Here is a 72,089-nt window from a genome sequence, read left to right on the forward strand (position 1 = left end):
GCATAATTAAAGCGAAATATAGCGTCCTTCTAGAAGTGTCATGTGAAAACAGTGAACAGTTGTTGAACATTAGAGCAGCATTTTTGCCCTCATTCATTCGGGAGATGTAACGTACAATGTTATGCCATTACACGTCTGGTAAAAGCATTGGAGCTCTACCGAAACCTGTCAGTCTGTCGCACTCAAGGGAAAAAGTTAAGCGAAGCCTGCGAAAACAACCTTGCATTCAGCTAACTCTCAGGTCTGTCGGTAGTTACTTGCGCTTAGTTTTTGTAAAACCAGTCCGGTTTGATGTAAAAACCACGAGAAAATATATACGATTTAAGAAATACAGACAGTAGAAGATATGACAAGCTGGTAAAAAAAAGTCATGAGAATATTTAAGCACTTAAAGGCATTCTTAGTACAAATCCATAATGTTTTTACGAGATTACAAAAATGATAAACTTGGGTTTCATTTTCAAAAAGACGTTGGCTGTTAAACTAATAAAACACAGACGGTATTCGGTTTTATTTTCATTCATAAATATGTCTAATTTTTGTAACACCTTAAAAAAAGAACGAAAACTTGGAATTGGAAACTGTTAGTTAACCCGAACTGAAACTTCCGCTTAAAAAATAATTCCTCGCAGATAAAATTATGGTATCCTAGATACACCGAGGTGTGTGTTTTGGCTTGGAAAAAAGATTAGATATAATGACATGTATGTAATATTTCAAAATCGTGGGAGAGAGAGGGTGAGAAAGTGATTGCATGGCATGTGTTCGTTCTGTGTGCATGGGCGCATTTGGGAGCAATGAGGGATGTCGATAAAAGTCCTACCAGACCTGCCAATTCGCTGTTGCACTGCTCTCGGATAGGGTTGTGCAGCAGCCGGGCAAGGTTAACAGACGCCATATGTCTAATATCTAGATCTGCTGCTCGGAAAGAGCTTCATTTAAACATTTCTAAATTTAAAGGGTGTAGTCCTGTCGAGTAACATCGAAGTTTTTTGTCACAGGTGGCGCCATCAGAATAATTGACCAATTAAATCAAATTATTAACTACTGTACAAAGAGAAAGACAGACATGCAGATCGAAAGACAGACACAGCGAGAGAAAAGAGAGTTAAATGAATGGATATACTGGATACAGAGGAACATAGGGCTACACTACATACCGCGGATATGATTAAGTCTTTTAATTCAGCAACACCCTTCCTAAGAACACCAACTTCCTTTATCTTAGGAATGGCACAATTTCTCAAAGAAATCATCATAGAAATAATACAACTATTTCTTTGAAGTGTGACAAATGCGCAAGTGCTGCATTCTGAGTGCATGAGTGCGCGGCCCAAACATAACGTGCAGCAGATTCTCACATGCTTCGAATGGACGTTTAAGTGCGCTCGAATTATAACTCTTTCATGGGCGCAATCAATCCACTAAACCAATAAGTAGAAACACTTGCATACACGTGAAAGAAAAAACAAGCAACTGCCATTTTGCCTTGGGCTGAGCCTGTAGAATTCTCCACATTAGGCGGTGTAAACCCGTTATTAGTCGTGACCGTGGTGTTTATGACTGCACTGCACTACATGCTTGAGTAATCTCCAACACAAACTTTCATCATTGGATGAAAGCGGCTTTTGCCTTTGTTTAGTGGCTGATGTGTTCAGCTAACTATGAACAACGTGCCATTGATGATAGGAAACGTTCTTTGGACATGCCCAATGGGGGTTGAATCTGCTCTGACAGGACATGTTTGGCAGCGATGGTCATATAATATATTTGCTGGAAAAGTTAAAACGTTTTTGACAAATTGGTTGCGCAGGATAAAGATTTAATTGCAATGGGAAAATATTTTGAAAAAAATATAATAAAAAAGAGATACACATGGGGGATTATTGTGGATTTAGTGAGTTCATATTTCTAATCATTTTACCCGAAATTCAATAATTTGTTTGATTGGGTTAATATTTCATTTATTTCACCAGCAGCGTTGATGGTTAAATGTCTTTAAAACAGTGTTTTCAATTGGTTATCAAATATTGACGCGGTTTGTTTTATTGCAAACGTCGTTTTGAAAGAAAACATCGATAACAACCACATTTGTAACTGCTTACTCTAGCCTGTTCCGTCTACCCCTATTGTGATTCGACAACTGTCGATGTTTGTTCAAGCCCCTTCGTTTTTGTCTGGTTTGTGCAAAAAGCATATGCGTCACCGGAAACAAAATATATCAGTCTAACACACTCTCTGTTTTGATCTGTTTCAAGTGTATGCAATAAAACCAAAATACCCGCACTCAAGAGCCGCATTGAGCGAGTGCACAGGATAAATTCTAACCTACAGACGTGAGTCGTCTATTCTTAGCCCAGAATGCCTGAGTACAAGGAACGGTAACGTTTATATTCAATAGGTGTTGCCTAAATGAAAAGCGTCGGGTTTCAAAGCTGACATTTGTGGTTAAGTGTGACTAGCGTCAAGCACGGTTTATCTTATAGTGTACTTCATTGCTTGTAAGTAAAAGTAAACAACAAACACAGCAGGCCATGAGACGCTCCTATTATCTTGGCATTTGTGAACATAATAGTATGTCTTCCAACATGAAAAGAGACGTTATAATGTAGCTGAAACATTCTATTAAGAGTTATAGGGAAGTCGATAAATGTGTCTTGACGAGTCATGACCTATATATTGAACACACATAATAATGACCTTAATATGTGCACAAGATTTATTCTGTGTTATTTTCATAAATATGGAATACTCGCTCGTCAGGTACCAGAACTATTCACTCGTTTCATATAATTGGTATTACACGGGAGCTCATTTAGTATTTTATTTATTACTTGCCGTTTATTACCTTTTTAGAATTTGACTGTCGTGTGTAAATAGGCAGACATTTACGCTATCCACGGTATAATCCAATTGAGATTAAGATAATAATACTTCAAAAAGGTCAAATGTTGATACTTATTAGTTTCATACCATTCATCGGCCCACCTTTAGAATTCAGGGTCCGTTTCACAAAAGCTATCGTCGCGCTAGGATTTTTAATAACTCGCATATACCAAGACGTACGAGTTTCGTTGCGATACGATCGCCTTGTGGAACGGGGCCCTGCACCACAAAGTTTACAATCACGTCACAATACCCTATGACGTAATTTGTGGAATTTTGTTGCAAGATCCACCAGCGAAACAATGCAATGTGACGTCAGCCTAGCAAACAAGGTTGCTGTGGTCTTCAAGTGTGCATAACTCATCTCAGTGTTCTATTTTTATCTCTACACGCAATGTCGTTGACGTTGAGAGTTGTCAATGTTTGTTCGTGAAATTTGTTCCCGCAGTACATTAGCATTGGTATTACACAATTTGTAACACAGCTGTGTGTTTATTAAACAAGTGATCTCTTCACTGGCAAGTAATAGTTTTGTTTATTGACTGCATGGTACTAGGCCTGCGCCATGACTGCGGCATGACTGCGCCATGACTTGATAAACATAGGCAGCCTGAAATCAGCATTAGAAAATAATTAGAAAGATTTTTTTGTGTAATAAAGGAATGGCGCCTTTATCTCGACATACAGTTCAAGACGGTACAACTTCATGGTTCCGGCACTTCGCTTGTCTTGATATACAAAAAAGTTTGTGATCATGAATATTTTAGATATATTTATATGAAATTGTGTGCTCAGTCTTCACTATCCCCCAAAATATTTATGATCCGTCATTTGGCCAAAAGACTGAGTGAACGAGTTTTCACTGTATGTTCATATCATATGTTCATTTTTTACATGATCTTTTTTTTTCTCATCCCATACGAAGAAGATTTGAACTGCTAATCATTACAGAAGCTGTATGCAGACTGAACCTACTCACCTACATGACTCACATCCTACTATTGTATATGGTATTGCTCTATGTTACAGGTGTTTAGTCAGGGAGGAACAAGCAACGCACCGGTATACCGAGTGCGTTTTGCTCAACTGCGGATGGACTGTTATAACACGGCTGCAGGATGAGGAGCCAAGGACTGTGTGTGCTCCCCAGGCAGTTTAACTTGTTTCATTCTCCAGGAGTTATCGCTGGGGCGAGATCAAGCGAAATCTCTACAATGAATTTGCATCACAATGCTTTGCAGGCCATTGTGATGTCATTGGTTACCATGACGTCAGAAACAAATGACATCGCTTTTCTTTCGGTCACTGAAGCTTGTTGAAGCAACATTAAACATGTGGGCAGAATGATTTGGGATGATAAAAAGAATCTTACCCTTGTGTTTGATATAAACTACATCAACACTCGTCGAAAATAGTTAAAAGCCTTGGCAGGCCTCGAAGTTTAATACGTTTTTTTACTCGTGTTGATGTACATGTATTTGATCTCAAAAGATACAAGAGTAAGAGTCTCTGTTTAGCCTCCCCACCACAGCCCTCTGCTGTTGATTCCATCGTTCACCTGGAGAACGTATTTTTAAAGGCTGTATACTGTATGTCTCCTACATAAACTAAGTGATACTTTTTTCTTTAAAAAACATGATTTGTGCATCTTTACAGTTTGGCCAGGGTACTTGTGTTATCTTCAAAGTTAAACTTAATCGTTGTTCTCTCAGATTGTATTAGTGAGTGAGTGAGGATTCGGGTATAGCTTGAAAGTTATAACCATTAGTATGCTCATACTACCGGGTCTTAACTATGGATTAGAGCTAAACATAACCAGTTAGATATGGAAAGGAGCTAAACAGCAAATAAGATATGAGATAAACATGACCAGTTCGATCTTAATTAGATCTAAACAAAACCACCAGATATTGAGTAGACCTAAACAGATATGAGATAAACATAACCACTTATATATGGATTAGAGCTAAACATAACCAGTTGGATATGGAGTAGAGCTAAACATAACCAGTTGGATATGGAGTAGAGCTAAACATAACCAGTTAGATATGGAGTAGAGCTAAACATAACCAGTTGGATATGGAGTAGAGCTAAACATAACCAGTTGGATATGGATTAGAGCTAAACATAACCAGTTGGATATGGAGTAGAGCTAAACATAACCAGTTGGATATGGAGTAGAGCTAAACATAACCAGTTGGATATGGAATAGAGCTAAACATAACCAGTTGGATATGGAGTAGAGCTAAACATAACCAGTTAGATATGGAGTAGAGCTAAACATAACCAGTTAGATATGGAGTAGAGCTAAACATAACCAGTTAGATATGGAGTAGAGCTAAACATAACCAGTTAGATATGGAGTAGAGCTAAACATAACCAGTCAGATATGAGATAAAAAATAGCCAGTTAAACATGAGAAGAGCTAAACATAACCAGTTGAACTATGATAATAGTTTTAGTCTTCTTGTTGGCAGGAAATCCTTTGTGTTCAGCGGAGGTATGCCGATAATCTGGAACAGACGGATATAAACACTCGATGGCTTTGCTTTCTTGATTAGTTTTGTGTTTTTGTTCCTTTTTAGTTCATTTAATTATCATGTTTCTCCTCTGGTTGAAACATTCCTTGCATCATGCTTATATAGTTATTACGTACTGTTTATTTTGTTACGTTCTCATTTGTCATATCGAGGCCCTCCCCTTGTATATGCTGTGATGGGCGTTCCGTTTGGAAAATAAGTTCATATTGAGTTATGTAAAATATGCTGTATTTGCAGTACAACATTTACCCTGCCCCTTGAGAGTGTTTTGCACAATAACATATCTTGAAACTATCGGCGCGTTTGTGGTAATGATTGTTTCACTGTTAATCCAATACTGATTCTTCAACACCAATAAATATATTTAGCTAATTGGTGTAGCATCAAGGGTATTCGTTATTCCTTGCGCATCGTGCGTCATTAAAAGTTTCTGAAATGAACACAAAGGACACTTGGCTGAATGCCAATGGCGCATTTCAGAGCTGTTCATTGTTCTCAAGCTGCGTTAATCTTTATTGTCGCATGTTTATGACTGAACACTAGTTTCTTCGGTAAAGTGTTATTCAATACTGAAAAGGTTCAATACCTAAATTTGCAATGCTCATTTATTGTTAAAGATTGGATGTTCAAAGGACTGCGAGTCCAGGTTACAAACATCTATTTAAAGTCTCAGAATCATCTTCAAAGTCTCCGAATGATATTGTCCCTGATGTTGAATGTTCGGGTTCAAAAAATTCCAAAATCTAATCTTCAAAATTTCAGCTCGACCGCGTGCACAATGACCATGTCTCGGCACATGTGTGTTCTGTATGTGTGTGGGCCTGTACTTCACACACAGACTATCCTGCCTCGCGGCATGTGAAGTTTCCCAGCTCGACAGTAAAAACCTGGTAAAATCTTTCCCACAAAAACCAGTCATCCTAGGGCAAACCATTCAAATCCTAAAAAGATCCCAGATACCGAAGAAGTTTCCATTTCACTGAATTCTCATTTGGGTTTACATCTTTCAAGGAAAAAACAATTACGACCTAAAAGACAAAAAGTGAATATTTTACACGCTTTCGAAGAAATTGGATCTGAAAAGAGACGCAGAAGGTCGGATTGCATAAGGCGCTCCAAGTAGCCCCGCCATCGACCGCGTCTGATTGCTTGACTCTATTGTTCGGTGGCGGCTAGGGAGCGGGTTGTTGGGAAGCTGGATGTAATACTACCTGCTAAAGTGTTTGAAGTACCCTTAGGAAGTGAATATTAACAGACCTGTCTGGCTGATAGGTTTAGAACAGTTTCTGTTTTATCAATCTCGGTGAAGATTGCCATCACACCCAGATTCTGTGATGGGAGTTATTTTAGTTCACATGGTCATGTGTAGTTCCTAACAAGGAGAGTGTGCGTGCCATTTTATCTATCTCTTTATCTGATCTTATAGCATAGCACATGGAACTATCTAATCCTCAAGTCTGTATAAAAGGGGGCATCATGATATAAATCCACCTCATAGGTCGGACAAACAACAACTAGATTTGGGTAAAAGCAACTAGACCTTCCTGATTTTCACTAGTCTCCGACTAGTTGACTAGTGGTCCGGTAAAACCAAGCACATGTTGAAAATGAACGATGAAACCAATGGTTTTATTTCATATCATCTTAAATATCATGTTCAAACACATATATTTATCTAAGGTCAAATCCTTTCCAGGAGTAATTATCTTTCCATATGTCTCTGTGGAATTAAACTGACCCTTCCTGAGCCTATCCCTCTGGCCCCTCACAACACAAAAGCCATGCCTTGATTTCCACCTAACCATATTACCCCAAAGCTTCGATAAATCACCCTGTCGTTTCAAAGTTAATATCTGGTGGCACTGAATAAGCAAATAAATTAACTTTCAAAGGATTGACACTCGTGAAGGATTTATTTCAGAGCAGAGACTGGATATCCTTAGGTTATCAGAGTCTTTGGAGGAGCCTGGCTTGAGGAAGGTAATTAAAGGCCTTCCAGGTGGCGAAATGTCACTGTAAGAGCAGCCTCATAAAAACAACATGCACTGTGTGTAGATCTCAATAAAGTTTGTTTATTATACAAACAATGTAGAACTCATTCAAGCAACTTAATGGGCACTGGGGCCCTCAACGGGTGGCAAAATGATGAAATCTTGACTAATGATTAATGTGCCTAGCTCACAACAGCCATACATATATACACACCCACTCACACCATTCACACTGGCAAAACGTTCTAAATGTAAAAACAATAGAATAATACACAAATAAAACGTCTCTTTTTTCTGATGTACATACTACAGCAAAGCTCTATGGCCTATAGACTTATATGAGGATATATAAACTGGCTCTACTTGCCAGGGAACAAATAGTACGAGCTGCCACAGAAATCCACTCGAACACAACCACCACAAATAGTGACGGCCATATTGAAGTTATTTCAAACAAGCCTGTATGGGGTGGTCCCTTGGAAAGAAAAAATGTTTCATGATGTTATGCACTGGTAAATAAGTGACATTAGTCAGTCGATTGATGTTTTCATTACACCTTGCATTCTTCAAACAAATCATGATGAAAGCAAGCACGTGTCTCTAGCACAGCACTGCCTCCGATAACACATTGTGAAGCCCCTCTCCAAGGGACGAGTGCGGGTAACACCATAGAACTGTGAGTTACAATAAAATGCTGTTTGTTTTTCCTGAACACAAATGTACACAGTTCTAGAGAAACAGGACACATGTGTGATTAGAACCACACAGAGTTCACAGATAGCCCAGGGCCCATTGTTTGGAGTCCTACTCGGGGTAAGCTCACACTTTCAGAAAGGAAGATAAAATGGCTGTCATACCACCAGCTCCCCAGGCCACGACAGACGAACCGGTATATCATTCCTCCTTCAAACTGGCACCCTGTGTATAGAGTTACATGTCCCACAGTAGAGGATACGCTATATGAGACGCCGGCAATATATTATTGTCCAAACATCCCAATATGAGCACACTCAGTCCATCCTTGATAGTCCGGGGCTTGTCAAAAACAAGTTTTGTTCCTGTGAATTGTTTACAGTCATTTCTTGTCCAATATGTATGTAATCCCAGTCCTTTAATCATTTATTCACAGTGTTATAGAGATAAGTCTCCACAACGTATAATATTCAATATTCAATTATTTAAACTGCTCCTGCAGTTTAAGTGTGTGATCAAAGTTTAAGCATCCACAGTCCCTGGCTGATTAAATTTCACAGCACAGTATTTGAAATGTGCCCATTTAGATTATGGCAGTAATAAAACATTTATGCACAAGTCAATTAGGACATAAAATATTATTCCTCCCCAGAAGGATGATATACTTGAATTGGCTAGCTGCCAATTCTTCAAGCGTTTCTCTGCAGGCATTGCGCCTTCTGCACCAAATGTAATGTTTTATCACAATATTCGCCCCTGGATCTTGTTTACAGACCACACAGCACTCTTTAATACCAATCCACAATGAAACCAGGTCGATTCAAAATCAAATTCAATCATTTTCATAGCAAACTTGATTTGCCACTTGCTCAACAATCTCTTAAACTTTAATGGAATCCAAATAAATAAGCTTATCACTTAATGCTGGGATCATTTTCCATGTCAGAAGTAGGTCCATCAAATTCCACAATTTGCATGCAACACATCCATCAGCGTAGATTATCCACAGGGTAATATGGTACTCCATTATCCATCAATCTTGTCAATTCGTGATGTTTTCAATTCCACTTTTATATTCTACCAAACCATATTTGGAGGTTAGGTTTCACTTTTACATCTTTCCATGCCCTTATTTGGAGTTGTATGGATGCTGCATGGCGGCAGTTGCAGCAGCTGAATGAGACATCAACATTGGAGCTGTAATGAAAAGAAGACAATTAAGAATAATGCTGAGCATTCATTCTAAAATAAAATTAATTTCCAATTTATTACCTCAACTGATTGAAAAAAGCCATGAAAGCATTTCAAAATAATCGGATAAAGAAGTGCAAGGTTCACTGACAGTATTGATTACCAAATGTTAACTGGGATATTAAAATTATGTTTCATTTGATATTTAGTTAAAAAACTGAAAGTCTTTCTTCTCTGGTTTGGGATAATGAGTTGATAGAAGTATTAATACACAAAGGTGGACTCCAACTCACAATAGCCACTTGTCCTTATTATATTACATGTAGAAAAAAATCAATTAAGATAGCAATCCTACCAATACCTAAATTATTTTTAAAAAGAATCATGTACTATTGCTTGTTTCTAACATGAAATCGTGTGGTAAAGCATATAACAAATTAAGAATAAATGTACACACCAAAAAGAAGTATAAGAACACCCGATTTTTTCATATTACTTCAGTTGATCTGTCATGGCAGGACAGATTAACTACATTAATATGAAAGAATCAGATGTTCTTTAATTTCTTTTGAGTAGTATATAATCCTAGAAAAGAAATGGAATTTTTGAAAGAGACAAAGCCTACAATAGCTAATGTTGAGTAGTGGTAAGAATACAGTAAACTACGGTTATAACGAACACGCTTATAACGAACTGACGGATATAACGAACTAACTTTTTAGTCCCGACTATTTGCTGTAGTATATAGTATATATGCTTATAACGAATTACGGTTATAACGAACTAAAATTAGTAGTCCCTTTGAGTTCGTTATAACCGTAGTTTACTGTATAACAATCTAAGCCCTAAAGAGGAAAGTTGATCATTATTTCTGCCTTCTTGGGCAGGTTACTTGAAACTGAGCAGGAAGTGTTAGGTCAGAACAGTGACAGGAATCCGGCAACTGAGCCAGAAGGCCTTGACAATGGAGGAAAAAGCACTTGGTGAAAGCACCTACTCCATTGCGGTGGATTCGTCTCTTGCCAAGATCAAATTAACACATGTCAGTCTACAATCAATGTCTCCTTGATTTAACACTCTACCAACTTGACAAACATGCAGTCCTATCAAGTCTGCTTCGGTGTTAGCCAAATTACAACACATGCAGAGAATAATCAATAAGTCGACACTGACAGTGCCTTCGTGTGTGACTTATTCATCAGCTCTGTTCACACAAGAGCATACAAAAACCATCCTCCCGTCATAGCATTCCGCATACAGAACATGTTTACTGATTGATGAAACATTAACTGTGTCTTTGGATACGACAACTGCCTGTTTTAAATCCTCTACGCTAACTCATCATTCAGACGATGTTTGGAAGTATGTTTTTTAATGTAAAGCTGATGGCGAAGGCAATATGGTGATATGCAATAGTATGCAGTAGAAGGTTGAGGCCTGAGCATTAACAATAACAACCTAGCGCTACTGGAAACCTGACTTCCCTCCCAAAATAAAAATGTCTTCCCATAACAAATCGTTAGTTTGTACAAGCCAGAGAACATAGGAGTTGAAAGGAAAGTGGGTGTTGAGCCTCAGGGCACCTGCCAGCCAAATGAATGTACTTGGTAAGTGTTTATTTTAAATGTGATCCCTGGACTGGTTGGTGGGATGGGGAGCTTGTGATTGCTTCCATTGCAGCCTACTAGGCCTGGTGTCAGTGCATGGAGCTCGCTCATCACTCATTGGCCTGGCTGGTGTTGAGTGTCAGTGAAGCAAGTGTTGTGCTTTCGAATTATGTAACCCAGGTTTACAGTACTATCAAATTATGTTGCCAAGGGATAGTGAACTGGATGAAGAAAACACGGTGAACATACTGTAATCCAACCCAGATTGTGGAAAAGGATAGTTGGCTGTAATGTGTGAAAATGTAAAGGAATATTTCCCTAAATCATGATAATACAATAAATAAGCAGTATTTCTCTTCATTTAAGGCAATTCCTTTGTTTTGAAAGAAAGAGCATAATTTCTTTACCCTGAAATCAGCCATTAGCTTATTTTCACCACTATTTACCATGTGAATGGAAAAAAACAATCATTCACCAACTGAGGGCAGAGAGGGTATATTATCAGTACACAACAATCTTCCAAACTCTCAAATCAACTCAAAATTCCAGATCCCTGAACACAAAACCAGCACAAAATGCACCAAGCTATTATAGCCCACTACTTAAAGTCCATGTTTAAGTATGGGAGCTGGCACCAGGATCATGTTGTGGAAATGGCCCCTGGTGCATAGATCAGACAAAACATTCAGAAACAAAGGCATGATTAGAAAACCATTTCTTCCAGTTTATCAAAAATGAGACTAGACTGTTATTCTATCTGTACCCATCCAGACACCACATGGATGAACAGTCCATTTCAGCTCTCAATCTGCACTCCAAAGTCTAAACCAGTGAATATCCTATTCTAGAAATAATAGGCCCCAGACATGTGCTGCAGGCTTGAGTAACACGAGAACATCAGATGGATATGATAAGTTGCCCTCTTGCACACAGCCCTTCTGACAGGATATACTGCCTGATAAGCTCTCTTACCACCATTTCAACATGTAATATGGGCGGAGCATCTAGTTGTGATAATATCCAGCTTGTTACAGCATTTCTTCAGTTTCTCTCCTCATCAGATGAAAAGGACCAGGGCCTCAGTTTATTTATCTCATAAGTGAAACATAATTATTGCTGTTCGAGGCAAATATCAAGGCTGCAACAAAGACCTTTCCTTTCATCTTTGGTTTCCGGACGTATGTTATTACAGACAGCAAATAAACCACATCCCATTTCATCTGCGTCTATTTGCGTTGATAATTCAATTTGTGCTCCAATTCATGTTTGTTGGATATTTGAACTTGATGAATTCAGAGGTAGTATAATCAAATGAATCTTCTGGGCATGATACTGAATCATATTTGCATCCGATGATTAAGACCTTATCTGTCAATTATTAATTACAAAAAAAGCGTTTTCTCGTGATTTGTAATATTTTCTGTGTAGAAATGCTTTATTTTTTAACCCGTATGCTAATGGTGTCAAATATACAGTAGAACCTGTGTGCGGAACTAAATTGGATGTTTAACGATGACATCATGACCTGACAAAACCTTGTTTAAATGGCATGTTTGGCTCAACAAATGATTAACTGGGTTTAAAATCAAACAACACTTAGGACTACACCTAAGGTATACACATCACCAATTCAACAGGAAGCTGAACACACTGAACAATTTCAATTAAGTTGATACCGGCAGCGGGTACTGTCTACACAAACCCTAATCAGCCCTGTTCTGCTAATAGCGCCACTTATTAATAATAAATACCACAATCTTATCTGACTAGCAGGCTCTCAGTGGCAATCAATAGGCTAGGCTGAAGGAGAGTTAACAATTGACCAGGCTGGGTGGGACAAGACATGTAGCTAACAGCGGTGGAAGTCCTTGGCTGACAATAAAGGCTATAGCAGCTGCCGGTTCGAATCAGCCATCTGTGTGAGGCTTCTTCCAGCTTTAGTCTTTACTGCAGAACCCTGGAGTCAATATGTAGTCCAAAAAAGCTGAATTTCTAATTTACATCTTGTCTTGGAGAATAAACATTAAAGCCAGTCTCTAGAAGCCATTTGGCTCATTGGTAATGTAGAGGTTTTTTTATCACTGATTGCTTGGAGCGAGCACTGAAGGTTATTTTTATTCCTTGTTTGCAAGGACATGGAGATTCAAAAAGGCAGTTTCAGTGTTAATGTTAAATGTTTGTTCATTGGCATTTGGCAACCTGATCTTTTGTGTCTGTATTTGAACCAGTTTGGCATAAGATATAAAGAATTCATTAAGCTTTACTGAACTCATGCTAATGCATATTATATGCATTTGATACAGGCTCACTTTGGAACTCATAAGCACATGAAATATCAGCACTGTCCAAAATATGAATTTCATTTAATAAATCATGTTCATTAATGTACACATGAATTTACAAAGAGATAAATTCAAATATCAATATCCAATTACAACTTAATCTATCACCCAGGACCAAACAAAAGATTTCATTATTTAGAACCAAGCAAATTAGCATCCATGTAGCAAAATTTAACGTGTTCAAAAGAGGAACCATAAATTTTTAAAGATGGAGAACAGCCAGGCCAATGATGTAGAAAAACTACATTACTAGAGGTCTTCCATCAAACACAAATAGCTTCAGCAAACACCTCCTAGCTAGAGTGTTGCTACAAACTCCCTGCCCTGTTAGAGGACTCCCAAACATTCCTCGCACACCAAATCTACATGGGTCAGAGGGCCCATCGGCCAGGCGTGAAGTGACTGCCTTGTCATACTAGATTCAATCACTTCAAGCTCCACTGCACTAAAGCTTCACTTAATGTCTTTGAAGTGCGAATTAAATGGGCTCACCATGTAGAGATGCAAACCTCTGTATTTAATTATTCAGAAATTGGTAATTTGCAAATTAACTTTTGAATGCCCTTGCTAACATGACCAATCAGGTGTAATTGTCAGTGGTTTAATTACCATTCATGTCAACATTTTGATAGATGATGAAATATATTAAATTGTAGAATGTTGTAACCTGATATTTGATTTCATGGTTAACAAAGTCTATTTTGGACAGAATATATACTGAACAAAAACAGTTAGGCATGACTACTTTGGATGATATTTTTTTAAATTGCATGCTCAGTCCTCTACAAAAAATACTCCCAAAAATATTCATGATCCCTAACTAGTTTTGTTCAGTATATTTGGAAATCTGACAAATGACATGTGATTAACTTGCACTGGCAATTAACATTGCCATAATGTTCATGTGAATAGCAAGTATTTGCTGTACAATAGTGATTGTAGATGACTAACCGTTCCCATTCATTTTCACTTCTCACATTTTCTCATAAAAATAGAAAACTATTTTTCAACAAAGGAAAACTCAGATCATGAAAGAGATGAAGGATAAATATTCTTGTATGACATGTGCTAGTAATTTGGAAAAATATAGTTGAAGAGAGGCAGTATAGTGAAACCTTTCCTTTTCGCGTTCTTCTCGCGTTTCACTCAGCCTGGTGATAATTTACTCCAGCCAGGATTAGCTTGTCAATTACTGCCGAGCTTGCACGGCTCAACTTAATATCCTCACTGCTTCCTCAACCCATGCTGGCATTATTCAACCTGCTTTACAGAAGAATCTCAGTGTAAAATAGCCGATGATATTGCTGGAAAATTACCTAAGTTTAAGTCTGATATTAACTGACACATGTCCTTCAGGATGACTTAACGACCTTGAAACATCTAAACAATTATTGTGGTCCAATGTTCGAATTGTATTGTTTACACTAGCTTTCAGATTAAATTGATAAAACATTTTACATCCATTCTACAAATGCTTCACAAACATCTATGTCCTTCAAAACAACAAATGACTTTGATTAATAAACCTTTAATTTTTCCTCTTTTAAATTCGACCCCAATATTCAGAAATAAAATATTCCCCTACAAATATTATCAAAAAGAGTTTAAATATTCAAAGATAACAAAATACAAATTACAACGCCTAAATGAAACATTTGCCCTTCAAAACTATCCACTGTGCACATCCTCTCCACAACCCCAAGGCTGTAGGGCATCACCCTAACATCTTCTTCCCCCGGGTCAATCCCATCCCTGCTGGAGTCGGATTCGCCTGACCACTTCAACTCCGTCTCTCAGCCAGGGAGATTAGCTCTGTCAATTATTGACAACAGCTTCAGCCAGATCAAGCGACCCCATGTGGGGAGGTCAGTACAGTGAGAGCTCACTGCCAGGGAATTACTGCCCACTGGCCAGCTCGGCTTGACCACCTAGTGACTGCAAACATCAAATGGTTCATCTCCCCAGGGACTCAGCTGTATTGATTGGAATCATTGAGACAAGCTTTTACTTTGTCCTGACTAAACAGGCTAGCTGGTATCCCTGTGATAAACATTGAGCTGTATGTCGAAGGTAAATGGCATGGAAATAGCTGGCAAGCGAAGAGCTGTTCCTTTTATTGGACCATCTTACAGATGACATAACAGGATTGATCACAAATCAAATAAAATCCTCCAACTCAATCTTGAATAATTGTCCGAATTTAATTTCATTTTCACCAGCTTTGTCTTAATTAAAATTTATTACCGAAAGCAAAATTTTCAGATTGATGCCATGGTAAAGCAGTAATCCTATTTGCATGATCAATCAACTGGGAGATTGGGAAAGAACGTAATATGTTAAAGCTAACGACTTGATGTTCCAAGAACAGGAGAGCAAAACATTCCTGATGAAAAGATTACAGTGGCAAGTGCCTGGCCATGGAAGTAGCTTTATGTACAGACAGTGAGTATCTATGGAGTCGAAAACAGAGAAGGAAGTGGACTAGCATGCTTTCAGCTTGAGGAGCTTCCCCTGGCAACTCTCCAATTGCTAGCATTGATTGAGTGGCTGATGGGGGAAGCATGCACTGACTCAATAAATCAAGCTAGGATGTTACAGCAGAAAAAGCTAAATTAAGTACACAGGTCTCCACTGACAAGTTTCTTTTCTCAGCGGTTTCCCATCTGTTGAAATCATCAACCTTTTTTCATAATAGGGATCAAATTAATCAGATGGTGAATAGTATCAGTTTTTAATTGTCCTTTTGATAAGCAGATGTTCTCTGATCAGAAACATCGATGGGCTGTTGCAGTGTTCTCGGGGAGAATCTGTTAGATGTGGAATAATGCTGTTTTTATGGGTTGGGATGATGATGAACGTATTTGAGGAGATGCCTTGCTCTTGAGATGAATTGTGTGCAATAAATTCACCATACTACAGCAATTTTATATTTTTGTTGCCATTATCGTCAAGCAAATGTTTATTGGTGGCTGTTTCAGCCGAGGAATGTATTAGGAATTCTATTGTGATAAGAGATGGCAACAAAATGCTGGCTGTAAAATATTCATGCTCATGAATAATGTATATTTACTTCCATAACACTGCAATTGCAGGAATACCGTTCAATCAGCACAATATGTTACCACGAAAATTATATATTTTTGCTTACACGATGATTATTTTTTAGTCTCATTAATCTTGCAACCTTATTTGCATGCTACTCACAGTACAACTGTTTATTATTCATGCTTTCACAACTCATGTTATTTCCATTTTCCTTTGTGTAGATGTTTGTACATGTAAGTTTATTGTTTATTTTTCAGTTGTTATGTGGATATTTTCACAAATGGAATATTAATGCAACAGATATTATATTATCTGAGAACTTGCACTAAATACAGTGAGTGTACATTAACATCAATCGTTGTATTGATCAGAAAAAAAGATCTTATTTCTATATTATCATGGTTTGGTTGTGTAATGGTGCTGGCATCAATGACCCATAAGACACTCTATCTATGTATGGGATGAAAGAATTCTGACAATTATCTAACAATGACTAGTCTCCCTGACACTGTGCTGGGATACAGAGCGAGAGAGGAAACTAAGGACAGCCCCAGAGATATCAAGAAATAGAAGAATGCTATTATCCTCACCGAAAAGGCAATAAAACGAAAATTGGTACTTTAAATTTTGTTCATCATTTTCACAAAAACTGCATTTAAAAGGAAATAAATGCTTCAAACAATACACTAAACAGCATGAAGCATTTATAACTGTCCATACAAATACTAAGGTTGGTTGGGCAATTGGAAACTAGCCTAATTTTCTAAGTTTTAATGTAAACAACACTAGACTGCACCCAGTCACCAGTTCATTTCCACACCGCCCAACAATACACTTCAAACCCTCGTTTCCAGGTGGAAAAGAGAAGGCTGATAAAACTCAGTCAATCAAGGCTGAAATGTCTCTGCGACACGCCATAGCAATTATGACTCAATGATAGATCAACTATATTCATCCAACTATCCAAGCCTTCCTCTAAAACGCACAGCCCTTTCAGACCATCAGTGTGGCAGGCTGCAGGTTTCTAAAGGGCTTTCGCTAAACTTGTCAGGTTGAACATTGAAGGCAGATGGGAAAATTTTCTCTATGGGCTCAGGAAAAAGATGGCTTCTGAGTGTTAACTACATTTAATGAATCACTTTGTTGATGGATGAATATGGTTTGAATTGGTCCAAAGAGCTTTCAATGCCTCTCTTAGACTGCCAAGTTGAGTAGATGAATTGATTTCAGGACATTTTAAGGAAAGCATTTGGATTTCAAAGACAAGTAGTGAGCTTTTAATAAATGTAAAGATTGCTAATTTTTCCTCCATTGAGAGACAACAGATTTTAAATGGTCCCGCCCAAAACTGGTTCAGAGTTCAAAGCCTGGATCAAATTAACATTTACAAGCTGAGAAAATACTTGACAAAGTCCATCAGGTTCAAATTGACCAAACATGAATATAATACCTAATTGTGTCAACATGAAATATGTCACACTTCCCATGGAATGCAAATTAAACGTTTCAACTCCTAAAACCCAAAAGTGTCAATTGCCTGAAATTTCAACACAAAGGAACTGATCAATAAATCCATCAACTGTAGCAGAAGTGAGATTTACCTCACTAAATATGTACAACTCTGTGAGGTAGCAAGAAGATCGTTTACGGATTCTAAATATTGGCGAGTCCTCTCACAACTGACTGTTTACATCCACAATTCAACTTCAAACAACACCCAACCAGGCCTGTGTTTAAGCGTTCAGCTAATTTAAATTATCCTCTAGCCTCTGTCAATATTTTTCCAGTCCGACCCCAAACCTGCATAGCTCAAGTTCAGTGTTGATTACATAACGCTGAACAAAGACTCCAATTTGGTGTAAAAAATAACGGCCGTGATGAAAAAGTTGTTTGAAAAATAATTTATTTTTGATACAGTCAAAACATCCTTAAAACATACATGATATCCTCAGTAAAAACTTCACATGATATACCGTAATCGACCGAATAAGCGCATGTTATATTATTGTGATAATGGGGGGAGATTATGAGGGGCATGGCGGTAATTAGGTGGATTACGGTAGTAATGAAGTGTTTCTGATCACCAATATGGAAATCACTCAAAATGACGAAGTCATTAATCACTTTCATACTTTTTTCATTATATGTGACAGATTGAATGAAAATGGCATTCAATGAGGCTATTAGTATGTGTGAAATGATATTTACATTGTTTGATTGTGGTATGCATTCAAACTATTCGCACTTGACACTGACTCCTCTGTTCAATGCTTTGTACACTATTTACAGTATCCACAGGGTATTCTAATGCCATAAAATATATCAGAATGTTTTCACAGCTTATGAAAGCATTTGGCAACAGCCCACATAGGGAGGTATTTATCACATGTGTTGTATTTTCAAACACCCAACAAAGAAAAGGCAACATACCTTCATACAGGTCAAACAAAGAGGTCCCAATGTTAATTTATCTTGAAAAAGGATGAACAGAAATCTTGTCCTTTGTATGTCGATATTTCGTGAATATACTGGGCCAACTGTCTTATGTAGCACTGGACACAGGGGGGAATTACATGGCCTTCATTCATATATTCTAACATTCATAACTAAGTTAACATTTGGAAATGACAATATTTGCAAAAGAGGACAATACAAAAACTCCTTAATGTGTCCATTGACACTTTTGGAACATTTTCATTTCAGTCTCTTGCACCTCTTCTGCAACAAGGTAAAGACGGTCAAGTCAGCACTTACCATTATATGGTATAGGTTCGTACATAGCGGGCCCATATCCACTGACCACGTGAGTGTGATGGTGCGTGTGTAGATGGCGCTGGGTGGGCGGGGAGTTGGAGTAATCCCGTGCCTTCTCCCCCACCCCCTGATGCACCTGTAGAGCCGTTCCAGGAGACTCCCCTGTCCCAGGCTTTTGGGGAACTGGGGAGGATCCATGAGGGCTTGGTCGTCCTCGTTCACCAAGTTCATGTATTTTATGCACATTGCTGTAGAATTGAGATCCTTGAGGAACACTCTCACTTTTCCCTTCACTTTCTAAGGATTCTGGGTTTCCAGCACTACCACTTTTGTTTATACTAGAATCCAACTTTTCCTTGTCCCCTTCCCCCCCACCCCCAGGCCCCCCAACTCTGGCGTATCCCAGCTGAGGGGAGTGGAGGTACGGGGTACCACTGTATCCCATGACCTGAGGGTTCACAGCCCGGTATAGTGGGTTGTTGGGATCGTAACCCATGTGTCCATAATGGGCAGGAGACTGCATGTAAGGATACTGGAGGTAGGATTGGTAAGAGGCATTTTGGGCTGTGGAGGCAGGGGCATTGTTAGAAGGAGATGATGTACTCACACTTGAGGAGACAGAATGAGGGGGTTTGGTCTTAGACACATCTAAAGGTCCTCTGTGTTTATCACTATTTCTGGACTTATCGTCCATCATTTTCACATCAGTACTCATTTTCCCCATCATATCATGTCCATGAACATTTTTCCTACCATCGATCACCTCTTTCTTTGTATCCCTGAACTGTTCAATGCCCTTCGGCCCCTCCGGCCTGCCCAATGCCTGTTTTTTGTTTCCTGCCTCTGTGCTCGTAAGCTCAGGAGGTTCACTACTCAGGTCCATCTTCCTTTTTTGTTGTTCATACATTTTCTGTTGCTGAAACATATGCTGTCTTCGGATTTCCTCCTGGTTGCGGAAGTCATACTGCATGTCAAAATGACGAGGACGATCCATCTGAGACTTCAGTTCAATGTTCTCCTTCAGGATCTGGTGGTTCTCATTCTGTTTCTCTCTTAAATTCTGATCCCGAATTTCTCTCTCTGTTGGCCTGTCTGAGATGGCCTTTTTCATGTCCTGTAACCTATCAACCTGCATGCCTTGAGGACCTCCCAATGTGTGACCAGGCTGCGGCTGCTGAGGTGGTTTGGACATCCCAGGATGCTCAGTAGGCTGAGCGCCATGTTCTTGGGATGATGGACGGGTTTCTGATTGTTTATTGCCATCACTGTCCTTCATTCCCTGTTCCTGCTGATGCCTCTTCTCCTCAGCTGCAGCCTTTTCATATTGTTGTCTGGCGTGAGGGTCCTGAGCCATCATGTGCATGTGATATTGGTTAGGATCAATGAGCCCATAGGCTGCTAGACACTGATACTGGGCATGGTGAGGGAGATGATGAAGCTGAGCATACACTTGCTGCATGTACTTCTGATAGTCTGGATGCATTTGCGGAGGAGCATGTTTAGCACCACCAGCTTCAAGTTTCACTTTAACATCCTCCTTATCATCTGGTTTCTTTTCACCAGCTTTCCTGTCTTCTTGAAGAGCAGTCTGTTTCTTGTCCTCACTACCTGAGCTACCTTCCTGCCCAGCCATGTGGGTTTTAGGAGCACTTGGAGACAAATGAGACCCTGCAACATTGGGCATCATATACTGCTGTCCATAATATGAATACATTCCATAATGTGATGACATACTACCATCACCTTGTGGTCCTTGTGGCGTAGAAACCTTTTCTTTCTTAATGGAAACTTCATCTTTCTTAGATGGGCTCTCATTTTGTTGAGGAGAGCCAGACTCATTTGCATCAGAAATGTCAGAATAAGCCGGACTCTGGACATCCTCTGTCACAGGAGTTTTCCGATCATGATCAGGCGTGGTCACCCTCAGTGGAGAGTTGACCTTCAACATGTTGGGTGGCTGATTCAGCCGTGCTGCCTGTTGCTGATCTACACCTTTCATAAGTCCTTGAGTTGCTATTACAGAAGGCCCTGAGGGAGATGGTCTCTGAGACTCATGAGATGTCTTTGGCGTCTCATGGATTGGCACAATATTGTCTTTGCGAGGAGGTGTCTCCCCAGGTCTGGACGGACCAAGAGCAGTTTTTATCACAGCTGGACGCTTACAATTTGACTGATCATCTTTTAGCACTTGTTCTTTGGAAGATTGTTTATTATTATTCACAAGAGCACTACCATTACTCCCATCTTTCTCTTTCTTTACTTTCTTCTCGGTCTCCCTTCTTCTGGGTTTCCTGTCCTGCCTGAGAGATGCCAGGGCAGGGTTTATTCCTGACAGGTCACCCATAATAGTAGGCTTGGGCTGAATTGGCCTTATTGAAGGAGACATCTGTGTGGAAACTGGGGATAGATTGGAATGACTGACAGTCCCACTACTTGACAAAGCAATCACTTGAGGTGGTGGTGCTGGAACAATTGGACGTGTTGCACTTTTTGTTTTCGTTTTATCAGTTTTGTCCTTTGAGGCTTCAGTTTTGATAAGCTCTGCTGCCTGAGGTTGTGTGGCCATGGCTGTGACGGCTACTGGAATTGGTGCTGGGGAAGGGCTGCTGGCTGTTATGGCTGTAGTTGTCACTGAAACAGCCTGTGTTACCACTGAGGCAGCAACACCTGCCAGACATCCAATAGGAGCCCCAGAGATCTGATATACCTGGGTTGTTGGCACTGAAATTTTGGCGGATGAAGTCACAGGTGTCACCGCTGAGGTGACGGAAGTTTCTCTCTTTTTAGATGACCCTGATGTGGATTCAGATTTTGAACTATCTGATTTATTGCTATCACTCTTGGCAGTGTTCTTTTCCTGATTAGAAGCTGAAGTTGAAGCTGAAGTTGAAGCTGAAGTTGAAGCTGCAGCGGCGGCAGCAGCCGCAGCCTTGGCTTTGCTGGAAGCTGCTGCTATTTCATTAAGTGGAATGTTATCTTCATTATCCTTATCACTGGAAGCTTTTTCTTTGCTTTTCTCACTTTCACTTGCATTGCCCTTTTTACCAGCCCTTGTGACAGGAGGTGTCGGGGCATCAGTGTCCTCGCCATCATCATCATCGTCATCTTGGTTTCCACCAAGATTATGATGAGCATGTGTCTGGTGATACCGTAGTCCATTGATGTGTTTGTATTTTTTATTACAATTGGGTTCAGGGCACTCAATAAGCACGGGAGATGGACTCTCGGTGCCAGGGGTTCCTCTTGAACTCGAACGACACCGTTTCACTTTAGCATTGTCGGACAAGTCCAACTCTGGGGGCCTCCCTTTCCTCTTCACCCCGCCAATGGACACATCAGATCGGGCAGGACTTGGAGGTGCCTGGAAACTAGCACTGCTGCCACGACGAGTCTTTGTTCGGAGCTTCCTTCCCTCGGAATTGGCTTTTTCGTTAACAGGAGTACCTGCAGCCCCTCGTATCCTCTTTCCACGACCCTTAGGTGTCCGTGTCTCGAAGTCACTCACAGGTGATTCACAGTTAAATCTGAAAAATAAGATAAAACATTAAGACTCACATGTTAAACTTTCACAAGTTGACAAACATGATAAGATACACATTTCCCATAGCTCAGTAGACACCACAACAACCAAGGACTAGCAGCCAGACCAGCTTGTAGGGATTCACGGTATCTGATGGTCAACCAGTCTCTGAGAGTCAAGTTCTATCCTAGACACTTTGATCAAATTGAATTCCTAATGGATTTACTTCAGCAGGTTCTTGGGGCATCAGGATTACACAAAGACTCTCAAATAACAATTCTCACCAGCTGCTTCCAAGATTAAACAAAAACCAACCATGCTTACTTAGCAAGCCTGAACTGCATACAGCTAATTATCCCTAACTTTCTAGTATTTATTTAAGTGTTATTTACCTATTAGAATCAAATTGCACATTTTCTTCAATGTTAAACTTCCAAAAATGCCTTTGTAAGTATTTTAAACTGATTACCAATCCTGTGTGAACCATTGACAGTGAATATATCCTTTAAAACAGAATAAAAATTCCTAAGTGTATTTCAGCTGTTATTTCATAGTCATGATTCCATCTGTTCCGCCACTCAAATTCTCATAAAACCAGTAACAACAACCATTGAAAAATGAAAAAGATGCTTTCCTTGTGATGTATTGATGCAGCATCAGGTAACAATATCATCAAAGTATGTTTGCCATTTCTCTCTTCTCCACACCAGAAATCGGAGCCATTCAGCCTAGCATTTCTCCCAGCTTTTGTTTTCACAGGTTTGTTGAACACATTTCACATATGTCAAACAAACCACACAAAGGTTTTCACTATAGGTAAAATGTTTCCGACTCTTTTTTTAACAATGTTTTTTTTATATTTAACCCAACATAATTCAATATGAAGGAACTTTTGAAAGTCTGAAATTTTAAGTCATGTTTATCACAAATAAAAACATCTTTGTTATTTCAAATAACGAGTATTGATGTACTTAAACATTGAAATTGGATTAATGTTTGACACTATGAAAGAGCATGCAATTTACATCAATGGACTCTTATTATTTCGATACAACTTTTATTTTATCTGCATTGCCATTTATTAACTGCAACTAAAACCTAACAGTAACAGTTATGGAGATAATCCTGTTCCTGTTAACATCACATAAAATTTCATTTGGATCAGAAAAAACATAATTTGATAATATTTTATTTAACTGATTAAAACAGACCAAGTCTGTGTTTCGTCAATGTCTGCCAGCGAGAGTGCACCAAGCGTTGTTAGGTGACCTTGCAGCTGCACCACAGTGTGCATTCCAAAACGCAGACTTGCCGAATCTCTCTGCTTGTTGATAATGCTATGCCTCCAAGTTATCTTGGAATAGGATAACATTTGACTGTTACATTAACTTGTGGATATGTAATCTAAATGAATGTGCGCTTATGGTGTGCATATGTTGCCGTCAGACGAGGGAGGAAATTGATCATCCGGCCACTTCCTAACTTCGCCAGGGGGCGCTAGCTCATCTCTTGCTCTGCCACTCAAATACACTTAGGTTCGCAAAAAAAAAAATAGCAGGAGGTTTTTTTTATCTGATGATGAAGAAATTTAAAATTAATCCAAACTATACAGCTAGAATAGGAGGAAGATGAAAGAGAATACTTGTAAAAACATAGATTACATTAAAATCTGTATTTTTCTTTGGAAAACCTAGCCTTGAAGTAATTACCATAATGTCTCAAACTGAGGGTGAAAAATAAGATCTAATTTGACTTATACAGCTGAAGCAAAAGAGTGTTATTCTTTTACAGGAAATCATATACTACTGAAAAAAAGTTAAGGACCACCTGATTCTTTTAATCATTACTCTAGATATTATGTCAAACCATGACAGATGGAATAGCAATATGATAGAATCAGATGATCCCTAACCTTTTTCAATCAGTATTTATATTGAAGTCAGTACAAAGTGTTTTCTTCTAAACAGAATACAGACAAAAAATGTTAGGCTGATCTTTTAAGAATCGGAATTAAGGGGTGTTTACATATTTTAAGGTGAATTCAAAATTCATCAAAGCAATATCAACCTTTATGATAGTTTTAATCTCTCAACTCTTATGGAAGAAAGAGTGAGTGAGTTGGGTTTAACGCCGCTTTTAACAGTATTCCAGTTATATCGCAGCGGGTCAGCTTAGTGTGGGAGGAAAGCCTGAAGTGATGCAGGTCTGAGACGTGAAACCCACGAGCACGGGTATGGAGCTGACAAACCTAGAAACATAATCAGGGCGAACCGGGATTCGAACCCACAATCATAGGTTTCTGGTGTGCCCAAGGGACGCAACTCTACACAGCTAATCACAGCGCCTCAGACAATTGGGCCACCCGTGCCCCCTATGGAAGAAATAAAACACACTGATATTGTCTGCTGGTATGAATCACTTACAGGGTCTCACTGCCTCGACACCCCGTGCTGAAACTGTTAACATATTATCCATGATTAAGTAGGGAAACTTAAACATTTCTAATTTATACCGAAAAGATTGACTCCACCATAATAAAATCCACACCACTCTTTAGAATATTCTTTTTGGCCTTGTCATGGCTTCACTCACTCGTCACTGTTTAGTTTTGAATGAATCAAAGAAGTATGTAATTTTGTTGTTTTTTTAAACCATAATTTATTATCCAAGTTCATTCTTAAATGAATTGATGCATGAAGTTGTAGCAAAAATACGTTCATGGCTGACTGCAAATGGCAGTCTAACTGAATGATAGCTAGATGAACTTGTTCACACTCGTTCACCTTCAGCTATTTGTGAAAAAGTGATCTCATAAAAGTAACACTATCGGTTTAAATTAAAGCACCACAAAACCTCATAACTCAATCTTGATCAATGTTTGTTGTGGTGTTTCCAAGACAAAATTGGGTTAAACTGAATGTAAGTTGTTCGACATGGCTGATCTGGAGACATTATCTTATAATAATGAATTATCACAAGAAAGCTTATCTATAATGCAAGAAACTCAGCACTGAATACATAAACCATACCATACAGATAACAGGATAAAGCAAATCAAGTACAAACATAGTCCATTATTTAGTTGTGTCCATGGGATTAAAATTCCAATCTTCTTGGGAAATCTAGCACTTTGGCAGCCATATTGGATTAAATCCAACATATTTTGGTAGAAGATTTCAATTGGCGATGCAAGTTTGGTTCATAAGAAAACAAAGTAAATCTTACCATTTAACATTTTATGTCTTTTGGTAATGTCAAATGACATGTCTCATACAACAAAGACGATTGACATTTGATTTGAATATTGAAAGGAATCTTTAGTCTGATGGACCATGTGATAAGACTTGTTACAAATGTTTGAAATGCTACACAGTGAAGTACAATTAACACTCGCAAGGCATTTGCCAGCAGTATTTAAACATTATTTCTTGTAAAACAACTATCACATCACAGTAATTAGTCTTAGTTTCACTCGAGTTTATTTCTAGAGGCTCTCGATGGGGATAACAGATGGTCACCTAGTGAATTACAAGCACAGACAGCATCACTGAAGAGCGAACTTCCATTTACAGATGGCCTCAACATACAACCTGGGAATGTTTTTTTTCAATATTTGGTTAATCTATTTGACAGACTGTATTCAAAACCCACCAAAAGACACTTATACCGATGTTGTTATAATATACAGGGACATTCAGACTACTTCTGAAAGCTCAACATCTGTTAAAGGCATCTTCATCGGCAACCAAAATACTCCAGCTCTAAGATAACACCATCTTTCCCTGCTCAGTATTTTACATGTTTTTAATCAAACACTCTTGATGCATGTGAAATGTATTTAAGAATTTTTAAAAGCATGGATCGTTATTTAGGACCATAAAAAATGTAATTTGTTGTTAGAGATTTGTGATGGAGAGAACCCAGTAGGCTTGTTTCTGTTCGGACATGCTGAATAATATGTAGGAGCTGCTAGCTTAGAAAGCTATTCTGCCGCCATGTGGAATCAGCACTCTATTCCTCCAAGAATTCCTTGCCAACTTACTGAGTGGCACCATCTTTGCCAAGATTCTATATCAGTTGCTTACCCATCTCAACATGCTAGTTTGCCCTGATCTTTTAACAAATATATGTTTGGTTGTTTCTCGTTTTTTCTAGTTACACGTCAACAGAAAAATGCTAAAATTCAATACTGAATTTTTTGGTTGTTTTTCAAGATGTGAAAACACGATCCATTGTTGACTCCTCGGTAGAAAGAAACAAACTTTTTGTCGTAGGTCGAATTCTGGGACACAAAAACAAACAACATGACCACAAAATAATAGATCATGTCCCCCCAAAATATTGTCATCCTCAGTGAAAATTAATACAGCAATGTATTCTTCAAACTGTGAAATGTCCTTGATTTTTTAATGTTTTTATTAAAGTGTTTTCTGATAAAGCAACACACAAAGTTCACTGTTGCAGAGTCCATTTGTAACCTTATCAGCTGGTCTTTCTATGCCGTCTATAGCAACATTTGGTCCTGCCTGGTTAAAACTAAATCAATCTTTTCACATAATTGCCGGCTCGGACAAATTATTGATTCACTCAGCACTGAAGGCATAGAGGCAGTAATACTCGCTATTGCTTGTGGAGGCTAGCAAACACAGTTGAGGCAATCATTCCTGGATAAATATTTACCGCATGCATCTGAACTTGGAGAATGAATGGCTACGGTAGAAAGTCATTACAGTTTATGAAGCTATGAAACATGAGACAGGTTAAAACAAGCCCTTACCACATATTTCAAGATAGTGATGACAAATAGATTGTAAAATACTTGGATGAATGGCATACTGTGTGATAAAAAACTGAGAAAGATAACATCACAATCTTAGTCTGTTGCAAGGAAAACAGCTTCTAAGTGAGTTTTCTAAAATGAGTTATAAATATACACGTGAATGGATCTAGCCGCGTAACAAGATTAATGACTTCATGGAACTGTTGATACAAAAAGGATTAAAAATGTTTGACATTCATATTTTTTCGTTTCTACGTTTCATTTTATTTGAATGTAAATGAGATCCAGAGCTTTGTGTACGGTCTACCGTCTTTCATATGAACTACAGGCCATCCAGATCAAATGCTTTGTCTCCATAGGAAGTTTCTGCATGATTGATGTCTAACTGATACTTTCAATGCCCAAACAATTCCCCATGCTTCACAAGCAAGATAAATGTCTGACCCCACAGGCAGAGAGATAACCATGGGAGGAGAACTACTTCAATATCCCATGAAATAGGCTAGTCGTCGAGGCGACACATAGCCTAGTTAAAGAATTGTGTCTTCAGCCAACCTACTCATGCAATCATGGAGTGAATACCTATTGTATAGCTTCCCATCAGTGTCCTTTTAATACCCTGCTAAATTGTGCAAACAGTTGTGAACCATCGGTAGTGCTTAGGAATACCTTCTTTACTACCACATGTCAACTATCACCTCTCATACATACAAGTAGTAGGTATTACTTACATTAACAAACATCTATATGCCAGGACACTACAACTCCTTCTGAATGCAGTAACTATCTCACATAGTAATTATTAACAGCATGTCTTTTCCTGGTCAAAGCAAACAAAAACACTTAAATTTGTCAGTGTGAAAATATTGTCTTTGTTCATACCAAGTAGGTCTGTGAAGGCTGCGTTAGTTTGTCTGCTTGGTCGACTGGTGTTTTTTTCCATGACAATGAGTAATAGGGCGTATTACGAATATGACAGCTCTCATCGTCTGATCAATCTTCGGTTAACTTAAGAGGCTCGACATTCTTCCTATCCGAGCATTAACCTCACAAATTTGATCTAAAATGGCTTGATGACTGTCATTTAATCCTCAATGGTTTTTATTATTCATTTTATCAAAATACGCTTCAGCACTTAACCTTTAAGAAGTATTCCACACAAAGAACAAATGGGAAAATCGCTGTTTTTAGCAAAGTACTAAACGATCATGGAGTCAATTTAGAACCTTCCATCTCAATCATATCCTCTTAAAGTGATGTCTTTAGTTTTCATGCAAATCGATTATTTTTTACAATAATGTCAGAATGTTTTAGAATGACATTTTTGCTCCAGTTTTTTCGTTCATGTTTCATCAATGTTTGTTTGTTTGTTGCTTAACGCCACACTTGGAGATATTCCAGCTATATGAAAGCGGTCTGTAAATAATCGTGTCTGGACCAGACAATCCAGTGATTGATATCATGAGCATGGATCCATGTATTTGGGATACAATTATAAACCAACTCAGGGAACCTGACCACCCAATCCCATCAGTCACCTCTTACGACAAGCATAGTCGCCTATCAAGGCAAGCATGGGTTGCTGAAGACCTATTCTACCACGAATCCTCACCGGTCTTCATCAATGTAAGTTGGTTACAATTTAAGTGGTCTTACCTTGGGGGTGCCCAGTCGTATCGTGTGGCATCTAGCAGAGTACCAACGTACGTCTTTCCCCTCCATGTGACATTCACAACCAACACTCCTGAAAACGAACATTCAAAAATCATTGGCACTGTGTTGAACTCTTGAATATTGTTCTTTATACATTATACCGACATATTTATTTCTTAAGTATTATCCATTTCAAAAATTGCTGTATCCATGATCTCAAATGGCTCCAGTGTCGCTTCATCACATGGATGAGTGTGCATACTAATACATTATTCCCATCTAACTATTCTGCCATAGTAAAGGCTGATTAATAACCCTCTTAATCTACTGGAAGCACTGAACACAACACTGCAATTTCAGCCAATCAAATTAATTGCACAAACATTCTACTGCAGAGTTCAAAGCAATAGCTGGTAAACATCTTGTTCAAACAATCCCTCAGATGAATTTGTTTCAAATTGAAGACCTTTTCCCAAAACATGGTTCTGATTAGCAATATTTTTGTTAATGTTTCAAGGGCTTTCCTAAAAAACATCTTAGTGATACCCTAACATACTTCAATCTCCATGTAAATGCACGTGAATAGCAAAAATCCTATCCTATGTTTACAGTGGAATAAATGCTTAGTTTATTAACTTAGACACAAAACTGACCATTTTCAGTCTCATGCCAGACAAGCCCCTCCAATGTGATGCTAGTCCCAGGCTCACATGGACCAAGGCAGTCTGGATCTGTGGCGACGCCCACATTGGACGTTTCTACACCCACATCGGAGCAGGATGTCTGCATGGGAGAAGATGCAGTTTCAACCTGAAAGAAAGATTTACATTTATGTTGGAGATTTGTTGTTTCCTCATGAGTTGTGTACAGGTGAAATGTTACACATGCAATCTCATGATATCAGGGCCTCGTTCCACAAAGGGATCGTAGCGCTACGACTGTCGTAAGCCTATGCTAAAGAATGTGAATTACGATCATCTTAGCTACGATTGCTTTGTGGAACAGAGCCAAGGTCCTTGTTGTCCTTGGACATGATCATAATTCCTACTTTTAGCAATTTGACAGATATTAAAATTCAGGTTACAACTTGTTGTGTAGCTAAGCTTAATCAGGTCATCACTTGGTGTTACCCCGTCCATCTATTTCCTCTTACTGTGTCACTTTCATCCTGTTTGAGGGTGATTTGAGAGTGAAAGTGACGTCTGGCCTAGGTAAGATTATGACAGAAGCCATTTGGTCTTTAAAACAAAATCATAAATTTTGCTGGATCAACTTCACGTGGGCATGTTAAGGGGACAATATTAAGGATTATTATGAGTTATAACTGAGAAATATTCTTCACCATGTAAACCTTCACCTCCCTCAAACCCTCCCCCTCTGCCCACATGGTATGATCAATCTATATAAGCTTTAGAACTTGATTCTAAATAGCCAACTTCTTACCCTGAACATCAAGCAACAGCTACATCCATTTATAACAGTCTGACATTGAAGATTGTAATTTATTTCAGTCCACAACCAAACACCCACATGACAAAACAGTTTCATATAATGGCTCTTGTGGATTTCAATGGAACACCATGGGACGCCTGTGCAGTTCAGACCATGCCCAGAAACACAGTGTGAACAAGACCACCTATGGTACTTTCAACAACGCTGCCTGCGAGAGTGTGAACAAACAGCCCCCAGAATGGCTGCCCTATAGCCTTTGTGTAACTATCCCCTGAGTGGCATAATCCTAAATACCTAGGACTGCACTGACAGCTATTGTTCTCATATTGTCTGACCAACATTGAGTGTCCATATTCAGTTAGGGCTTGGGTTGGGAGTCACAGTGCTAGAAAAGGGGAGGAAGGGCCTGAGGGGTGGGCAATGGCAACATTGATTTACATGTTCTGTCAAACAAATTAACAAGCTCAAGATTTGGATTTGATTAAAATCTTTTCTTTTCTGCACTAATATGTATTTTCACTTTCGTCAAAACCTTTGTCAATTTATTAACAAATGCTCCAATGGCATCCTAATTCTAAAGCTGTTTTTGATCACAATGTCTAGGATCAAATAAAATACATACCATAGTAATTGAGTTATGGCTTGTATCAAATGAAATTTTAACCAATCAGGGTAAAATAATGATTCCATTAGGTGCAAATATTTTTTGGATCATTTCAAACCGATATGAATCATTAAAAACCTGAACAGTCAATCAAGGATCTTATCTGTCCGAAAGAATCAATTAACCACTGAAATGAGTCACTAACATTTCATGTATGCCAGGAAGTGATCAATATTAAAATACACTGCATCAATACAATATGCCTCCTAAAATTGTCAGCATAACCCTTAGTATTCCCAAAAAAAATTGAACACAACTGATATAAGTAAGAAATTATTGTCTCCTAAAACACTGATCATCATATATATCGGCCTACACTCTGAGCAGAGCTGTATATATATTTATGTTCACACACTTTTTAACTTTGTGTTTGGATAATCAAATACCTCGTTCTATTTCAATATCCACTTGGCATATCAGAATCACTTTAAAATATCCATATCAAAGTGGAGTAGAATATATAAGCAAGAAACATTCATGTCAACCAGCAAGGTATACTGTTATCACTTTGATCTTTGTTTCCGATGGATCAAAATGAACATATTCTATTACAGTAACATTTGGCTTTACTCACAAGATAATGGGAACTGATAGGCCCTGGAGGAAATATGAGTCACAGAGCTTTTTGCTGGTCTAACCTGTCAGCCTAGAACTTAGTTCAGTACATCACAAGAAGAAAACTACATTCCCACTGGAAATCTTGATACTGAGACTATTATCCCTGCAACTAGTATTATCAGAGGGATACTTGTCATGGAGTTAGGCCTATCAACCATGCTGAGACTTCTTTCCTTTCAAAACTCATTAAATACCCATTTTCCTTGTTTGCCCTGAGATTCAATTACGGGCCTTGACTATCAACCTTGCTGGCAAAGTTTACAAATGTGGAAAGTACATAAAGCGGTGTTCAAGGCCGGATTACTCGACTAGTCAAAGCTCTACATAGCAAACATGGGGGCTGAAAAATGTTCAGCTTTCACCACCAAACAAAAAGTATCCTTGCTTCTTTTGGATAAACTATTCAACTTTCTCTGATTGCAGGTGACCTTATCATGAAAGACAAAAGGTCTACAGATAATGACATTTTTTTTTATTAAAAAATATATTTTAAGTACTTCAGGATTAAGCTGATAAAGACAGCATGTTATCAATGATAAAAATAATACACCACTATCTCATGCAGAAATCAATGACCTGGGCTGTATTTTTTAAGAATATCTACAATACTATAAAAATGAGAACATAAAAACTGGGACCTGTCTATATTAAGCCATGTGTTCTATTCACTCACAGAGCAAGTTTCACTTTGCATTCCTTTCGTGTCAGATTTGAAAAGTCAGTTGGAGATTCTGCTTCTCCTGTTCAAACATTTATGACGGCTTTCATCTTCTGAGTGAACGTTTACAACACTTGAGCCGGAATACACTCTCGCTGGCTACAAGCTTGGTCGGTAATTAACTTACCACTAGGCTTTGAAGGGAAAAGTGTTTTTCTTGACGAAAAAGCAATTATCATCCAAAGTAATGAGAAATCATACAGACCCATAATGTTCTCAACAGAATGTTTAGGAACGATCTAGTGTTATAGTATGTGCTTGATTGATCCTGCGAGTGTATTTTTTATGATTTCGCAACTGTTTCATATTACAATGATAAATGTGTTTTCGTTCCACGCTATAGGTTTTATGCTGTGACAAGGTTAAATGTGTTTTTGAAATACTAGATTAATTCAGTTTGGTGTTCTACTGGGACAATTGGCTCGAAAAAAATAAATTACTTGTAAGTTCACTGACAGCAGAACAATCAATCAATGTATTTTAAATGATATTCCATGCCAGGTATTAATGTTTTATTCATATATTTATGTTCTATTTTTAGAAGTAAAAGCAATGTTAGTTGGGGTTTTTTAATCCAGCAAAACAATAACTCATAGAATGCATGTACTTCTTAAGACATCTGCACTAGAGCATTCAAACTTGAACTGTTTAACAGCTGTTTTCTCTTTACATACATCCCATGCTCAACAGCATTGCATTCTGCAGAAACATTTCTGTCAAAAAATGTCCAGGTTATTATATTGATGATTGCACATTTTACACAAACCCATTTACAGACCATAATATTTAACACTAATGTGCTTAACTCGCTCAATAAAATATCACATGAACAAGATTAATATCAACTATTGTTTCTTTTAATGGTTTCTGAATTCACTATATTGACTTTGTTTTAGATGCCGTTACAAAGTAATTAATAAGGATGATAAGTGTTATCCAAACCACTTAATTACACCAATTAGTCATAATTTCAAGACATGCATACCGCAAATGTTAGATGTGCTTATAGCTACGCCCTAATTGCCATATGTAGAGAATACAGTTGCCTCACAGCCGTTATTGATTTGATAATTGCTCAAAGTGTATTGATTTCCATACTGGCATTTCAAACACAAGTTTGTTGACAAGGAACATCAACCACACAGAAATATTGAGTCGTGATCATACGCGAAGCATTTTCAAAAAAGATTATTTTTTTATCAAATAAGAAGGACTTGACTCAAACCAAGGTGGTGTATACCACAATGAATTTTTCCTTATGAAAATTAAACCATTTCTACTTCCTTGTTAATAACAATGTCATCTGTCATTCACATGACACAACAATTTCATTTTTAAAAAAAATCATCAATAAATGACAAATGTCCATTACTGGGGACAATTACCCAAGTATAGAATCGGATCAACTATTAAATGTCAGTTTATGTCTCAATCAAGTATATTGGTTCTCTGAATTTCAGCTACTAAAAGTCCTCAAAATAGCTTTCAACAACTTGTTATTTGACAATACTCACTGTCACTTTGTGTGTTTAGTATATATTGGAAAATAAAATTAATGCAATTATGAAACAGGCAAACATACAGGAACTCACTTTAACAACAAGGGGCACACAAGTTTATAGTTGCAGATATGGAAACATTGAATAATCAAATCAGGTACTTCAAAATCAAATAACATTTAAAGATAAAAGTCAAAATTTAATTGACTATTAATATTAAAGACACTAAATTAGTGATCAGACTTTATGATTTGTGAAAACTCTTATCTCAATCTGATCATAGTAATAGTTTCAACAGCTGCCCTAACAATACTAACTACCCATATTTGTTATGTGATATTAACACCATGCCAGGATACAGTAAAAAATACTGCCTTTTTGAAGTCATCTACTACATCTAATCTTCTTGTAAGTACTTATCATGCAAAATCCACTCCATCTTTTTTATCTCCCAACTTACTTCTATCCTCCTAACAACTACCTCCAACACTACAAAGGCAAAGACTCTCTTTGTCTTCCTATAAGTTTGAAAGCCTTCGAACACATACCTTCTCACTTTTCATCTTTTTCATTGGTAGTTCTATCCCTGGACCTGCGTCCTCAAGTTTGGCATTAAATTCATAAGGATCACTAACTGTTTTTTCCCTTTTCATTTGAGCACTGTCACCGACTCGAGGCTCCATAGACACTTGGTTGAGTAGGGCATCCAAACCGTTACTTACACTAGAAGGTCCGGCACATGAAGTGCCTCCGTTTAAAATGTTCCCACTCTCGGTTTTACCCTTTTCTTTGGTTTTCTTTTCTCCCTTGTGAGACCCCTTCATTTTCATAGGCGATCGGTCTCCCCTCTCTGATAGCAAACAGTGCTTTGTCGATTTCTCTAACACTCCGTTTGAGTTCTGAGTTGTTTGCAAAGTATTTCCTTCAGAATTTGACACAGCCTTACAGGCATCCTTTTCAGTTTTCACAATTTCGTGCTTCTGATCAGTTTTGTTAGAACTTTGTCCCACATTTTTACGCTTAATCTTCATTTTTAATCCCCTGTCCACTGTAGCAGTGTGTTCGACAGAACTCATCTTCCCGGTGTCCTACCAAGAAGACCCCCGTGATTTTTTGTTCCGGTCGCACCACTTAAATGTCCGGCTCGGTACGCCAGTGTGGCTAGTTTACGGGTGTGCAGCCAGTGTGCTCATGAAACACTTAAACAACTGTAAGTTAATACAAAATCCATAAGAGAAAGTACTCCATGGGAATGATCACAGAATAATCCATAGATCCATGAGGATCCTTCTGAAACATAAAGACACACTGATTAACACATCATCAATTATAAACATAAACATCAATAAATGCACGTTACTTAAATAATCAATGACGCAAAATTCCGCATATCGGTGAGATTTTCAAACAAATCACATGCGTACAATCGATTGTTTCATTAGCGACCTTATCATCGGAACAAGGAAATCAACTTTACATGGTGTAAAAAAGATCCGGTGGAAAAGTGGCCAAATTTTATCACAAAGAGTAAAAATCCAAGACGAAAGCACAATACACAGTTGACGAAGAAAGGAATTCGTGAAATGAGATCGGTGAGGCACTGAAAATGCTGTAACGCTATCGGTCGATCTTTCCTCAGGGCGAGAAAATAACGCGACCCACAAGCTGAACACCGAAAGCAGTATCAGAACGAACACAACAGAATCAGTGTTTCGCTGTCCTCGCCGTCAAACAACATACTCAAGTTTGTGTAGAACACGTTTATGGAAGAAACGTACTCGTCAAATGTACGATAAATTCCAAAATCTAAGGCAGAAAATCCATAGTCCCGAGTTGTAGCAACTCACCACGATTAATTCTCCATTCAAACTGCATAGCCCATGACTGTGGACTAGAGAGACGCACACTGTGAGAGACAGGCGGTTGGTCGGTAGAGTACTGTACCTTCTAACCCGACCAGCTAGCAATAATAAGCTGATAGAGCCTCGGTCCTTTGTTCGCTGGCGAGCCTTTTTGATTGACAGCCTTAGAGAGTGTAGTGGTCGAGAAAGCTCCGCCCCTAAACCGTGTGTGTCCAGCCGGTCAGAAACTCGAGTGTGTAATCAACACTGCCCCTTGCTCGTCACGATTGAACGTGAAAAGAATGTATGATTTTAGTAGCTGTTAGCAGCGCGATTCAATGAGCATTGAACCGACTCGTTCCTTCTCGCGGCAAGTAAGAGGTGTGACTACCTTTGGCAGTAATTCGCCTTGCAACCCTTTGTTCATTTTGAATCCCACTTTCCAGACTAAATAACTATTTAGCCAAGCTAATGGCCTGTCTACTTATATAGCGCAGGTATATACACCGACAGCGAATAAGGAGTTTTCTGCTAAATCTATATAACACTGATAATAGGCACTTACCATCGATGTGTTTAATATATGACGCGGTCCTTTACGAGATAAATTTCCCAGTAGATAGTATGTAGGCTTGGATCCCCCGGGCGATAAAACTGTTACCCGAGAAATGACATGCTTGTTTATCAAATTATATCTATATATACAACAGAGGAACGGTATTTCAATATGGTCTTTGTGTTTTAGGGAGGGGAGTACACCCGCTTTGGCGTAGTCGTTAAACCTCGGGATCTGCCGGCTATACAAAGGGGCGTACAGTAGAAGCTAGATTTATGTGTGGGAAAGCTTAATCCAGATAAATACTCAGACTAGTGATTTACGTTGTGTAAAAGTAAGTTGGACACCGACAAGGCTTATAATCCGAGTTCTCAGTCCAGCCACACACTCTAGTCAGTTTTTCTGATCATTTTATCATAGTGTTCAATACGTGCAAGGGAGACATTAATGGCACAATAAACTAGGAGGCTCTAGAGGTGAGGGCGCGGATGTCAGTAATTGATTTTCAACATTGTTATTGAAAAACGATTTCATCAAGTATTATTGAGTACAACCAATTTGCATCTGTTGGTTATCATTGGCAACACGGAACTTGGCCTACGTGTTGATTCACACGATAATTATGGTGTTATTAATTTGATTAATAGAGCAATAACGTGCCGGTAAATTGTCGTGGATATCATAGGTGGAGACAAATAAAAATGCATTTTTAGATTTGATTACTTTCGGTGGCTTTGTTGGTATGGCTTTGCTCTCATTGTTGGTATGTGCTGAAAAAAACTTCCTCTTATCTCTTCCGGGTAATGTTAGGATTTTAATTATGGGGTCAAATCTTATTTCCTTAGTGCATTGATTTTATAGGGAAGGATTTTTTTTACATTTTTCTTTTGCTATACTATTTTCCTTTAAAACGTTTTCTTTTTTCAAGGAAGCAGCTAAGGAAATTGGATTATCGTAGCATTATGTAAGAGACTGAATTTAAATTCAATGTTTATATTTATGCTTAAAGATGCTATGTTTTTAAGTTATATTACAGTGGTTTTAAATTCATGAAAACTGTTTATGGTTAGATATTACCAGCGTTGAACTCTCACACCACGACACTGCGCCCCTAATTTGAATAGGCCGTACATGAAGCGTTTATTGAGTTATTATCCCACAAGCTAAACAATCCTGGGTGTCGCTTTAGTGAAAGGAGTCACTTGGTTGGCATCGTTCAGCTCTGTAAACACTATCCGTGAACAAAGCAGGGGTTTTCGTTACGCCCGAACGCACCCACTAATTGCCATTCGTTAATAAGGAAAAGATTAATGGAAGTTATTTGCCATATAATCCCCAAAGACGACACAAGGGGACAGACCGAGGGAATATTTGTCACGGACCAATCAAAACGCGTTATTTCGCATAACTCAACCAATCACAGCATGGTATTCTTTGGGACTGGGAGTTTGCTGCTATCAACATCAATTAGTGTGAAATTTAATATGCTGTCGTTCATGACTCGCCTTGTATGCTGATGGAACAAAGAGTGGACTGTTTAGAAATGTCCGCATGTGGACCTGGAAAGGGGGTCTTTTTTGTAGAATCCAAAGATTTTAGTCTATTTATATATATTTTGTAAATCAGCATCATATCTTTATCCCATCTTCATCATGACTCTTAAGTAAACATTTTAAAGGCTGTTCGTACCCGTGTTCAGTGCTCAGTGATACTGTTTCATGCTGTATGGCTGAAGGTTAGTGTAATGGTATAGTACTATTTTACTCTTAAGAGAAGGTCAGTGTGATGATATAGTACTATTTTACTTTAAAAGAAGGACAATGTGATGGTATAGTACTATTTTACTCTTAAGAGAAGGGCAGAATGATGGTTTAGTACTATTATCACTCTTAAGAGAAGGGCAGAATGATGATATAGTACTATGTTACTCTTAAGAGAAGGGCACTGTGATTGTAAAGTACTATTAGACTCTTAAGAGGACAGTGTGATGGTATAGTACCATGTTACTCTTAAGAGAAGGGCAGTGTGATGGTATAGCACTACTAGACTCTTAAGAGGAGGACAGTGTCATGGTATAGTACTATTATACTCTTAAAAGAAGGACAATGTGATGGTAAAGTACTATTTTACTCTTAAGAGGAGGGCAGAATGATGGTATAGTACCATTTTACCCTTAAAAGAAGGACAATATGATGGTATAGTACTATTTTACTCTTAAGAGAAGGGCAGAATGATGGTAAAGTACTATTGTACTCTTAAGAGAAGGGCAGAATGATGGTATAGTACTATTTTACTCTTAAAAGAAGGACAATATGATGGTATAGTACTATTTTATTCTTAAAAGAAGGACAATATGATGGTATAGTACTATTTTACTCTTAAGAGAAGGGCAGAATGATGGTATAGTACTATTGTACTCTTAAGAGAAGGGCAGTGTGATGATATAGTACTATTTTCTCTTAAAAGAAGGACAATATGATGGTATAGTACTATTTTACTCTTAAGAGAAGGGCAGTGTGATGATATAGTACTATTTTATTCTTAAGAGAAGGGCAGTGTGATTGTCAAGTACTATTTTACTCTTAAGAGAAGGACAATGTGATGGTATAGTACTATTGTACTCTTAAGAGAAGGGCAGAATGATGGTATAGTACTATTTTACTCTTAAAAGAAGGACAATATGATGGTATAGTACTATTTTATTCTTAAAAGAAGGACAATATGATGGTATAGTACTATTTTACTCTTAAGAGAAGGGCAGAATGATGGTATAGTACTATTTTACTCTTAAGAGAAGGACAATGTGATGGTTTAGTACTATTTTACACTTAAGAGAAGGACAGAATGATGGTATAGTACTATTTTACTCTTAAGAGAAGGGCAGAATGATGGTATAGTACTATTTTACTCTTAAGAGAAGGGCAGTGTGATGGTATAGTACTATTTTACTCTTAAGAGACGGGCAGTGTGATTGTCAAGTACTATTTTACTCTTAAGAGATGGGCAGTGTGATGATATAGTACTATTTTATTCTTAAGAGAAGGGCAGAATGGTGGTATAGTAGTCCTTTACTCTTAAGAGGACAGTGTGATGGTATAGTACTTCTTTACTCTTAAGAGAAGGGCAGTGTGATGATGTAGTACTATTTCAAGCGTATATTTTGACACTCTGACTTCGGCGTTGTTTATTGAGTAATCTATTATTACCTCTGATAACAGTTTTACTGCCTGATGATGGCGAGTCAATAACACATACAAGACATGGGCCCTAGGTCAACATTTACAATGTGTTACAAAAACAAGACTTATACCCAAAACCACTATTCATCCTTCCATACACTGTAATGTAAAACTGTGTATCCTTTGTTGCAGCGTTTTATAATATTATGTTCCACGCAAACCTTTGGAAACTTGTTAAAGAATGATAACTTTATATTCACTTTTTATTCAGTCTTAAGCACTACAGTACTTGTCCAAAATCGATAGCAAAATACTGATTTGAAATCTAAGTCAAAATGGGTTACTACCGACAAAGAAGTCAATATTTAGCTAATTAAAGTCACTTTGGCAATATTCACCATGGCTTCGGAGCAGACAACATGAAATATGAATGACAATCTCGTCCGATTGCGTGCGACTGATACCGTGTAGCTAGTTGTCCGGACGATATGACCGGTGTTATGTCTCAAAGTGATTGATCAAAATCGGCCAGCTTTCAGCGAGTGATGGCCGCCTCTCCTGTGTTTGGCCCAAAGGAGATTAGAGAATTGATCTGTTCCCTCATACAGCCATTTCTATGCTAATAGGCGACTATGGGAAAAAAACTGTGATCACTCCAATAACAGTGGGTCGGCTGAATTTGTGTATTTCTTATAGAGAACACACGGACCATGTATACATACATTGTTTTAAATGACAATGTGTTCATGTCTCGATATTGATTATAGATCTGGTGTTACAGTCATTGTTTTGTTGTTTTTACATGTATGGTGGATGTAAACGTCAATAGATTAGTATCAATGTTGGATATAATTAAAATGGTAAAAATAATAGTTTATATAAAGGAGTAATGGTAAATAGAAACAGATTTCATTTGAATGTAGAAAATTACTCCGTAAAGGTACTGCTAAATTATCAATACTCTGAAGGGAACATATTTTACAGCTAAAAACAGTTGTTAGATTTTTGTTATAAAATATAATACAAAGGAGCCAAGACACTTCATTTTCAGATACTGATACTGCAGTAATCTAGACTAGCCAAACATTATAGACTTGCATGGGCTATATTCGATATATTTGTTTCAGGGACTGTATGACGGACTATAGGGTACTGCAAAAGAAACAGTTTCTTCCGCCATTTTTAATAGACACGACCTATAGAGCTGAAAATCTGTTCTACATGTCCATGTATTCCTTATCATATGCTACAGTGTAAACTGACAGAGAATCTTGTTTGCCTCATTTCACTCTGAGCTGATGGAGGTTTTTGTGTTTTTGTTTCATGGGTTTATTACTCGATCTTAAAGTAGTTATATCATAACACTACTATGCGTATAATCTCGTTCCTTCTAATTTATTTAACCAATGCGACTTTTTATTTGAAAAAATAATAGGAATGATTTAAACAACAGAGGTTTAAAAGCACGGTTGCTCAAGGGAAGGGTTTCGTGATTAATTCAAATGTGGTTACTTAGTAACCTAAACATGTACTTTGTCTGGGAAAATGGAAAACGTCGTTAAATCACGAAAACTTGTCTGATGTAAAAAAATCCATGAAATGAAGTTGGATTTGAAGACGAAACTGATATCCATTGCCGCACTTTCGTGTTCCTGGGTGTCTGCACAAATAAAAAGAGCCACCAGCAAAAGGCCAATCAGTTTAAAGTAAACGTCATGTTGCACGAGTGTATATTTTCTTAACAACCATCATGATTTAGCAATGAGGTATGAATAAAATCGAAAAGTGCCAACTTTCCCATCGCCTAGTCGTGATGAACACGCTGCAAAATCGATTGTCCCTTACCTATTTCAGCGTTCGTGGTTTACATGAAACATTGAACGCAATAATGTGAATTCCTCCATCAACTAAATGCCTGCGGGAGGCGAGTTTTCACGACGCACTCAATCACAATCGTCCATTACAAGCCCGTTGCGCGTATTGGTGATTTCAAATAGATATTAATGGGTTTTATTTGTGGAGATATATTAAGACGATTGGCGTATAGATTTCTCTAGTAGGGAATTATGATGACAAGGATTAAACATGTTTTGAACTATGAAACTCGTTTCAATACAAGCGAGCAACATGAAAGGGAATTAGAGATGGTTTGATCTGTGTCTATTTTTATAACCCAAGCGGAGTACTAAATGTTAAATTTTGAACTGATATGATACACTATATGTTTATACTGCTCTACCGGTATATGATGAATAAGGAGTCCTTGGGTAGACCAGTAGAAAAGGCGTTAGCTCGTCATGCCGAAGACCATGGTTCGATTCCGCACATAGATATGATGTGTAACACATCTTTCCGGGTTTCCCTGTCTGATGCAATTGAGATATAGCTTATAACGGCTCACGAGTACTTAAACGTGTATGAGAGCTTGTTTTGTGTGCATTTGAATTCTTAGTATATCATGTTTAGTAAATTCCTAAATCAAGAAAGATATTGTACATATTTGGCTAGTCTTGTCAAATAAGGTATCTATCTTATCACAAAACAGTTGGGTATTAACATTTTATATTGAACTCAATTTAAATTAAGAGTGGAATGAATAACACAACTTATGTGTGTGTAGTATAGCAGAATACAATTTATGAAAATGTCACGCGCATATAGGTACATAGGATATTTTACAAATTCGGTTATGAGACACATTTAAATACTTTATTACCAGGTTTATGAAACCATGGTGTAATATATTCCAGCTCTATGACAAACGATCACTTAATCATGTCATAGTGTAAACACTCCGACCAGTCGAGCGCAGCGCACAGGACCCAAGAAACCAGGTTATCTGTTATCGTGGTGACGTTTACAAAGTAATACCTGATTTCATAACCCGTTGTCACCGGCGGGGAATTAATATGTGTCTACAATGCAGAAAATGGGCTCATTCTGTGTGTATTTAAAAGATAACGAGGTCAGACGGTTACAAATAAGCTGACTCGTCATCTGTCTCGCGCCTGGAGCCCAAAGCCAGATCCAATCTACTTCAAGTTGAGGCCGACATGCAAGTCCCGCGATATGATGCCGTGACGAATCAGTGGGGAGATTTATAAATCAAACTATACTGAAATAATTGTCATTGTCCACATGGATTGCCCTCACTTGCCGGAAAGGTTAGTAAGTCGTCTACAATTCTTGTTTTGGCACCCCTTTTGACATCCCATATTATAAAGGTCATGCGTTGAAAGGTCACTGAATTAAACTCATCAATATCAAACTGGTAGATGCCCACTTTGTAACCGAACACGTATTACTACATTGCACACGCTACCAACAACATAGAAAAACTCTCAAAACTACTCAAAACCACAACAATCAGATGACACAACAAACTCTAATAAACCCCTAAATAACTTACATACCTATAAGGCACTAGGCACATAACCAACAGGCACATACAAAACAGGTTTACTCGGCCGCACCTAAAGTAAACAACGATCTACAAATAAAACAAAAACCCTAAACCTATAAGAAAAAAAAAAAAAGATTAAAAAAAAACAACACAAAATGACACAACTCCTCTAGTCCCTCAACCTTTTGTATGGCATATTTCAAAATCTAAATCACCACCATCATCATAGTTAATTAATAATCCATATCACAATCCTTTTATAATCTCCACCTAAATCATCCATGATTCACCGTGTCCATTATCTGTTCCATGATTAGCATCATCAACAATTCTTATTTATCACCATCATCACCATTCATCTTCACAATTATCCTGCTCACTCCACCATTATATCTATAATATATTGAGACACGTTGTTCACCACAATGGGAACCGCTTCCTGATACTTCATTTAACCAATCGCATTAACTCATAGTACCAGCTAACACCTGCCCCCCCCCCCCCCCCCCAACACAAACACACAAAAAAACCAAAAAAAAACCAACAAAAACACACACACACACACACACACACATCCTCAGAACATCCCACCAATAGGCGCTATACACGTTCTATTCTATTAAGAGTCCGACATTCATGTGGATATCAACGCTCCCTCCACTGTACCCTATGTTGTAATGCTATCACATACCCAGTGTAAGTATACTATGTATATACACCACTTAACACGCATACATCCACATACACCATGCCCCTCCCATATGTGGTCTGTGGTCAAGTGTTGCGTAACGATGTCCGCACCAATTCAGTGTAATCATGTGTTACGGTGAAGATGAAAATTGCTCCACCGTGTCATATGAACTCTTACACAATAGGCGATATTTCGCATTACGTACCAGGGGTAATAAACCGCCTTCTCCTACCTCAATATGTCTTATTACGCCGCCCGCAGCAAGTTACACGTACAAGCAAATAGTCTACTCTGTGGTCCATATGAACAATGAAGGATGATGTGGTTTAATGAAGGTATCATTGATCTTCCAAAACTGTTCTTTATGAAACATGATTTATAGCACGCTTGTTTTCTAATACTTTATTTCGGTAATCTAACCAGGTTTTTAAAGGTTGAAACTTTTGATATTATCGTTGACAATGCATACTTCTATGAAAAGCAATGATGGTGATAATTTTGATGATGTACATCATAATTATCACCATCATTGCTTTTCATGTTATTATTATAACCATCAGGTGTTGATTTTGAATGTCGTCACTGCATTTGTCATTTTTGCTTGAGTTGTGTGTTTTTCTCATAACCTACCATGTATCCAACCAATATTCATAGTGGTAATTTATCGGCACAGCGTGTCTGCCCAATTGACCCTCATTTTCGAGGTCTCCATTAGGAGGCTTTGCAAGTTGTACATCAAGTGTCATGGTTGAGTGTAACAAGCCCATCTGTGCCATGTAGTAAGCAAAGCTGTTGTGTCTCTGTTAGAGCCCTGCTGGGTAAAGCACTCTGGTCTCCACACAAAACATCTAGGAGGGTGCTACATATATAACTGGAGCATCTTTAGCTTCCGGCTATATGGGACAGTCACTGGTCAAACGTACACTAGAGGCTAGACTTGCACAAGTCTCTGAGGCAATAATTATTAGTTTAAATCATAGTTTCTAGATTATATAAATAATTAGAACAGGTTGTTCCTAAAGGAGAATGGCGTCCTTACTGTCCACATAGACTTGTCTATTAGGAGGATAGAGTTAGTACGCATCCATGGATTTAAACAGAGCTTAACCAAGGCTAACCAGAGGCCAGATCAAATTGGTGGAAACACAGCATGACACATGATTCATGACAGGTGACTCATGTTCAGTGATCCGTAGAGACATGGTTCCATCATGAAGAGTACACGTCAACGTGAGCAGAACAAAAGCTGTTTCTACTGAGTACACTAAGATTTGGTACAGTTCCATGTAGTGATGGGGCTGATACGAACAACATTGAAGTTGCATGAGTTTTTAAACAAGTATATGCTACAAAAGATCACCCTGTGGTTCTGGGCCATCACACTGTATCCGTATCCTGTAGACTAAACTATAACTTGGCTCTGAAAACATATAATTTTGATAGAAACAAACAACTCCTTTTATATTGGAAAGGAGCCCCAGTGAGATGGGAGCTTAAGAAATCAAAACTGTATCATACAAAAACGCCCATTTGGACATGGTTCAAAAATAGAACATTTATATGACGCAGTGACAAAAACATGGCCAATATACACAGCATTAATCCATGAAACATGATGAATAGGCTTCCAATGCATATGATTGTACAAATCCAAAGTTATTTAATGTTCTTCAGTGTATGTTTGGAAGATAATGGTATCTGATTATGATTGCTGCACAGATTTAAATAACAATGTACATGTGGTCATCAGATCGTTTCATGTTCACGATGTTTCTTAATACTTGGCTTTAATCTGTCAATGCAATATGTTGGACGTAAATAAACCATTTTCTTCTTGTTCTTCTATACCTACATATACAACAACAACACAGCCGCGCATGGTTAAGATATGTGCTCAACGAAATGAAACGTTGGTTTTCCTTATCTGTTTCAGATGAAGAATTGCATCACTTATGCTTCTTGTTGACATTTTCACCCCGGATCGTCGATCGCTGCCTTAGGCTGAGAAACTTATTGTCATTCAATTGCTATGTCATCCGCTACCAGCTTGGGGCGTGTTACGTAATCCCTAACCGGTGTGTCGCTAATTTGCACCCCGTCGTGAAGATTACTCAATACGCTGAAATAGATTTATTACCTAGGACGTCTCTCGCAGCGGTGTACCGGTAGAATTTACAAACCGTTTCAATTATTGTAACAGTTTACGTATAGTAAGTATGATTAATAGATAATAAATGGGATTTTTTTCAAATTTGAATGTACTTGTATATATCGCTCTTGGCTGCAAGGCGTACCTATTAATCATCCCAACGATATCAAATTTCAAGGGAGTGTATTATGCATTACATAGAAAGCCAGACAGACGTTCCGCTCGTGGCTACCCAGTCGTCCTTACAAATATTCAGAATATAAACGAACCATATACACACAGCTATAGAAACTATAATTCAATCATAAATGTTTAGATTACCATGTCAAATATTTAAAAAATAATAAAAGAAAATAGTTCAAGTCGAGAATACTGTAATGGTATATCACCTCGTATGTTTTCTTAAATTAGCACTAGATGACACTGTTTCGAACTGCCACAAAAACATGTAATGTTTCTACAAAGACTACTATTAATTATTACCCAACCCGACACCAAGTTTGCATATCAAAGGACAAATAAAACAATGAGCACACCGCCCTGGCGAAGCCCCATTGCGGAGTAATTGCTCTCTTGTAGAGCGTAATGAATGTGGTGCTGGCAGCGCTCAATGGACACGCTATTGACCGAATCCTCAATCACACGAAAACAGCCAGTAAAGCAAGATAAATAGGCTTTTCGAAACGTTGGACAAATAAAACGTTCAGCAGCCAGAATGAGTGTTTAAACCCTCAGTCGAGGTTCGACTTGATTGGACAAAGACGTTTTCTTTACGATACTGTAGTGAATGAACAGTGGACGTGGAATAAACGTTATTTGCTGTTTTGGCCAGAGACGGTGACATTTGAACATCATACAGACCGATTTTATATCAGTAATACATATATTCATGACAGCAGGGCAGATTATTTACAATTTTCCACAACGCAGTACATAAATTATTTACCCAGGGGAGTTATATGTAAGCATTTGTGCTAAAAAAGGTAGATAATCCTTAGCACATTTATTTTTGTACAAATAAACAAACTGTTGAATTTTAACACATTGGGCTTGTCGTCATAGCGAATCGTTTGATTTAAAGGTGCATTTTGTTACTCTTGTATGTATCACGCCAAAATGAAAATATATGTAATGTATTTGCTGTTATTCAATTAAAATTATTTATCATAGCATTTTTCTTACATAGCCCCACTTCCAACACGATCAATATCGTTACATGGGTAAGGGAATATGCTGTTTTTAAACTATCGTACCACATAATATTTACATGATATGTCCTTAATACGAATGGATATACTTCAATAAGTCAATGACCTCAATGTTTGATAAGCAATGCATAGATTGGCTATGGAAATCATGTTCCTTTTTAAGCGTTATCTGTATCGAAAACAATCATGTTGTTTCCAGTACACCTGGTTTTCAATCGACGCTCATTTCCACCTGACAATTTTTTGGGGAAAGGTTAAATGCTTTCGCTGAAGCCTGATTTGTTTGTTGTTGTTTTTTCTTATAATTGATATAAAGGCACCACGTAGCCCAGCATGTGATTACTCCGTGTTCGGAATCAAGTCTCGGGTCCAATCTATTACACATTGTCTGTTAGCTAGGGTCAAAATTCATCTCTGTGTAGCGAGTCACTGAACAAACAACCGGTCGAATCTATTAATCAGTGGTCCCGGTTGTGTTCTTACTGATATATGGGCGAATAAACAGTTGAAGGGCAATGAGCGGCGCCCCAAACAAAGACGTGTAAAAACAGCCTGGACCCAGCTATCACCGAGCTGCCAGACCCTGTATCATTACACAAGGGATTAGTAAACAACAATGGAATAAGGCTAGGATTATCTTTTACTGCGGCATTTTACTGCGGCAACTTAAAATGTGTTCTACACACGTGGATAGCGTACAAACACGAATTTCTAGACCTACGTTAATCATTAAAAAGATTAATAATATATCTTTGACATAGCTTATATTAGAGAATATGGTATTTGTTTACATGCTGGATTGATCAAGTCTAATGTATTTATTAAAACATCTTCATTTGTTTGTTTCATACCCATGAGTCTATTGTATGTTTATTCTTGCAAAGGTTCGTGAAGTGTAAGCAATCAATAACCAATTTATTAAAGAGGCTGTATTCATTTGTACAGTGAGCTTATTTCCTTTAATGTAATGACTATCTGCTTTGCGAGGTTGTACTGAAAGACACTTCAAATAAACTGTCGAGCAAAAGAAATTATACATTTGGAAATGACAAAATATACAAACTTTATGAAAACGTTACTAGGCTGAAAACAGTCACCGAAACACTGCAAACTTAAAATACAACAATGACACCCGTATCAATAGTCTGTCTTACAGACCCTGATACAAATATATATCAAATTCAGCCCATGCAAGTCTGTAATGTTTGGCAAGTCTAGATCACTGCAAATGAAGAGAGTCACTGGGCTCCTTTTTATTATATTTTTATTAAGATAACTGAACAACTGTTTTTTATGTAAGATGTGTTCATTTCAGAGACTAGATGTTGGTCTACCGTATCAAATACACTGCCATCGAGTAACCATTTCTCTTTTAGCCACCATCAAACATTGGTGTATGAATTCTCTTGCCGGCAGTATATATTTAAACTAACAAGATATGTATAGCTGCAGCCTGTTGTATATTCACACAGGTTATATATCACAGCTCTTTCAGGTAGGCATGGATACAACATGTGCTGATGTGCACAGGGTGAAAATGTCCAAGTGTTGGTGTGTTTATTTGCCGTTGTGTGCGGATTTCTGTGCATGCACGAGCATGTCATGTAAATCTAAACGCGTTATTATGTTGATGTGTTACATGTGACCCTTCAGATCATTTTTGCTTAATTGCTTCCTCCTTTGTCTTCTTTTATGTTTTTGTGACATCTTTTAAAGTCTCTGAAATTAAATATTAACAGGCGGTTTGTGGTTATATAGTCTTCTACTACAAAATAGAAAGGAGCCTAGAATATGAACTGAAGAAATCTACACTTGCCAAAGTATTGTAGGCTTGTTTTTTCCCCGGAAATTTCGGTTTCAGGGTCTGTAGGAGAGATTAAACCTCTCTTTCAGCATAGGTATCAGAGTCGCTGAAACATTTGGGTTAAACAATATTTATTCCATGTTTTCACACGAGGGGTCGATGAAAAGATACCTTAACATCTTTCCTTAAACATGTATGAAACTTTGCACTTTTACATGGTATCTAACGTGAAATAAGTCATGCACAACGTGACATATAGCGTGGTTAAAATTTGACACATTTTAATACCATACCAACCGATTTGGATGTCATGCGAGAGATAATAAGAACTATCAAAATGAAATTGACACATATTATCCCCAAAAGAATGTTTCAAATTTAATCACACTTTAGAAATATCAAAGATATTAAACACTATTGTTGGCATGTTACATTATTATTTCATGAACACAATCGATATGAATTGTCTAAAACATTTAAGCCTTAGAATAATTAAAATTGTCCTTTTATCAGTGATGGTGACTACGAGGTAGCTAGTAATTCGTTTTGAGGAGCCTTTTCGTTGTTATATGAGTAGGGAACTAGAGTGTGTTTAATAATTCTGTTTAAATGTAGTCTGTCCCTTGACCCTAGAGAGAAAACATAAAAAAGGAATCCTTTGGCAAGTCTAGATCTCTGAAATTAAGGATTGTTCTGGGCTCCATATGGATTTTATTTAATATATTCATTTTGTAGTAATATATTTTTAAAGAAGATGACTTTATTTCTGACTAAAGATCATCCTGTTTTGAATTCACAATGCTGTATTATGAAGGATAGAAACATGTTTATAGTAGGTGTGAGGGTTGGAGTGAGGGCGCAATACTTACTTTCTCTCAGGTGTGGGTATGAACATTAAGAAGACACTCACCAAATGTCTGTCTTTTACATTCTTGGTTGCGAAGACTTACTTTGATCCAGCTCAAAAGAGTCACCAGTTTACCATGTAAGACTATTTATAGTTGCAACCATATATGGATGACGGAGGATACACAAGGCTTAATCTTCTTTTGTGTTTTTCAAAAGCACAAAGATGTTCTTTTTGAAAATTGTGTACCTGCATTAAATGTTCACATCACTTTGAAGTTTTTACCATGTATTATGTTCAAATTATTTATCTAATTGTGTAAACAATTTTTCGAGTCTCTCGAAATATAGAGAAAATATATAAAGTGGCACAGTGTATAGTTCAATCATATACACTGTAAAACATCAAATCACTCCTTGTACATAATACATATGAATATAACAAAATAAATATAGTGGCACAGTGTATAGTTCAATCATATACAACGTTAACAACAAATCACTCCTTGTACATAGTACATATGAATATAACAAAATAAATAAAGTGGCACAGTGTATAGTTCAATCATATACAACGTGTAACGCCAAATCCTTCAAACCAAACAACATCCATTAATGTCATACAAGAATTATGTTCAACTAACAATTTAATTGATGGAATATATATTTTGTTTGTCATATTAAATCTCCTTTCCCCTAAACCAGCAACAGTTTAAACATGGTATAGCTGAGAAAACATATTTTGGCTTGAAAGCTGTAGCCGGCTTAATATTACGACAGACTAGGTATGTCTGTTTGATAATAGTAGGTTGACCTTTGATAAAACCGACACTGTATAGATCTCTGACTTCATTAGATTATCTTCACATTAAACCTTTCATTGATATTCCCCTACAGACTACTAACACGGGCGAAATAAGCGGATCTCCATTGTATTCAACATGTGAGGCGTGACCCACCCCTCTAGAGCCCCACGTGACTAGCTGATAACAATCAGCGCTAAATCCTCGCACAAGTGTGCTTGACACTATCAAATTAATCACCTATTTCATAGCGACATATGTCAATATTTCTCGATAACCCAATGTTGTATTAATTTATCATGAACTTATCTTCTGTTGCTAATGTGAGTTTATATATGTTATTTAGCTGGAGCTATATCTTTCATTTATTGACAAACCCAAACGAATTTGTTATATTGCATGTCCATAGACTTACGTGAAAAGAATGATTCTTTTTACGATGTAAGGTTGTGAGGGTGAAAAAAATATGTTACTCTTCCACGTAAAGAGAGTTATTGATTTCTTACCATTCAGTAGTTTATATTCCAATAACTTGTATTATCTCGTAATTCAATATATCAATCGAGTTTCGATAAAAACAACTTTCAATCTTCTAATTCAACAAAATAAAACAAGCCCATTAATCCCAAGACTAACAAATCAAATGTTTTCCAGTACATAAACTAAAACCATTAGGCGTTTATGCTTTCTCACGTCCAAAGGAAACAGGCATTTAATTTCATTTTGTTAAGGAGATTAAAAAGGGTGTTTTTAACCGGGGGATCAAACAATGGCGAGCTTGTGTTGAAAGGCGACAATGGGCCTTGCATTGATTATCCACGGGAACAAATCTAGTCTTACACCGGTCGTTATCCTGCGAGGCACGTCATTGTTGTCTCATATTGAGGCTCAAAGGCCAAGTGTAAAATTACTCTGGGTGTAGTACACCAGCTGCAGCCGGTGTGTCTGATAACGACCGGATATTTTCCCTTGGTGCAATCTTCACTCCACTTCATGAAAAACCCGGACCAAATAAATCGGGGAATAGTGCATCCCATTAAATGATTGAAGGGGTTACTGTTAGTCATAGTTGGAATGTATGTACGTTTGTGGGCAATATGCCTACATTTCATAGTGTAAATCGTTACAATTTGAATGTTTACAGAACAGATAGTTTCAATATATCACACACCAAACTAATTTTTCTTAATGGCAGTTGTATGTTTGGCTGTAACAACTATAACCCTTTCTTCTAGCGAATTGTGTCTCGCATAAACATTTCACCCCTGTTTTATGTAATCTTACGCCTAAAGCTCTCCCATCCATCACCGGTATGTAAGCCATCACCTCTCTAACACATGCGGGCTGTTTTCTGTTTCATCTTGGGATGTTATTAATATGCCACGACGATGCATGTTTTCACAATAAGTTCACTGGGTAAAACTCGGCTATTTATTCGCGACTCGCTGTCTTCCTACACGGCGTCAGGGGCGGGTATTCCTCTGCCCCAACTATTTCACAACACTGGATCGGCCATGCTGTTTTCTTTTGAAAGATAACATACCGCGGTTTTGAATTTCCGTTTTGAAACACTTGACCCATTTACAAAATGAAAATATTTGAACATTTTTCCGGATACAAAAAACATGTTGTAACATACACAGCACGATATTACTTAAATCTCTTCAATTTGCAAGATATGTTTAAAAAACGTTTCACGTTGTGTCAACACGTACACATCTATCTCCTGTACACCAAGCCCCGTTTCAACGAAGTCTCGTTTAGTAGCGAGACTTGGGTTGACGAGAGCACATTAATACGATGAACTCGAATCTGGAATGTTACAAGCCACATTGATCAAAGTCGAACACTGAGCGGAGCGAGGAGGATGAATGGGGACCTTATATAGCATGAATAACCAAGCTTGCGGCCTACCAAGCAGAGGCCTCTCACAAACAGCTATTAACATTTTCGCGTAACTATTCCCTCTACAGCAGTGGAAGAGTGACTTCGACATATTTTTGTCGGTCTATGCTAAGAGGTCAGCGCAAACAGGGCCGCTCGGTCGTATCATCGTTGCGCCAATTGACACTTCTCTGCTAAACATGCCAGACCTTCAGATTACACAGTGTGTGAACGTTCGGACGGTTTCAAGGCGCCCCAACATGTGATCGTTAACACGAGAAAAAACTCCTCACCCTCGTCCGAAAACAGAGCACGACGCGAGCCTGCTTGACAAAACCCTGAATAAATACTAGAAGGCATTTTACACAATCGTGGCAAATTATCACGCGATCAAAATATTTGGGGAAATGTTGCTACGTTTAGCGGCTCATTATGTTATTCAAACTAAGTGAAATAACAAAACCTCGATTGATGGAGTTTCATTTAGCATCAACATTATAATTCGATTTGGGTAAAAACGCTATATTGACTGTCTAGTGCCAGGACAGTTTGATATTCAAAGACTGACCCAACATAGAAACTGATTTATCTGTGACTCGAACACATGGATGCAGTGACAACAAAACAAAAAACACACGCATATTTCTACTTGTGAGCTTTTTTACTTGATAAATGTTTTGAGGTGGTTTATTTTAATTGCATTCATAAGACCAAGAGCTCAATACTACTCGCCCAGTAATCCATCAAACATATTATTCATCCATCCGCCAGCCCAGCTGTACAATCGATTCTTGTCTTTGTTACACGTCCATCAATCCATCTATCGATATAATCCTGTTTCTCTACGCCATACATTATACATAGCAATTTCTAATGGTGTCTATCAACTATTGGGTTCCATTGAGCATATCTGCTCTCGACTCTGAAGATAAAGTCATTAATTTCACATAATTACATTGCACAAAAGAACAATTGATTGAATAATATTGACCATCTCTAAGAAATCGCAGATTGGATTCACATAACATGGTATGAATTGTGGAGTTATTTGTCCATCATAGTTCAAGCAGGCCAAAGTAGAGCTAGCAATTCAAAAGCGCCGGAATAAAATATTTGAATCCTGCAGGGACATACGCGGATCGTTAAGAAACCAGAAAGAGCAACGCTTTGGGAACCTGCATTTGTTGAGCATTTGAACACCATTCACCGGCGCTAGACTTACAACACCACGTTAAGGTCGACTTGAATATTACACGTATATGGAGAAAAAACTGTGTTTACACACGCTCCGTGTGTTGTAGGTATCGATTCGAGCCGTGAAATAAAGACCCGGACACTCGACAGTTGCACAGTCGATGAATATCAAAAGGTAGAAGCTTGTTAGAAATATTGACAATGTTTAACAAAGGAAATACGAGCAGAGCCAGGCATGATAAGTGGATTCTGTGAAAACGATTAATGTCATTTGACAGGGAACTTAAATCTATAAGGAAGACGAAATGTACACACGTGAAATTGACAACTGGCTGTAATTGACTCGATTAGATGTATGTTGCAAAAGGCTCGTGCGCGTTCTACTGTGTTAATAATGCCTTACTGATTATTCTGCGTCGTTGCAAAGGCCGTTAAAAGGTTATTTTAAGTGATAAAAATATAAACATTGATTTTATTTGCGTATTCCTTGGATATTAGGACGCCTGGAGCAACGTCAAGTGTAGAATATCCCTACTGGTGTACATTACCGTAAATAAGCTAGATACTGTACTTGACTTACAACTAAACTCATGCTCTTTTAGTACAATGTTTATGACATATGACGGCTCTTGTTTCTAAATGATCAGTGCGTATAAGCCAACACCGCAACTGTGCCAAAACATAGCCTGTGCTCTATCTGGGATTCTGATTTCCTCACAGTTGAGAGTATTACCTTTCCTTTCAAGATAACGTGATTAGAATCTGTCCAGTATAGTTAAAAGCCTACATCACACCAACCAATTTCTTGTATCTCACCATCAGTCTGGTATGTTCATGTTTATTCAGTGCTAATTGTTATATTTTATTGAAGACATCGGAACAAAAAGAAACTCATGCGAAATTAGCATATATGTTCATATTTTTTTTTTTTTTTTTTTTTTTAATTTAAGGTCTGTAGGAATATTGGAGTGGGGTAGTGAAAAGTACATTATTATTGAAAATATCTGCTTTTAAAAGCTTTTGGAGGAGGGTATGTCCTGAACAATTCTTGCTCTCTGGTTTTTTTACACTATCATCTCCTCATTCATGTTAGGGGGTGGGGTAGCTACATATATTATGTATGGTTTTTGTGTGTAGACTAGTGAGTGAGTGAGTGAGTGAGTTTGATTTTACGCCGCTTTTAGCAATATTCCAGCAATATCACGGCGGGGGACACCAGAAATAGGCTTAACACATTGCACCCATGTCGGGAATCGAACCCGGCTCTTCGGCGTGGCGAGCGAACGCTTTAACCACTAGGCTACCCGATCGCCCCTCGTAGACTTGTGGTTATTGGCCCGTCAAGATCCGTGTTCGATTACCCACATGTTTCATGTTTGAAGACCATATTGTTGGTCATATGACTGGAATTGTTATGGAAGTATAATGCAAGGGAGTAACCATTTGTTTTTCAAGGGACGTTTTCTTTTCGAAAAATATATATAATAAAGGCCCTGTTTGACTGAATAAAATACATTGTCTCGAATTGTAAGAAGAAAGCAATGTGCCAGCCATTGCTTGAAGACAAGTGTCCAAAGAATTCATTTCGTTACATTTTTCTATGTATTTACAAAAAATAATAACTGAGCACCTCTTTATGCATAAAGAAGTGTCATGTATTCTTGTTCTTCCAACGTTTAAACGTCTATCAAAAACTGCACCTGTTCATGCTGAAAAAATAATAGAGCTCCTAATTATTCAAATAAAATGCTGATCTCAAACCAAAATCCCGGCCCCTATCCCCTGAAAACGGTTGCTCCCTAAAGAAATGGAGAAAATTTGTCACGGAAAACTCAATGAACCCAGAGTCACCAAAAAGCTATAACCGTTTGTAATGAAACTCACAGTCTTTTCACATGACAGCCTACGTAAGACATACATATTTCGTCCTCATGGTGTCGATAGAAAGAATGGGAAAGTAATGTTGTTTCCTCATAAAAAGTGGACTGCATTTTAAACTACTATACTCGTTAGGTGTCGTTGTCATAGAGTGCATTCACAGCCCGCAGATTAGCAATATGCTGTGGAGGTTTCTTGATGTCAACTTTTGCACGGTCACGTTTTGCCCGGGGGAACGTGCAAGTGTCAGCACCGATCGCCTCTCGTTCATCTTCACAAGTTCACGAAATTTCTCGCGAGAATCTGTGCAGGAAGCCAGGAGACGGAAATGTATTGGATTTCTTGCCAACAAAAGTCAACAGTGACGTGTGACCGACAGTCCATTTCACGTAAACAGGATCAAAATGTCAAATCACTCTCAATCAGTGTTAACACATGAAACAAGTAAGCGTTATTTTAATCAAAGGTTTGGAATTTCTGTTTTGCGTGCGGAAATTTGATTTGTTCCATTCGTAGTCTTTCACCAAAGTAAGGGGATATAAGATGATAAATGCACATAAGGAGTGGTACGACAGAACAAAAGATTTCTCTCGCATCACTGGGTATAGTTCTGTTCTGTTTTACGGGCAGTGGGTACAGTCATATGACGTCAAAGATACCAACTTTGATACATAAGAAATATGGAATAGACCATAGAAATATATTTCCCCTTGGATGTCGGGGCGGTAGTTTTGTTTATTTTATTTGTTGCCGCACTCAGCAATTTTCCAGCTATATGACGGCGGTCTGTAAATAATCGAGTCTGGACCAGACAATCCAGTGATTGACATCATGAGCATCGATCCACGCATTTGGGATACGATGACATGCATCAACCAAGTCAGTGAGCCTGACCATCCGATTCCGTTAGTCGCCTCTTACGACAAGCATAGTCGCCTTTTACGGCAAGCATGGGTTGCTGAAGACCTATTCTACCCCGGATCTTCACGGGCCCGGGGCGGAAGAACTTGACGTGGCGGTAGTCATGGAAGTTGCATTAGGATACGCAGACGTAGATGTACACGTACACGTAGATGTAGCGGTAGCAGATATATTAGATGTAGGAGTAGCTCCATTTGCTTCAGTGTAAACCATATGTCTTTATATTTTGGCTGATGCTAAATTCATACTTATGTATGGCACAAATATATTTCTAATGTTCACCGCATGTATATTGAACTAAAGTTCGGAAATAACACATCCTGATTATCTTAATTCATTTCATAAGAGACTACGTTTACACATTCAAGTTCTTTCTACATAACATACATTCCATTGTATGTACGTACACGATGGTCCACTTATGTGAAACAAATAGATACTTCTAGGTAGCCTCTAAAACGTTTTACGTCACCGTTGTTTTTTGTTTACATACACAATACAAGGTCAAATAAATCACCATTTCCCACATTCTTACAGACATACATACACATAAATGTATTTAATTTTTACTGACATATAGCCACTCCCAACAGCTCCCCACCGTCATACTCACATCCTTACACACACCCCTCGTAAACACCTACATTTAGCCCTGCCAAAACACACGCTCCTGCATGCATGCCCCGACACTCGCACACCACGAACCCCTGTCTCTCACCACTACCCTAACGCAGACGCGTTCCCCCCCCCCCCCCCCCCCCCCCCCCACACACACCTACACACACACAAAAAACACGCACACACACGCACACTACCACAACATTGACGTTTACACACATACCCTCGTCCCCAACCACATGTCCCCAAAGCAGACTCTCGCACATACACTTTCACCCCTACACACCTTTCCCAAGAAACTAACCCAACCGACGCTCATACACACCCTCTCACACAACATCAATACCCCTCTCTCACCCTCACCACCACCACCCACCCACCCACACACACACACACACACACACACACACACACACACACACCACACCCCAGCAGATGTTCAGACACACTCCCTCCCACCAACACCCTTGCACTTCCCTAAACACTTCTTCCCACACACTTACACAAGATGCATATTTATAAATATAGAATACATACGCATACAAACATGATATGCATAGTTAAAACACCAGCCATATAACTCGTTGCGTCGTTATGAATAATTTCGCAATAACATTAAGTCATCTCTTGCGACAAGCGTATGTTGTTGGGGATCAATTTTTAACCGGAATTCTCACGGGCACCGCCGAAGTTTAAGCCATAACTATTTCGTGAGTTGGACTCATGGGGTATTTAATACGTACACACCTTTGGGCAGGAGATTTCGTACGGTGTTTTTCTTTGCCTAGTGGCCTATGAATGAATCAATTGCTTATCCTATGGCGTAAACATGAAACGTTCTACCTTTTGTAAAGAGCATACACCAAACAAACACGGATGTCCATAATGCATGTTCTTTGGCTCTTTAGCATATAAACACAGTTAATTCTCTCTAACACACAGGAATATGTAAGCCTCTTTGTCGGAAGATTAAGATTAACTTTGTGGTGACCTGGATCCAGCCTCAAGTATTAGCAATCATAGATTTGTTATGACAAAGCTCCATTTCAGCTAGGTTATGCCATAACTCCAACAACCAGCCCGATTCATAATAGGATCGTTTTATTGTCACATTTAGATTGCTACATGGAGCCCTTTCACTACTCCGTACAGCAAACATTTATTACAGTACTGACCTATTCGATACACCATATATCAATATTTCATATGAAACAATGCACACATTATATTGTGTTCGCCCACTTTATGACCGTTAACTGAATTGATTAAGTAATTTTATTTATGCATAAATAAATAAAGTTGAACTTATTGAATCAATATTTGGAAATTTGCATTTTGCCAACTAAATATTCAAATTACAGAGGAACTATTACTACAGATGTAGCTAATGGGAAAATCTGTGTGAAGCCAGTCAACATCGCACTAAAAAATCAATTTGAATATTTTATGTAGCACGCCACCAAGCGATCACAATATCCCACAGCTTGCTTTGAACACGAAGTACCCATAGCCTTCGCTGTGTAAGCCATCTGCCGCCATCTCAACGCATAACTGACTTTGAAACATAATACTCAGCACACAGCTTTGAAGGACAGTACGGAGGGAACAAAACCGACCTGACACCGGCCAGGCTCACTATCAGCGTCAGCCAATCAGAAGACCAGATTCCGGAATCTCATCCTGTGATTGGCCAAGGGTCAATCCATTATCTAGGTGGCGCAGAAGGCTGCAGTACGTGACCTACGCCCGGTTGCCAAGAGAGATATTAGTTGGGCAGCCGGGACCGTGAGAGTGAATCTATCGCTCTCCGTGCTGCTTACGTGACACAATAGATTAGACTGACGGTGCGCGATCGATTGGTGCACCCTGTCGGAACAGGTCAACCGAACTAAATCTTTCGACTTTTTAAATTTCCGGAGTTACTTGCTTGTGTAACATGCATTTGTAGATTGTTTTACAATGTGATCATCGTAAATAATCGATTATATTGATTTGTGTGTTTGAACGGAGAATATAAACTGACCGAATGAGTTATTTCCATTGGTTCTCAATGAAATAAAGTACTTAGTTTCTTCATATGTTAGGAAACTTGTCATTTACAGATTTTTGGAGGTGATCCTAAGTTATATTTCGTCGGTAGCGGGCCAGCATAGCAGACATATGCAAGCATGGATTTCACAAAAGGCGTTTTAGCCAATGTAATATTGAGTATGATTACATTAATCACAATATTATTTAAGCGTGTTTATTTAAGAGTATATGTACCCATGAGGGCACTAAGGGCACTTTAAGAGCTGAACAACGTTCCAGCTTATGTACTCTAAGCAATTTCGACCTTAAGGATAATGCTCAGTATTTATTTATAAAGGTCAAATGGGGAACAAGATAGGGCCACAAATGTAGATTCTATATCAGTTATGTATTATGTTTCCTACACGTTATCACAATCATCTAAGTTTTGATACCGTTATTAACATGTCTATGTATTCAGTTACCAAATGGTTGAAATGCAACGCCGGTTTCACCTATGTCTTTTAATGAACACCTTTTCTTGATTATATATGGAGTCAATATTCACAAAGACTCGAGAACACCAAATGAAAATAATCCTCTCACATTGACCATACTAAAACTAGCTCTCATTGAAACTTTTAAGATTAGTTAAATGGAAAAAATTAATAAATGGAAATAGTAGACATTCTCATCAAGTTTCAAAGTTTGTATTAAGGTATTCGATTGCGAAGATAAGAAACGAATGAGATGAAATCGGTGTAGACATGTTTTTTAAAATAAATAGTGTGCCGCACAAAAAGTGCACCCCTTCCAAACACTCCCAAACCCCAAATTACATTTCTCACACACTACATCTCACGTTCAATACACCTGCAATTGCATTATCTCACACCCTACATCTCACGTTCAATACACCTGCAATTGCATTATCTCACACCCTACATCTCACGTTCAATACACCTGCAATTGCAATATCTCACACATTACATCTCACGTTCAATACACCTGCAATTGCATTATCTCACACCCTACATCTCACGCTCAATACACCTGCAATTGCATTATCTCACACCCTACATCTCACGTTCAATACACCTGCAATTGCATTATCTCACACACTACATCTCACGTTCAATACACCTGCAATTGCATTATCTCACACCCTACATCTCACGTTCAATACACCTGCAATTGCATTATCTCACACACTACATGTCACGTTCAATTCACCTGCAATTGCATTATCTCACACCCTACATCTCACGTTCAATACACCTGCAATTGCATTATCTCACACCCTACATCTCACGTTCAATACACCTGCAATTGCATTATCTCACACCCTACATCTCACGTTCAATACACCTGCAATTGCAATATCTCACACATTACATCTCACGTTCAATACACCTGCAATTGCATTATCTCACACCCTACATCTCACGCTCAATACACCTGCAATTGCATTATCTCACACCCTACATCTCACGTTCAATACACCTGCAATTGCATTATCTCACACACTACATCTCACGTTCAATACACCTGCAATTGCATTATCTCACACCCTACATCTCACGTTCAATACACCTGCAATTGCATTATCTCACACACTACATGTCACGTTCAATTCACCTGCAATTGCATTATCTCACACCCTACATCTCACGTTCAATACACCTGCAATTGCATTATCTCGCACCCTACATCTCACGCTCAATACACCTGCAATTGCATTATCTCACGCCCTACATCTCACGCTCAATTCACCTGCAATTGCATTATCTCACACCCTACGTCTCACGTTCAATACACCTGCAATTGCATTATCTCACACCCTACATCTCACGTTCAATACACCTGCAATTGCATTATCTCACACCCTATATATCACGGCCCATGCATCTCCCATTGTACATCTCATACACGATATATCACATTGCCGTCATCTCCCTTTGCATATCTCACACACTATGTCTCACACTCAATGCACCTCCCACTGAATATCTCAATATTATCTCACACCCTATATCTCACGTTCAATTCACCTGCAACTGCATTATCTCACACCCCATATCTCACGCTCAATACACCTGCAATTACATTATCTCACACCCTATATCTCACGCTCAAATCACCTGCAATTGCAATATCTCACACACTACATCTCACGCTTAAAACACCTGAAATTGCATTATCTCACATCCTACATCTTACGTTCAATACACCTGCAATTGCAATATCTCACACCCTACATCTCACGCTTAATACACCTGCAATTGCATTTTCTCACACTCTACATCTCACGTTAAATACACCTGCAATTGCAATATCTCACACCCTACATCTCACGCTTAATACACCTGCAAATGCATTATCTCACACCCTATATATCACGGCCCATGCATCTCCCATTGTACATCTCATACACGATATATCACATTGCCGTCATCTCCCTTTGCATATCTCACACACTATGTCTCATACTCAATGCACCTCCCACTGAATATCTCAATATTATCTCACACCCTACATCTCACGCTCAATACACCTGCAATTGCAATATCTCACAACCTACATCTCACGCTTAATACACCTGCAATTGCAATATCTCACACCCTATATCTCACGCTCAATACACCTGCAATTGCATTACCTCACACCCTATATCTAATGCTCAATTCACCTGCAACTGCAATATCTCACACCATACATCTCGCGCTCAATACACCTGCAATTGCATTACCTCACACACTACATCTCACGTTCAATACACCTGCAATTGCATTATCTCACACACTACATCTCACGTTCAAAACACCTGCAATTGCATTATCTCACACCCTACATCTCACGCTCAATACACCTGCAATTGCATTATCTCACACACTACATCTCACGTTCAATACACCTGCAATTGCATTATCTCACACCCTACATCTCACGCTCAATACACCTGCAATTGCAATATCTCACACCCTACATCTCACGCTTAATACACCTGCAATTGCATTATCTCACACCCTACATCTCACGTTCAATACACCTGCAATTGCATTATCTCACACACTACATCTCACGTTTAATACACCTCCAATTGCATTATCTCACACCCTACATCTCACGTTCAATACACCTGCAATTGCATTATCTCACACCCTACATCTCACGCTCAATACACCTGCAATTGCAATATCTCACACCCTATATCTTACGCTCAATACACCTGCAATTGCATTACCTCACACCCTATATCTCACGCTCAATTCACCTGCAACTGCAATATCTCACACCATACATCTCGCGCTCAATACACCTGCAATTGCATTACCTCACACACTACATCTCATGTTCAATACCCCTGCAATTGCATTATCTCACACTCTTCATCTCACGCTCGATACACTTGCATTTGAAATCTCTCACACCCTACATCTCACGCTTAATACACCTGCAATTGCATTATCTCACACCCTACATCTCACGTTCAATACACCTGCAATTGCATTATCTCACACCCTACATCTCACGTTCAATACACCTGCAATTGCATTATCTCACACACTACATCTCACGTTCAATACACCTCCAATTGCATTATCTCACAACCTACATCTCACGCTCAATACACCTGCAATTGCAATATCTCACACCCTACATCTCACGCTTAATACACCTGCAATTGCATTATCTAACACCCTATATCTCACGTTCAATACACCTGCAATTGCATTATCTCACACACTACATCTCACGTTTAATACACCTGCAATTGCATTATCTCACACTCTACATCTCACGTTTAATACACCTGCAATTGCAATATCTCACACCCTACATCTCACGCTTAATACACCTGCAATTGCATTATCTCACACCCTACATCTCACGTTCAATACACCTGCAATTGCATTATCTCACACACTACATCTCACGTTCAATACACCTGCAATTGCATTATCTCACACTCTACATCTCACGCTCGATACACCTGCAATTGCAATTTCTCACACCCTACATCTCCTGCTTAATACACCTGCAATTGCATTACCTCACACCCTACATCTCACGTTCAATACACCTGCAATTGCATTATCTCATACCCTACATCTCACGTTCAATACACCTGCAATTGCATTATCTCACACCCTACATCTAACGTTCAATACACCAGCAATTGCATTATCTCACACAATTTACATCTCACGTTCAATACCCCTGCAATTGCATTATCTCACACTCTTCATCTCACGCTCGATACACCTGCATTTGAAATCTCTCACACCCTACATCTCACGCTCAATACACCTGCAATTGCATTATCTCACACACTACATCTCACGTTCAATACACCTCCAATTGCATTATCTCACACCCTACATCTCACGCTCAATACACCTGCAATTGCAATATCTCACACCCTACATCTCACGCTTAATACACCTGCAATTGCATTATCTAACACACTATATCTCACGTTCAATACACCTGCAATTGCATTATCTCACACACTACATCTCACGTTTAATACACCTGCAATTGCATTATCTCACACACTACATCTCACGTTTAATACACCTGCAATTGCAATATCTCAAACACTACATCTCACGCTTAATACACCTGCAATTGCATTATCTCACACCCTACATCTCACGTTCAATACACCTGCAATTGCATTACCTCACACCCTACATCTCACGTTTAATACACCTGCAATTGCATTATCTCACACCCTACATCTCACGTTCAATACACCTGCAATTGCATTATCTCACACCCTACATCTCACGCTCAATACACCTGCAATTGCAATATCTCACACCCTACATCTCACGCTTAATACACCTGCAATTGCATTACCTCACACCCTACATCTCACGTTCAATACACCTGCAATTGCATTATCTCATACCCTACATCTCACGTTCAATACACCTGCAATTGCATTATCTCACACCCTATATCTCACGGTCCATGCATCTCCCATTGTACATCTCATACACGATATATCACATTGGCGTCATCTCCCTTTGCGTATCTCACACACTATGTCTCACACTCAATGCACCTCCCACTGGATATCTCAATATTATCTCACACCCTATATCTCATGCTCTCCATTTCTCACTCTATCCACCGCACCCAATATGTCATGCATTTCATTTCTCGCATTGTGCATCGCAGTCTTTATAGCATACCCTTTATTCCAAACTCTATAAATATTCTGAATCTCACATATCAGGAGCATATTTCACGCTCTCTACACCTTTATCTAACACACTGCATGCATCACGTCATACTATGCTGACTCAAGTGCTAATTCTCACGCTCTACAGACCTCTCACTATATCTTCCGCTCTCATCTCTCGTCAACTTGCTTGTTTTTGTTTCCTTGTTTCTCAATATACACTTAAGTCGGTGTTTACTGAACAACCCTTGTATATAATACCCAATGAGGTCTATTGACGTTGTCTTCAAGCTAACTATCTCCCTGCTAAACACACAATACCTTCCTAAGCCTCACATACGCAGTGATAGCCCACAAGCTTTTAATGCAGCTGGGGAGGTCTTCTATTACAGTAACATGAAGCCATGACATTTTTCTTTTTTCAAGATGTTTTAAGTGAATGCGTTACAGGCCTGAATATTCAATGTCTTTTAAAGATACAGAAGTCTACATTCCACATAGTTGAAGTATTTCTCCCTCGCACCGGCGACTCCCAGCCTTTAATGACCACCACAAACAATTGTCCTTGTGTATATGTATGCACAGGCGACGCCACAACTGCGCCGACTTTGGGACCACGCGGAGACGCGAGATAAAATATGACACGTCCAATTATTATGTTTGCCTATTTATTTTTACACATTCCCCATCCATGTAGAATTGTGGGTAATTATTTTCAGCTAATTTACCTTTTCGACCATCTGGTGCGTATGCTTTTATCATAAAAGAGCGGCGAGGTTTAACAGCTGTTATTAAATACTTTATGAAGACATGTTCAGTTTGACGTATTATCAAGTAAACTTGCAGGGCAGGTGTTCGTGACAGTAGACAAAAGAGAAATATATTAAACACAGCGGTTATACATTGACAGAACTAATTAGCCAAGTGGGATACGGAGGATGAGTAAAGGTCACGTTTTACCGATACCTTTCAATGATTAGTTGGCGTGCTTGCTTTATGGTGAGATTGGTGTTTATTTTGTCGGTTAAAGGGTACACGTTTATTCATGGCAGTCTTGTACGTTATTTAGAGGGAGGAGCGGGACACTGCATATCTTAGGAACAAATGTGTGGCATGCGCACGCACTTATACACGCACACATTATCCCGACTTTCAGTATTTCTTGTAATCATCGTAGTCATCAATGAAGGAACTGTAATTAATAAAAAAAAGATATGGAAAACCGACAAACAATATTTTTTTATTTTTCTCGAAAAAAACATTGTGCGACCAGATTATCTTAAAATCTGACAGAAAAAAGTGTTTTTATATTATCATTTAGCATCTTTATTTTTTTGTCGTTGCTGTGAGAATTCCGCAGAAAAGATCTACGGTTTGTGTGTGTATTCTGACTGTTTGGCGTGCGTGCGTGCGTGTGTGTGTGTGTGTGGGGGGGGGGGGGGGGGGGGGGGCAGGGTAGGAATTGGATAGCGTGTGTGTGGAGGAATGGGGTTGTGTGTGTGGAGGAATGGGGTTGTGTGTGTGCGTGTGTGCGTGTGTGCGTGTGTAGGGATGGGGTTGTGTGTGTGGAGGAATGGGGTTGTGTGTGTATGGAGGAATGGGGTTGTGTGTGGAGGAATGGGGTTGTGTGTTTGTGGAGGAATAGGGTTGTGTGTGGGTGTGTGGGTGAATGGGGTTGTGTGTGTGTTGATGTGGAGGGATGGTGTTGTGTGTGTGGATCTGGACGTGTGTGTGTGTGTGGAATGGGGGAGGGGATGGGGGTGGTAGCGATATAGATGCGGTGTTAATTTGTGTGTGAGTGAGTGTGTGTTTGTGTGTTAATGAGCGTGCGTGTGTGTTTACGCATTAAAGTGACACTCACTCCTCGACTGGTATGAAAGTATCAATTCGTACCATGCAGTAATGAAGTGATGGTTACTATTCTCGCTCAGATATGCATCCCTTGTATCAACACGAGAGTATTCGTCAATATTCACAGCTGGGTAAGACTTGTGTAGATGTATACCCATCATGTTTGAGTGCGTGTGTCAGACAATGGAGATGTATTATGCAATATGCTGAACGTGCCATGTGTTTGGAATAACACCACAGATATGACGTGAGTACACAGGAGAGTCATAAACCGCTGTATAAATCACAGTAGACGTATGTCAACGTTTTAAAGTGCCACCCAAAAGATAGGATGCATCGGAAGCGCCGGGAGCACTTGATCAAGCTTTGATCTGTTGCATGTTAAAGAGGAAATTTATGTTCGAAATGTCAAATTATTAGAGTGGGGGGGGATGGGAAACGATTCTGAATTGCCTTTTTAACAACTGACTTTTGTCCACTTGTATGTTTCACGTGGCAGCAGAACGCGTATACACATAGGTTCGTGTAGTGAGAATCCTCTTGTGCTATTTGTGGGTGGTTACTGTTGATAAATAAGTGAACTACTACTTTTTTTCGACCCATAATCAACATTTGCTTCGTGTACCTGTTACAGACATGTATCCAACTCATTCTAAAGACTAATATACCAATGTGTATTGATATCTGAACACTGCAGACATTCTATTCAGCTCAAAAGTTCTGATAACAAAATGCATGAAAGATCATCCAAAACAGTGCAACAGCTTCGTGAAGATAGATGTCTCATAATGACAAGTCATCCTGCTGGATAACCCTTCCTATTTCAGTTATCTATAATACTGGTATTTTACCTGCACCACATAATAGGTAAGTGCGTTATTCCCGACAAACATCTGTTAGCCATCTGCGTAAGAAGTTATATATAGTTAGGTGTATGGTATCGATACATAACCTGGTTATACCACACAAACAGTATCTGAAGCATGCGACACTGACCAGACATGTAACATGACTATACCACACAACCGTATATCTGAAGTATGCTACACTGAACAGACATGTAACATGACTATACCACACAACCATATATCTGAAGTATGCTACACTGACCAGACACGTAACATGACTATACCACACAACCATATATCTGAAGTATGCTACACTGACCAGACATGTAACATGACTATACCACACAACCATATATCTGAAGTATGCTACACTGACCAGACACGTAACATGACTATACCACACAACCATATATCTGAAGTATGCTACACTGACCAGACGCGCAACATGACTATACCACACAAACATATATCTGAAGTATGCTACACTGAACAGACACGTAACATGACTATACCACACAACCATATATCTGAAGTATGCGACACTGAACAAACATGTAACATGACTATACCACACAGACAGATATCTGAAGTATGCTACACTGAACAGACATGTAACATGACTATACCACACAAACAGATATCTGAAGTATGCTACTCTGACCAGACGCGCAACATGACTATGCCACACAAACAGATATCTGAAGTATGCTACACTGAACATACATGTAACATGACTACACCAAACAGATATATGAAGTATGCTACACTGACCAGACACATAACATGACTATACCACACAAAGAGATGTCTGAAGTATGCTACTCTGACCAGACACGTAATATGACTATACCAAACAAACAGATGTCTGAAGTATGCTACACTGAACAGACACGTAATATGACTATAACACACAAACAGATATATGAAGTATGCTACTCTGACCAGACACGTAACATGACTATACCACACAAACAGATGTCTGAAGTATGCTACTCTGACCAGACACGTAATATGACTATACCACACAAACAGATGTCTGAAGTATGCTACACTGAACAGACACGTAACATGACTATACCACACAAACATATATCTGAAATATACTACACTGAACAGACACGTAACATGACTATACCACACAAACAGATATCTGAAGTATGCTACTCTGACCAGACGCGCAACATGACTATACCACACAAACAGATATCTGAAGTATGCGACACTGAACAGACACGTAACATGACTATACCACACAAACAGATATCTGAAGTATGCTACACTGACCAGACGCGCAACATGACTATACAACACAAACAGATATCTGAAGTATGCTACTCTGACCAGACACGTAACATGACTATACCACACAAACAGATATCTGAAGTATGCTACACTGAACAGACATGTAACATGACTATACCACACAAACAGATATCTGAAGTATGCTACTCTGACCAGACACGTAACATGACTATACCACACAAACAGATATCTGAAATATGCTACCCTGACCAGACACATAACATGACTATACCACACAAACAGATATCTGAAGTATGCTACACTGACCATACATGTAACGTGACTATACCACAGAAACAGATATCTGAAGTATGCTACTCTGACCAGACGCGCAACATGACTATGCCACACAAACAGATATCTGAAGTATGCGACACTGAACATACATGTAACATGACTATACCACACAAACAGATATCTGAAGTATGCTACACTGAACAGACACGTAACATGACTATACCACACAAACAGATATCTGAAATATGCTACCCTGACCAGACACGTAACATGACTATACCACAGAAACAGATATCTGAAGTATGCTACACTGACCATACATGTAACATGACTATACCACACAAACAGATATCTGAAGTATGCTACTCTGACCAGACGCGCAACATGACTATGCCACACAAACAGATATCTGAAGTATGCTACACTGAACATACATGTAACATGACTACACCAAACAGATATATGAAGTATGCTACACTGACCAGACACATAACATGACTATACCACACAAAGAGATGTCTGAAGTATGCTACTCTGACCAGACACGTAATATGACTATACCAAACAAACAGATGTCTGGAGTATGCTACACTGAACAGACACGTAACATGACTATACCACACAAACAGATATCTGAAGTATGCTACTCTGACCAGACGCGCAACATGACTATGCCACACAAACAGATATCTGAAGTATGCTACACTGAACAGACACGTAACATGACAATACCACACAAACAGATATCTGAAGTATGCTACTCTGACCAGACGCGCAACATGACTATAACACACAAACAGATATCTGAAGTATGCTACACTGAACATACATGTATGTAACATAGTTAGACCACGTAACGTGGTTATACCGTACAAACAGATATACGAAGGCAGACAGTAAAATTAGTTAAACCATGCAGCACAGATTAAAACAATTTGGACACCATCAGCTATCAGCCAAACCGAGGAGAGTCTGTCTCAACACAAGTCACGTGTGCGATCTGCGGTTTGAAATATACATGGTCAGACCGACAACCACATCAATCATTCTTTAATAGCCTCTCATGAGACCTCGTCCTCAGGACAAAGGAATCTCTGTTTCTCTGGTAGAACAAATATCGCATTGATGACCTGCCTCGTCCGATTGATACGTTCTTACCATTTCCCGAGGGCGGTGGGTAGGGAGTATGTGGGTGGGTCCATTGTCATTACGACGGCGACGCCGATGATGATGATGATGATGAGGAGGAGGAGGATGATGATGAGGATGATGATGAGGATGATGATGAGGATGATGCTGATGCTGATGCTGAGTGAAGACATCTGCATGTCGACGATATTTCGGCTCCTTCTTTCTGTAACGAAGGGATGAAGATACTGGAGTAAACGTGACTGAACACATACCCAACCTATGTCCCACACTGTCCAATCAATGCCCAACTCGCGCCCAAACAATACCCACCCAATGCCCCATCCATACCCAGCACATGCTCTACCCTTCCCATGAAGGTCAGGAGTAGAGTAGGTCTTCAGCAACCCATGCTTGCCGTAAAAGGCGACTATGCTACTAACGGGATCGGGTGGTCATGCTTTCTGACTTGGTTGATGCATGTCATCGTATCCTAATTGCGCAGATCGTTGCTCATGATTTCAATCACTGGATAGTGTGGTCCAGACGTGATTGTTTACAGACCGCCGTCATGAAGGTGGAATATTGCTGAGTGTGGCGTTAAACAATAAACAAACAAACAAACATTGATGAAACATGGACTAAAAAACTGCAGCAAAAAATGTCATGCGGCGTTAAACAAACAAACAAACATGCTCTACCCACGCTCGACCTGTACCCCACCCATGGCAATTCTATGCCCCATCCATTTATACCCACGCCCAACCCGTGCCCCGCCCATGCCAATTCTATGCCCCATCCATTCAAACCCACGCCTAACCCTTACCTAATCCACGCCCACCCCGTGCCCTACCAGTGTCTTATCCATGCCCAACAATAACCCTACCCATGTATAACACATGCTCCTACCTATGTCCAACCCTTGACAAACCGACCCAACACCCATGCCAATCCACTTCCCACTCATACCCACCAATGCACTGGTCCCTCTTATTAATTACTGAAGGCGTACCTGCGCGACGTTGTTGACATATGCGACTTGGAAGAGGAGTCAGTGTCAAAGCCTATTTCATTATTCGCATACAAGTTACCAAAAAAATACCGTGTTTCATGGTGGCTAAAAACGAAACAAACAAGAAATGGTTTTTTGATGGTGATGTATTCAATACGGGAGTCACAGGCGATATAGGTGAGGTGAGGTGAGGTGAGGTGAGGTGAGGTGAGGTGAGGTGAGGTGAGGTGAGGTGAAATGGGGTGTAACGTCGCGTCCAAGATTATTGCACTTATATAGCGACGTGCATGTACGTGTGTGTGTTTGTGTGGCTGCTTGTACTAGTCCGGACTGTTGCCGATTTATAGTGCTAGCTCACTGAGATACCATGCCGCAGTTTAACATGAATACCCCACTCAGACACAGTATACTGACTCCGAGCCGACCAGTCCTTGTTTTAGCCCCTTAATGCCGAGCGCCAGACAGGGTAACAACAAGTACCATCTTTCATCGTCTTTTGGTATGACGCGGCCGGGGATCGAACCCCGGACCTTCCGCTCTCCGGGCGGACGCTCTACTACTAGACCACGGAGGCGGTCTCCACAGGCGATATAACATGCATCACATTAATGAGTACCTCTCACAACTCAGCCGAGTTATGTTTTGATAACGTTTGTAATTTTTGTAGGGTCGGTCGGTGGTGGTACATATTTCAAGCCAAACATTCAGGTTGGTAGTTCGAAAAATATGAAAAATAAACCGCTTTTTAATTGTAGTATTTTAAATAACATATTTATATTTGATAGCTACGGTAAATAAGGTTTTTTAACATTTTATTAATTTCTCGTCGGCGGAATAAAAAACCTTTTAACATTTAAATTTTAACATTTAAGTTTGTTGGAGTCGGTTGATTTGTAAACCAAGTTTACAAAATCAAACCGTTGTGGCCTTATTCAATCTAGTTCCACACTGATGTACAACAGTACCATCCACGAAATCGTCGTGGCTTTTATTCGAAATGAAAACTCCAATAAGAATTTTCATACAGAGTTGCTCCCCAGTACCCAAGGAACGCTTGTCATAGGAACTGATTAAAATAGGGACCGGGTGCTTAAACATGTAACTTGTCATCGCACCTCGACCTCGTGGATCAAATTGGGGCTATTTTAAGTACATAAATTATAACATAGACCCGCATAACAATTCAGAACCTGATCAATGAGGAGTTGAGGTGCGCCCCTGCCCCCAGCACTGCTAATCTAATCGGTGAAAATCATGTCAAATATGTATGGCTACGTGACAGACGTGTATGAACTGGAATGTAATTTGTTCAAATGTGGCTGAGCTTTATATGCTAACAGTGGCAAAGAGATGCACCGCCATAGAAAAGCAATCTACTTTCCGTGTCTTTGTGTTTTAACTGTCTGGGATGTTATCAGTAAATTAGCATTCACAGTCAATAATAAAGGGCCCTAGACGAAATAACTAGACACACGATAGCGAGCGACGCCCTTAGTGAAGATGCACACATTCTGTATCTAATGTCATTCATTTATTCAAATATATAAACACGATTGATTACAGGCTGGGGAGATGGTCA

The 72,089-nt window shown here is 38.8% G+C and overlaps 1 protein-coding gene across 5 annotated transcripts; it reads right to left on the reverse strand.

Annotated features, from left to right (window-relative positions):
* Positions 1–7,478: 7,478 nt before the first annotated feature.
* LOC124115574 (zinc finger protein 608-like) lies at positions 7,479–36,148 on the reverse strand. 5 transcript variants are annotated; one of them, XM_046476620.2, is made up of 6 exons: positions 35,801–36,148; positions 34,502–35,240; positions 29,656–29,812; positions 29,006–29,093; positions 19,050–22,573; positions 7,479–9,307 (listed from the first exon to the last, which is right to left on the reverse strand). In XM_046476620.2, the coding sequence occupies exons 2-6, from the start codon at positions 35,027–35,029 to the stop codon at positions 9,240–9,242; spliced, it is 4,365 nt and encodes a 1,454-aa protein (XP_046332576.1). In that variant the 5' UTR covers positions 35,030–35,240; positions 35,801–36,148; the 3' UTR covers positions 7,479–9,239. The 5 variants fall into 5 exon arrangements, with proteins under 5 accessions (XP_046332576.1, XP_046332572.1, XP_046332575.1 ...); XM_046476616.2 differs by having other exon boundaries at positions 34,502–35,243; XM_046476619.2 differs by lacking the exon at positions 35,801–36,148 and adding an exon at positions 35,694–35,790 and having other exon boundaries at positions 34,502–35,243.
* Positions 36,149–72,089: the final 35,941 nt, after the last annotated feature.

The sequence above is a fragment of the Haliotis rufescens genome, unplaced genomic scaffold, assembly GCF_023055435.1.
Source record: "Haliotis rufescens isolate VD_foot unplaced genomic scaffold, xgHalRufe1.0.p SCAF_1, whole genome shotgun sequence".
Taxonomy (NCBI): domain Eukaryota; kingdom Metazoa; phylum Mollusca; class Gastropoda; order Lepetellida; family Haliotidae; genus Haliotis; species Haliotis rufescens.

Excerpts from the sequence above, each read along its gene's own strand:
- LOC124115574 (XM_046476620.2), bottom strand. The coding sequence starts at position 35,029 with ATGAGTTCTGTCGAACACACTGCTACAGTGGACAGGGGATTAAAAATG. Across the intron at positions 22,574-29,005 it reads TACGACTGGGCACCCCCAAG|ATTTAACTGTGAATCACCTG; the intron begins GTAAGACCACTT and ends CTTATTTTTCAG. Across the intron at positions 9,308-19,049 it reads CGAACCTATACCATATAATG|CTCCAATGTTGATGTCTCAT; the intron begins GTAAGTGCTGAC and ends TTTTCATTACAG.